At 35.0% G+C, this 55,683-nt stretch overlaps 1 protein-coding gene across 2 annotated transcripts; it reads right to left on the bottom strand.

Annotated features, from left to right (window-relative positions):
- Nucleotides 1-25,764: 25,764 nt before the first annotated feature.
- Nucleotides 25,765-51,213, bottom strand: LOC113076294 (DENN domain-containing protein 3-like). Of its 2 annotated transcripts, none has more exons than XM_026248953.1 (24): nucleotides 51,018-51,213; nucleotides 49,170-49,364; nucleotides 48,172-48,460; nucleotides 47,975-48,090; nucleotides 47,660-47,790; nucleotides 47,469-47,580; nucleotides 47,210-47,329; nucleotides 46,225-46,443; nucleotides 45,971-46,086; nucleotides 45,072-45,227; nucleotides 42,255-42,351; nucleotides 42,048-42,154; nucleotides 40,882-41,063; nucleotides 39,465-40,001; nucleotides 35,820-36,079; nucleotides 35,567-35,737; nucleotides 33,861-33,990; nucleotides 33,132-33,239; nucleotides 30,811-30,950; nucleotides 29,369-29,529; nucleotides 28,823-28,962; nucleotides 28,258-28,376; nucleotides 26,811-26,948; nucleotides 25,765-26,726 (listed from the first exon to the last, which is right to left on the bottom strand). In XM_026248953.1, exons 2-24 carry the CDS (start codon nucleotides 49,251-49,253, stop codon nucleotides 26,523-26,525), a joined length of 3,837 nt encoding a protein of 1,278 aa, XP_026104738.1. In that variant the 5' UTR covers nucleotides 49,254-49,364; nucleotides 51,018-51,213; the 3' UTR covers nucleotides 25,765-26,522. The 2 variants fall into 2 exon arrangements, with proteins under 2 accessions (XP_026104738.1, XP_026104739.1); XM_026248954.1 differs by having other exon boundaries at nucleotides 39,465-39,998; nucleotides 51,018-51,212.
- Nucleotides 51,214-55,683: the final 4,470 nt, after the last annotated feature.

Raw genomic sequence — 55,683 nt, 5'->3', positions numbered from 1 at the left:
AGTACAATAAATGCAGAAGGCTTTATTTATATTTATCCATGAAACAACATTTTCGTTTAAAAACAATTTTTGACTGGTATTTTATTCAATGCTATAAAAAGGTAGAATGCACAGTTTGATTAACTTGGTGCACAGTGCTTTTTTCTACATTTATATACCCCCAAATAACAAAATGAGTGTACATGAAGAGCACAAATGTAAAAGAATCGTAATCATTTAATCATTTAGCAGACGCTTTTATCCAAATCAAAGATTTTTATCCAATCAAAGATGAATAGTGGGTTCATCAAAACTGGGTCATTTTTTTTCCAGAGTGCTACACAAGACAAGCTGTTTGTTTGTCTACACTGGTTTATAACTGTTTACATCTGTTGGAGATGCATGCAAACACACACACACACACACACACACACACACTAAACTAACACATGTGCCCTGACTCGTGTGACTGGACAGACCCAGAGACGGAGATCACAGCGGGGAAATGAAAGAAAATAAACCACAGCATCAAACACAGAGTAAATAAACACACACACACACACATTTACATCAGTTTAAACTCAACTCATCAGCGATTATGTTCATGTAACATCATTTATCTGATTAGGGATGAACAATATTTGATATTTAGGATATATTTAATAGCATTTTTTTTGTCAAAATAAATTATAAAACAGTTTCAGATGTGTCAGAATATAATGCTGTTTACTGTATTGCAATACACTGAAAAGGGATCAAATATTATTATATATATATATATATATCTATATATAATCTATATATATATATATATATATATATATATATATATATATATATATATATATATATATATATATATATATATATATATATATACAAACTCTAAGATACATGTAATAATTTTAATATTTAAAAATAATTTATATGCATTTTACATAATTTGTGTATAGAATAATAATAATGTAGAATTATTTAAAAAGTTATTTTGTACATAAATATATTTCTTTAATTCTATGATAATTTTATACTATAATGTAATATATTAAATTATGTTTATTTGCATTTTACATATTAAATATTAAATATATATATCAAATGTTATATAAATTATACATATGTGAAAATATTCAATATAATATTTAATTTTTCTATAATGCATAAATTATTCTATAATAATAGTTGTTATTCTGGAAGATATGACTTTTTTATTTCTATGGATTTTACATGTTTATATTTGAATACATATTTGCATGTACAAATAATTTTAGAATATAAAATATATTACTGACTATAAAAATACATTGTGATGCTATTTTTAGATCATTAGAGGAGATTCTAGAGGAGACACATGTAGGATGAATGGGATCTTTTTCTCAGGAGAAACATCTGAGACGCAGGAGCCTTAAAAACAAGGTCAAACCCAGAAGACAGAATATATTAACTAGATATTAAAGTGCTCATCTGGTTTTCAGTCCTGTTTCATTTAAGTATCACCTTCCTGTCAGATGTTTCTACAAAAAAAAAAAAAAAAAAAAATCGCCAAACATTATAATACTATTTTATATTATATTACAATTTTTAGATAATTACCCATCCATAGGCCACATGTATGTACTATAAGATGAACCCTTTAACCTTTAGTTGTAAGGAACGTTTTTCACACCATATAAGCCAGAAAATCCTGTACACTAGTATCTACCCTCACTCGCCCTTATTTATCGCCTGTTAAATAAATAACTGTAACATGCTCTGAGATGTCACACGTTCTCAGTGTAAAATTGTTGGCTCGATGCTGTTGATACAGAGTGTGAATGAGGTGAACAGATGGGGAAATGAGAGACCAAGAGACGGGCATTAGCTGTAGGTTAACCAGAATTAGATCCGGGTCACGGCACCAGATTCACAGATGGGCTCCTTTAGCATCTCCCATAAACCCTGCCAGCAATAACTCCGCCGTTATGGGGTTTCTTTGATGTGGACAAACTATAACAACCACGAACAGACTGCCACGCTCCTTTATGAGATCTGATATTGGATACTAATGGATGACAGACTCATCTACGGACACGCCAGACCTTGTGACCCTCACATGTGGATTCCCTCGTGGCTTTTCTCTGCAGACACCAATTATACACACACTCCAAATAATCAATATTGTTAGCGACTAATCAAATCTACATGTGAATGGCATGGCATGGCCGCTCTATTGACGGTGTGTCCAGAGATTATAGGATCAGTGTGATTTTAACACACTTCTGGTCACACTTCATATACGCTGGCGGACGTTTTTAATAGATCGTTCACACTTCTTCATGTCAAACCTTTCATATGCACCAGTCTTGATTCTCTTAGCTCCATATGTCACACCCTGAGGATCGGGACGAGATGCAAAGGTCACCAATAGAGGAGACGTGCAAGACTGTACAGACACAAACACCTGCTTATCAAGCTGTTGGCCTTTGGTTATGTGAGGATGGAGAGAAACCTGAACACAAATGGATCTGTGTTTCAGCTCTCAGTGGGGATGATAACACACAACTAAAGCTTTATCACAGTCATTCAGAGCAGACACGGATCAGATCTTCACAACACAATGCTAGTTTATTAATACTACACACTGGTTAAAGGGATAGCTCACAATAAATTCACAATGCTGCCATCATTTACTCCCATTTACATCATTTGCAAACATGTAAAAGCTTATATACTCTGTTGAGCACAAAATGTTGGTTTCCAAACTGTTTCTGGTCCCATTGATTCCATTGATTTTTTTTTCTCCATACTATGGAAGTCAATGGCATCTAGCAACTGTTTGGTTACCTGCATTATTCATAATATCTACTTTCAAAATAACATTTTTCATTTTTGGGCAACCTGTCCCTTTAAATGCCCAAAATCCTGGCCAAAATGGAACCAACAAGTCTTTTCTGGAACAAACCTTCTCAAAGATGACTGGCATGGTCCTTCATTTATGACAAATAGTGCTGAAAGTGTTGTGAAATCTAAAATTTGAGAAAATATTTCTGTTTTCAAATACTGTACAAAAGTTTTGGTCATTCAGCAAGTATGCCATTACATTTATATATACATAAAGAGAGTTATTTTTCAACTTTCTAAGAAAAGTATCATGATTTCCACAAAAATGTGTTTTCAAACATTGTTGAAATAATAAGTGTTTTCTTGTTTTCTAGGTCAATATTAGTGTATGTATTAGTAGTAGGTCAATATAAGTATAAAAACATCCTGTTCAAAAGTACAGTTCACTTCTTCAGGCAGAAAACTTCGAAAAACTACAAAAAAGCACCTGACTAATAAACCTGCATTCAGATCTCAGTGGTACCTTATTAAACTGCACTTACCCTTGAGGATCTATAAATAATACTCAACCATCTGTGTCCCTAATGGAGCAAAACCGGCCCAGCTGTGATTTATTTACATGCAAACCTGACCGCGGCGAGAGGTTCTGCTGCAGAGGAAGGACATGGCTTTGTCTCTCAACTGTAATTACTGAACGACAGGATAAGGGACGGAGAGAATGTGATAGACACAGATGTGGTGTGAAAATAACCCGTCTCTCTGTACTGCATCAAAATGGTCAAAGAGCAGCAAGTATGCAGACCAAGGCAAAATGTTAGGTGACTTTTCAGTTTACATGCACAATAATACACTGATTCATATAAAATTTCAGCTCAATTAATGTTGTTACAAAAAGCTGGACAGTCGGTGAATGCTTTGAGAGCTTTAGCTCATAGCTTTAGCTTAGCTCTTTAGCTCATTTCGTTCACATTCACCTGATTACATTAGAAGGATAATACATTCAGCTTTGAAGGCAGTTCTTTAGATGATTTCTGGTTCCCTAGGAAGCACCAATCTATAAGATGATGTCCATGAGGATCAGACATCAAACAAGCTTTGCTCACACTACCCATAATGCACTGCAGCAGCAGTGGGGGTTGCTTCCCATACTCCTCAGCGTGACAGAGAACAGCCAGATGCTGATGCAGCAGGACTGATATAAGGTCAGACACCGAGAGAAGGAATAATGCCTTCTGAAACTTGCCTGATTATTTTGGGAGTTTAATGGTTTGAGATGGGAAAATATTAAGAGTACTGGGAAAGAATAATGACTATTATTGATATTATTAGTTTAATTGATAAAGCCACTGTTAATGATGTTCTAAATTAAATAACAATAGTCAACATTTAAAGCAAATTATCTGACTTTTGCTTCTAGTGTTTATTAAAAAAAAATTATATTTGGACAAAGGCTATGACATCATTCACATTTTCCTGGCAACCAGTTTCTCAGAATCAAGTCTGTGTTGCTGATTGCATCATCTCATTCGTCCTAAATGCACCAAACATTTGCACTAAATGTTGCAAAACGTCTGTTTAAAACAGGAAAAATATATATATTTTCACCACCCACTTTCCAAAACCATCTCATTCAGTGTGCAGAAAAAAATAAAAGGCATTTTTCATGGGGGCTCTTATCTAAGATGGCTATAATGCTGTCTAGTGAGGCAGCTCACTAGGTTTTGGAACATAGCTAGAAAAAATTTAAAATGATAGTAAAATTAATAAGCAAAAGGACAGATATAGCAGAGGCACACGAGCGAATTGAACTGAACTGAACTCAACTGAATCTGACAGATGATGGAGGCAGCGCTTTTAGACACACACACACACACGTCCTTCCTCCATTGTCATTGTGTGCCACTATGAGGGGTGAGAGGAACATGCCTCATTCAAGGTCCCGGGGCAAAACAAGCACACTTACACACACACACACACACTCCAGGCTCAAGCACCTGCCAAACTCTCTCAGGCCAGCATTCATGAGCACACACACACACACACACACACACGTGCGGCACGCTTCCAAGCGCAGGAAAGCAATCAGTCAAAAGTAATCCAAATATCAGGGTCACGGAGTTCAGCGCATGTACCAACAGCTCACATGAATCATGAATGAATACAATCCGAACAGAAGTAAATAACTGATCAATCTGCATTTGACCTATGCCACTACGCCAACAACAACAACAACAACTCTAAACGCTAACAATAGACTCTTTCCATTAGTTAACATACAGAAATATGCATACATATGGATGCAGAAGTGTCCGACCTACATTTTGTTTACAATTTCCAAACCTGTACATTCATGCAGTTTTCCTAAAAAAAAAAAAAACTGATCGATTTACAGAAGAATTACACAAGAATACATATAAAGGTTAAACCAGCCTTTCAACCATCATCTAGCTGTTTGTGTCATCTAATGTTATTCTTCTATGATATAGATATACATTAGTTAGATGAACAAGAAACTCTCTAGATCAGTGATTTGTATTGTACAGTTAAATTCAAACTTTCAAATGTCTCAGTCACTCTGAAGCTAAACACTTTGTGATTAAAGTTTACAGAAATATATCATAAGTGATGCATGATATATCAGTGATCGCATCAGTCTCATCAAATAATAGCATTTTTAAAGTTTAATTTAGCCTATATCAGACACAAATTATATATATATTAAATATTATCTATACCAGGTTATCCATCTTTCCAATATATTTGTTCAATTTCAATGTCAACTTTAAGTGGTTAAAATTTTTCAAGATTGATTTTAGTGGGAATTCATAAAAATGAATTAATTCATAAATAAAAGTGTGCAACAGTGTATAAATTTATAATATTGGTAATCTGTTTCAGTTATCAGGCATAAAAAGATGAGTTATCGGTATCGGTATCAGTATCGGTAAAAAAAATCAGCACCAGGAAACATTTCTATATGAAAACATCCCAAAATATACAAAAACAGTTAGGGATACACAATATATTAAAAGATTTGAAAGTTCTAAACAGTTAACTATATTATTTTTTTTACATTATTTTATCATTTATTGTATTTTTTATTTTAGAGTTAAGCAACTAAAATTTTTAATTAGCTCTTGAGTGTAAAAGCTTTCTATATACATTTCACAATAAAATTATAAAGATTTTTTATATTTGCAATAAAAAAGTATCACCGATATATTATAAAAGGCACATTCATGCATTATACAGTAAATCCAAAATAATTTTCAGACACCTTTAACATTTCACACATTATTCACTTTAGTTTAGAACATGGTTATGAAATATGACAAGAACAATGAAACATGAAATATGAAACATGAAACTGTTGAACTGTTTCAGAACAAGTCCATCTTGATAATGTCAGATAACACTTCAGCGAAACATTATCAGATCAGAGTGTCTGAATGTTTTTTGCTCCCAAATATTTATCAATTTTACTGATAGTCCACTGTATAAAGAATTGTTTGGTTTACTCTATTTTGCTCTCCTCACTTACATAAATGAACTCTAGTGTCCTCCACCCACTAAAAAAGGATATCCGGTGTCTGAATAATTTTAGGTTTGACTGTATATTATATCTGCTTTTTTCTTATTATTATACAGTATTTTTTTACACTTTGCATAAGCTATACTGACTGCGGGTATAATATCTGTGGGTCTGTATCTGTCTAATTTCCATCAATATCATTATAAACACAAGCTAAAAAATTAGCTCTGTAATTTTTTAGAAAGCTATTTGACCATTTCAGCAGCGTTTTCCTTCTGCTGCCAATCTTCAAATCAAAATAGCTTTAAATTAAATTTTCCCATTCAGACACGAGCAGAACTCATTACAGCGTGTAGAAACTGGAGCCTCTCTCTCTGTCACTGCAAACACACACACACACACACACACAGCAGAAAAAGCTCTTACCGTGGTACAATCCTTCCATTAAAGACAAGGAATCCTAGTCCACCACGAGTGCTTTGTAGTATCCGTAAAACACAATCCCACACACACGAGTTAAAACGCAGCGGTCCAGCACACAGTGCGAGAAATACTGGATCCGACATGCAGAGGAGCGTTGGCGGGCTGAGTGTGTGCAGAACGGACGGGGGTCTTTGTCTCTCACTCGCAGTTCTAGAGAAAAGATGAGAGGAGTCGCTCGAGGGGGAGGGAGAGAGAGAGAGAGAGAGAGAGAGAGAGAGAGAGAGAGAAAGAGAGGGAGGAACCGGCTCTGGTAACTGACGGTAACGGTGAGATCAGCACATCTCCACCCCCCTCATCCCCTCAGAGACAACGAAAAATGAGGAAAGCACAGCAGACTGCAGCTAGAGATGAGACACTGGGCTTCACACACACACACACACACAAATGAACTTTCTGTAGCGCTGCATTCACACTTTTCTCACCTCATGTCATTCTAACCACGTATTGTTTCTTTCTTGAATATCAAAAAGTAACGCAATGTAATGCAATGAAAGTGCTGGTTATTTATACAGTCAAGATTGAAAAATACAACACCACAAACATGGTCTCCTGAAACCCTGAGAGATATTTTACCCCTGTTTTACCCCCTGCCAGATAAAACAATAAAATACATGACTGCAAAAGAGATTTGAGAGTACAGCTTAAAGATTTGGGGAAAATACACACTGCAATTTTTCGTAATTGTGTATATTAGGGATGCACGATCATGATGTTTCATGGCCGATTCCGATACCAATTCTTTTACAAGCAAACTGGCCGATTCCGATACCGATAACCGATTTTTTTTTTCTTTAAGCAACAAACAAGAAAGAAGGAAAGTATGCATAAACAAGATGTTTATTTGGTATTTAATAGGCCAAACTGGCTTTTGGCTATTGAAAACAATAACCATAACCATCTGAAATTAACAGCAGTATCTGCACAGTAAGTAGCCTATAATAGTAGCCTAGCATAGTAAATCGGCCGAAAAAAGACCAAAAACCGGCCAATTGCAGATTGCGTATTTTAAGCAAAAACAGGCCGGTTCCGATTTATGGCCGGTCAACCAATTTTTATAAAGAAATCCTGGTTTGTTGTGTTTGTAGAGCTGCAGAGTTTAAACAAAAAAAGATAATATATCAATATAAATGTATTATTAAATAAAATAGACTCAAATGAATTAAAATAGGTAATAAGCAGAGTTACTACAGTTAAATAAAATATTTTAATTTATATTAACTTGATGAGTTAACTGAAATAGAAAAAGTATAAAAACTGTAGAAATATAAAATACTTTTTTTTTTACACAACTAAATTACTAACATTTAAAATAAAAATAAAACATATACAAATAAAAACCAATTCAAATGATTGAAATAACTAGAATTATATCTGAATGACACAAAAAACCCTCTTTTTAAGTGAAATTATTAACATATTAAAAAATATTAAACAAAAACATTGCTAAAAAGAACATGATTTTGTGTATTTTTTCTAATGCAATGTGTTTATGTGGTTTAAGGTACAAAAAAAAACATTATTTTCCACATACTGTGCATTATTGTTTCTCCTCTATGCTCCGCCTTCTGAAACGCGTCGGTTTTTACAAAGCTCACCGTTCTGAGAAGTGAGGTGTGCTCTGATTGGCCAGCTATTCAGTGGCCGAATACCTCAAGCATGTGATGGAAATGTTACGCCCCTTGCCATACTGTGATGCCGTGTGTCCCAGAGCACCGAGACAAAAACAATAAAACCCATTACAAACGAGGCATTTGTTGCATCCAGTGGGAACATAATTACAGAATATAATGACTTATACTGTCTTTTTATGCACTGCATTGTATATTGCGCAATTTTACAGATCTTCTTCATGCACCAAGAGCTTGTAACACTCCAAAGAGAAAGGAAAAATTTTAAATCGCACCATATGACCCCTTTAAAATTTGTGCAAGATTTGTGCAAAATTCGCGAAAAAACGAATCCAAACAAACACATGAGAAAGATTAAGTGTGTCAGATAAAAATAGGCCAAGCACCTTCAATAACAGCTGAACTGTATGCTTTGGACTCGCTACAAAAAGCCATTCATCATCTAAAAATATCTATTTTGTCATTTCCAAAACCAAAATTCAGCTTCCAGAAGTCCAATGTTCTCCTGAAGGAGGATCTTTCTCCTGTTTCCGTCTGACTCTACAATCACTAATTATAATTTTCTGCATGTTTGTCAAGAGCAAGAAGTCACAAGCACGATGTGTGAAATCGGATCCATGCGTTTGGTTTGCTCTCCTGCAGCTCACGCCTTCCAACTGATCAAAAACAAATGGAAAGCGTCAGTTTTCACTCTCTTTCTCTCCGACTGTGTGTCTTTAATATTCTGACATCTGTCATCAAGATGAGCCTCTTTATTCGTGTCAGATCCACTCATCAAAACCATGTTGTACAAAAGTCATCTGCAGCAGAAACTGTTTTTCACAGCTGCTACAGCTTTCTCCACGTCTCTGAATATCCTGCTTGGGTTTTACTGTGAAATAATCAAATCATCTGCTTCCCTCGCCATCACAATCTGATCAAAATCATTCAATCCACCGCAGAGCCACTCATCCACCATAACAGGATACAATATCAACCGAAAAGTTAATAACAGTCACCCCAGGGGCTTCATAAAGAGAGTTTATGAAATTTCATAAAGCAATATGTGTTTTATCACACTTAATTGAAGATGCTGTTTGGATAAATGCCAATAAAGATACACAAATCAAAACTGTCCTGTCTTGAGGATCATATCCTGGATGACATCATATCTCTTATGACAATAATCTTATATTATACACAATATAATTATTTTGCATCAGTGTGCTGCTGTATGTGTGTGTTTGTACATATATATATATATATATATATATATATATATATATATGTATATATATATATATATATATATATATAAAATGAACAAGCAATAATTTTTCACTGGAAATTCGCTGCACAAATGTCTTTTTATAAAAAATAAATAAATAAAATCTAAAATAAATCAGATAATGTATCAGTATCAATATATAATTTATCATTATTAAATAAAATTTTTTTAACAATAAACACATTGAAAAAAATTAATGTAAAACAAAAATACTGTTATAATCCAGTGAATTAAATATTTCTTATTACTTCTGATTAAATATAATGTTTTATAAATGACAGTTTCATAACATTTAAATTAAACTGCTGAAATATATTAAAACAAGCATTACAAATAAGTAAATAAACAAAAAAATGTATACTATAAATATATAGTATTATATTAAATAATGTGTTCACACGACATGCAGGCTTTCCTCCTTTAAAAAGACAGACAGACGTATTTCTCTCCTGTTTTACTATCAGACAGAGGTCTTGTTCATTATCATTAGTCTGCATGAGTATAATGAGCAGTGTTTGCCTCCTCATGTTCTCGTGAATGTGGATTCTCTCTCTTAGACATTCAGGCCGGAGTTTGGCCTTGCTATGGTGAGAAATACCAGACTGATTCTCACACTCAGGGTCGTACGAGCCTCTCTTCCTTCATGCATCGTCAAAACAGCTCAGAATTTCTTTCAGCAACCTACGGTGAGCTGAATTCTTGACCCAAAGTCTCCTAACCTGCAAACGCACACATACGATTAAAAACCTGTGCAGCGTCTGTCATTCTTAACTAGAGGTAGACCGATGTATCGGTTTTGCCGATTAATCGGCACCGATAGCTGATTGCTGGAACAATCGGTTATCGGCAAAAATCCATGTTGATAGTTTCCTGGGTTGAGTCAGTTGCTGGAGCGGCTGAGAAGACTCTGTTTTCATTATACAGTACAAGAGTGGCTCTAGTGGTTGAAATCACGGATAGCATGTGCTGTGTCATTAGTCACATGACGCTGCACGCTAAACATATAAAGAAACTTCAAACCCGGATTTAAATGCAGCCTCAGAGCGCAATTCACATAATTTTCCTTCAATTACATTATATTCGCCTCTAAACGTTGTTAATGTACATAATAAATTGTATATTGAGCATCTGAATCAAAATGTTTGTCTTTCTGTGGCTCTAATAAAGTCTGTATGCTTCATTTATAGAGCTATAATAAAGATCGCGCTTTCTGTTTGCTCCGTTTTTTAAACACTGAACTTTTCTGAAGCCTCATTGTTCATTCTTAAAGTAAACTTGTATCCATTTGGTGATTAAATAAACTGTTATATATATATATATATATATAAATCTTTAAGCATGGTCGTTGCAATGAAATGATAACACTTCATTTCTATGTAACATTAAGATTAATGAAAGCTGTGTAAGTATTGTTCCTTGTTAGAGTGTGGTAATTTCAACGTTTACTATTACTATTATTATCATTAATTAATATTATTATTACCTACAACTAGTATAGTTCAGTACTGTTTTTTAGTTATTGTTTATTTTAGTTTTTGTTCAGTATCCGTTCTAAAAACTATCGGTTAATTAATCGGTATCGGCCAGTATGGTCCAACCTTGCTATCGGTATCGGCAAAATCCACTATTGATCGCCCTCTATTCTTAACCTTCCTGACACACACTTTCAGCCTGTTATCAGCTTCTTCCCTATGGGACAGAAGACTGCAGATGCATGCAAACGAGAGAGAGACGGAGGACGCATATCTGAGCAGATACAGCAGCGTAACTGTCCTCGTGAACCACACATCTCTGATGGGACGGTTACTGTTTAAAACATAAATGAATAATAAAGATGCATTTAAAAAACAGATACAATATGGGTTATTGTAAATACTGCAATTATCAATGTTATTATTATTATTATTAAACAACTAAAGATTAACTTTATGAATAACAGATGACAGTAACCATAATCTGAATTAAAAGATGGTAAAAACGAGCATACACAATAATAATAATAAAAAAAAATACTCTAACCTGACTCAGCAAGGTTAAACGTTAAAGTTAGTAAAACTGTTGACATGTTTGCAGCAGCTACCTGAATATTAAAAGGTCGGTTTAATGACAAACACTAGAGAACGAAAAATACAGCACACTCTTGAGTGATGCAACAAGACATTAAGGGGCCGTTCACACAGAACATTGTTTTTCTATGTAAACTCACACTAGATGGACGGGTTTGACCATTGCGTTCAAAAGAGTGCATGAATGCAGTGCACTAGCACATTCATGCATACTTGTGTTTCTGATCTAGGGGTCAAAGACAGGATGAAAAAGGGTGAAAGAAATCACATCTTTGGCGCAAGAAAGCTTGACATACACACTGAGCGAACTACCAAAGTGACATTAAAGCATGGCCTTAAACGAACACAGAAGGCAGCATCTGACACTACACTCTCAGCACAACTAGACATGTTTCTGTACATATGTGGCGTAAAACACGCCTGCCAACTGGAACGAGACCCTGCGAGCTGCTAAAGAGACTGTAATTACTGTTTCTGTGCTGTATTTACAGACGGAGGCTTTCAGCCGTGACTCACGGCAGATAAATGTGTCATTCTGATAATAAATGACTGGACACAAAAGCTTTCTCCAGGTCATTACAGAGCACTAGAGCAGCGTCACATTTCTGCACACAATGGCTGACATTGTTCACAGTCCACCGTCTTGCAGCTCTCAGCTTCCCATTTTATCTGTTTCTCTTTCTTTCTGTCGGTGACTCACACTTGACACTGGTGTAACCTAATTACAGACCATTACGTGCCCTCGCCGTTCTGCCCCGGGACAGAAGATGAGCTAAGAGAGGTCAGGGTTCACAAGACTGACCCGGGGACTCATTTCAGCGCAGAGAGATGAAGGAAAGGGTTACTACTGACATACAGGAGCTGATAGATGCTAACCGCCCTCCGTTTGTTTCCCTAACATAGAATTAACAAAGGTTAAATAATAGTTTTCATGGTACAGCAGTATCTAATAAGCTAAACATTTCATATTGTGTAAATAAAACAATGTCATATGAAATACACGTAAAGCTCAAATCCTTTTTATGAAAATTTGACATTCTAAGGAAGAGGTTAGTTTGATTAATTATGGAAAAAAAAATTATGTGCTAAATAATGAATGCAAAAAATAATGAGCTAAAATAAGGAATGCATCTAATTAAATTGTCAAATACATGTATAATTAAAATAAAAATTATTTTCTACACAGTATATATATATATATATATATATATATATATATATATATATATATATATATATATATATATATATATATAGCCTGATTAATTATTGGGAAAAAATATTTTATGTATAAAGAACTTAATAAATGAAAAACAAAAATAGTCTGATTAATTAATTACATTTTAATTAATTGATTAATAGTATTTATGTTTTTGTTTAATAACGTAGAATTATTTCATGTATACATTCCACATTATGTATACATTTTTATAAATTAAAATAAAAACTGCATAATTAAAATAAACAATACTGCATACTTAAAATGTAAAAAATATATAATAAAATGTTAAAATTAAAAAAAGATATAATATAATGCACAGAATAAACACTCAAACATTCATATCTGTAGGCCACAGCTTTGATGAATAAAGCACAGCATCAATCATTTCAGACGCGTCCGTCTCTTTCTGTCGCTGTCGGAGGAGCATTTTGAGGACATGATCCTCCCGAGGACGTGGGTGGATGGGGAGTGATGTCACCGCTTTTAAAGCAGGAGCGTTTGAGTGTGTGTGTGTGTGTGTGTGTGTGTGTGTGTCCCAACAGCCCAGTCGAAGCCCCGAGGACACAGTGATAAACTATGATGTCATTTCTCTGCATTGTGAGGAGACAGGAGCATGGCTAACACTTCAGCTAGTGTACAGACACAGCGGGATGAACAAACAAACACACAAACACTCGGAGAAAGAGACCTGACTGAATAAGAGCTTCAGAAGCCAACAGCTCCGACGAGGAGAATCCAAACAAGATCCAAAGCAAAACAGTCCATATATCACTGACAGACCAGATTTCACCTGAATCTCAACCTGCTTTGGTGCTGAGATATACACATATTATAAATAAAATCGGATTTATTTTAGTTATATACGATTATAAAATTGTATATAACAAATACATTTGATATATTAAACAAATATAACATTTATAAGGGCTTTGGTGATGAAAATCTAAATATATACAAATAAATTAATAAACCATGAATTGTTTAATTATTAAAATATATTTGAAATGTTGTATCATATATTTGTGTGTGTGTAATTGTACTTATTTAATATTTATTTATAAAAAGAAATAGAATTATTTAATATACATTTCGTATATAAAAAATAAATATCTACATAACATTTAAATTAATTTCTATTTTACTATTTATAATTTATTTATCCATTATCCAATATTTATTATATATAGTTAACACTCATTATTATAGTTTTAAAGATCCCAAAAGATGTAAACACTTAATAAACGTGTGTTTATGTTGCAGTTAATTACAACACCACCCAAAATACTCCTGAAACAGATGAACAGAAAGCATCGGCTTCAGCTTGAAGAGCAGGGGACAAGATCCCCACTTTACACATGAAAGCACATAACACACACAGATAAAAAGAGCAATCATAAATGAAGGGGTCTTCTTTAATTTCGGAGATCCGGACAGAAGAGCGCTCTCTTATCTCCCAAAACAGCCGGTCAGACGAGACGCTGCACACAGCTTTCTCCATCAGCGGCTTGGAGAAGAGAAATAGACAATGACAGAGACCAGCGAAATACAACCCTGTCTGTCACACCATCATCTGACCAGGATGGAAATATTTCTCTGAATTAAATATTTTCAGATGAAAAAAGCCAATGAATCACTGTTAGGATGCTTCAGTGGTGTTTTGTATTTTACTCTCTTGGCATGTTTTGTACAGTAGAGTAAGTACTAGATCAAATCACATTTTAACATGTTAATTAGGTTAAACACGGATAAAATCACATATAAATATTAAAATATAGTTGCTTTCTTGCTAGAAAATAGACAAAAAATAAGAAATAATAAAAATAAATAAATAAATAAAAATATAAAAATAAATAATAGTAAACATATAAATAAATAAATATATATTAATAAATTAATAAATAAAAATAAATATATAAATAAATACATGCATACATAAATACATATTTAGATCAGTGTATTTAGCATAGAACAATAAGATCAGGTAACTAGATCAATAAAAAAAAAGGTTTATTTTTGAGGAGAAAAAAGACAAAATTGAAGAAAAAAAATCAATAGTAATAAATAAATAAATACCTTGTCCAAAACAAAAAGAGCATTTACCATTTAACATTTTTATACACATTCTAATGTTTATTAAGAAAGAAAACAGCTTCAATCATGATTTCATGCTGACATTACAGCAGACTACACTGACCCTCCATTACTTGCATTTACATCCAAAACACATCTGTTTGTCACTCAGTCGAGGAAACGTGCAGAGGAGGTTTTGCTCTGAAAGAACAGCAGTTTTCGGGTAAATCGAAGCGAGTGGTTTATTTAATGCCGTGAGGATGTGAGTGTCATCCGCAGCTCTCAAAGAAAGCGTCTCACCGCTGACAGAGTCAGTTTAAGCCTCTTAAACACTGCTGAGACACTCACAGACAGAGCTGGAGAGACATCAGGCTTTCAGACAGATACACAAACAGTGTTCAGAGGAAACAAGAGCCTCACTGGAACAACATGACAGCTTGATAAGAGCTACACCGAACCGGGCTGATAGCAGCAGCTTCACTGCAAACATGTTCCTTCATGAACACAGATATGAAATCATGTCATCATCTACAAACCAAAACTATGCAGTGATTTTTACTGTTTTCATTATATGATGGAAAAAAACTTTCATTTTTAGGTAAACAAACAAATTAGGAAAATAAATATCTCATTAAAATTACAGATCAGGGTCTGACATAATTGGGAAAAATGATTGGAATAACATTAATAACCAATATTACACTTACTTCAATATTTAAAATGTGCAAATTGTCTGATTCTATAGCAAAAAGTTACTAAATGTTTTATTATTTTTTAAAGAAGTCTTTTCTGCTCATCAAGGCTGCATTTATTTGAAATAAAATACAGTAAAATCAGTAAAACTGTAAAATGTTTTTTATAATTCAAAATCGGTGTTTCTGTGTGAATATGTCTAAAAATGTAATTTATTTTGTGACGTGCAGCTGTATTTTCAGCATCATTACTGCAGTCTTCAGTGTCACATGATCTTCAGAAATCATAACAATATGCTGATTTACTGCTCAAGAAACATTTGTGATTATTATCAGTGTTGAAAACAGTCGTGCTGCACAATGTTTTTGTGGAAATGGCGATACATTTTATTTTTCAAGATTCTCTGATGAACAAAAGTTCAAAAGAATTTGCATTTCTTTCAAATATAACTATTTTGCCACATTATAAATGTCTTCACTGCTCAACTTCATGCATTTAATGAAAGGTAATGCACAAATGCAAAACAACCAGTTTATCTTCAAGATCAGACATGCAGCGACATTCAGGAATGCACTATATAGTATACACTAAGCAGTATGCCATAACATTCCTGAGGCTTCCTGCCTGCACGACATCACTTCCTGTCTCAGCATCACAGGACTGCGAGGGCGAACAGTAGAATTGTGTTCACGCTGCTTTTTAAAACAAAAACACACTTCCTTCTGTTTCCACGGCCCTTCTTCCAGCAGCAGGGATCTGGCTAGGAGAACGGAAAGAACTGAAATAAATGGAGGAAAAAGAGAGGCTGGTTGTTTGTGTGTCAGTTCCTGTCATTCCCGCCCCCCCGAGCACTAATGACGGGTCTCTCAGGTAAACTGTCATATAAAGGAACTGGAAGCAGCTCGCGAGTCATCTTTAGTTTAAAACGCTTGCCTCCAACAGGAAACTCAAGCCTCTGCACAAAGAAGCCAGTCACACACGCTGAGGTACAGGTGCTTGATCTGGATCATGGACCCACACGGAGTCTGGATCAGGTTTATAAAGCAGCGTTTGTGTGAGATGTTACCTCAGTCTGAATGAGCCATTGAGACGGCTGGAGACTGGAAGTACAGTGGAGCCATCACTCGCTCTCAATGAAGGCTCTGTTCACACACTCTCACACACAAACACACCAGACACACACGCACAGGTTCACATTTAAAACAACCAGCTAGTTTAGAGGTTCACTGATATGGCTTCTTCTATAACCATATTCTTTAGGTTTTATTTTGATTGTTTTTATTTAGATTTATTTTTAATACTTTTATTTATATCTTTAAGTTATATATGTATACACATTTTGCATTTTTCATTTTTAAATATTTTATAAGTGTTTTATTTTGATTGTTTATTTGACAATTTTGTATTTTTTATAATTTTTTTGTGTTTTGATTTATTTTTAATATTCTTATATTTAAATTATATATTTTAGTTTAGCATTTTTAATTATTAAATAATTGTATAAGTGTTTTATTTTGATTGTTTTATTTTAAAAAAATTAAAAAAATGTATTTCTTATTTTTTATTCATTTTTAGTATTTTGATTTATTTTTTATATTCTTATCTTTATCTTTAAATAATATATTTTCAATCTGCATTTTTACTATTTAAATAAGTTTATAAGTGTTTTATTTTTATTATTTAATTTGTTTTTTATTTTTTATCTTTAAATGATATATTTTATTATTTTTTATTATTTAAATAATTTGTGTTAGTTTTTTTTATTTTGATTGTTTTATTTTAAAATTGTGTATTTTTATTTTTCATTTTTAATTCATTTTTAGTATTTTTATTTATTTTTAATAATTTAATTTTTATTTTATCTTTAAATTATACATTTTAGTTTTTAATTTGTATTTTTTTAAATAATTTTATAAGTGTTTTTATTTAGATTGTTTTATTTTAAAATTGTGTATGTTTAATTTTTTATTTTTTATTCATTTTAAGTATTTTTATTTGTAATTTTTTTTAATTAGATTGAAGACTTTTTGCCGAAACATGCAGGCAATTCTTCTAAACCTGATGTAAACTCTAGTGTTTCTTGTGACTTGCTGAGCTGAATCAAACTTGCAATAACCAATGCGGATACCAATATCTAGAGAAAAACAGAGAATGATATAATACTGTGCACATAATACAATTTCAATAAAGAAAGTGAAATGCACAAAAATGCATCATGCTTATTTTACACACTATTTCCTCAAAATGAATTTAAAAACACAATGGGAGCTTCAGTGCATTGTGATGCTGATAATCTTTAAATGGTCATATTATCAGTCTGGCTGATACCCATCATTAAGAAGAAAATCTTGCCCTAAACACGCAGACAGCTGTTTCTGCTTTTCCTCTTAAACCCTGAAAGAACATGCAAGGTAGCAACATCCTGCTAAACCAATCTCAGTTAAAGGCTATGCCATCACACACACACACACACACAGCTTCCTGTCACAGCTGCTGAAATCACACACTGTCTTCCTGCGCAGCTAAAACAACAGGATTCCACACAGTCACAAAGATGCATTCGGCCTTTATGAGGAGAAATCTTGCGGTTACACATTACAGAATGATTAATGATGTAATCTAAGTTAAGATAGTGTGTGTGAGCCACAAGTTCACATGAGGAGATCTCTGCTGATGACAATGCAGAGGTCGCAAAGGAAACTCTCTCACAGCCGTAATTCACACACGCTCTGATCTCAGAGTCTGACAGCTTGACTGGAGGCTCTAAAAATACCCCTCATCTCCACCTTTAAATACAGTATCGCTCGTACACAGAGCAAATGAGTGCGATTCCCAGCTCTATGACGCTCTGTCTGTCTGATCACATTCAGGGAAGAGCCTCTACTGACCTACAGGACATTAAATCATTAGTATGTTACAGTATCTATCAGAGAGTATTACAGAATACATTTCTTAATCGCATCCAAAATAAAAGTTTTTGTTCACATAATATATGCATGTGTATATATGTATATATATGTACACAGTATACACACATATATTGAGTAAACAAAAACTTGTATTTTGGATGCAATTAATCGTGATTTATCATTTGACACCACTAATATTACTTCCTACCATTCAATTAGGCCTAATTAATGTTAAAATGAATATATGTTATTGTTAATATCTTAGATATATTGCACCCTTTTGAATCATGACATTTCCATATATCAAAACGTTTTGTTTCATTATATTAAAAAATATACTATAAATAGCAAAATTGTTATGTCCAATTTAAATCCATATTATGTGAAACTCTGTCCAGAAAGTACTAATGCACTAATAATACAATAATCATACAATACAATAAGATTAAGAAAAGTCGATTGACTGAAAGGTTTTGATTAAAATGTTTTGAGTGTGTGGGATTTGTACTTAAAAAAAATTAATATATATATATATATATATATATATATATATATTCACACATACAAAATCGTTTTCTCACAATATTGCATCAGTAATTTGTCAGCAAAAAAGTTAATAAAATAATAAAATAAAACAATTAAATGAAAGATGGTACGTTGTCCAAAAGGTATAGAAATACCATGATATATACTAAAAATTATGCCCAAACACTATTATTATGATGGTACATCTCCAAAAGTATCACTCTGGTACACTCCCATTAAACATAGTAAATATTTTGTAAAATTAATTAAAAACAAAGTAATATCACGGCAAATGCACATACAGCATATAACATATTTAATTTAAATTCAATAAAAGCACGCTGAATTAATATTTCTACTGTATTCATTCTTAGTATATCTAATCAATTGTTTTGTTTTTCCTTCATCAGGCTATTTTTCAACTGAATGCCTATACACTCCACCCCTTAAAACTATTCGTATTTTTTGATCTTGTATACTCAATCCATATTCTTTAATACTACTTTGTAATAACTTCTGTTGATTATCAAATCCAGCTGTTGTCTTCATGTTGATAAACAGAAACTCTATACAATGGGCTTTCGTTGAAGTAGTGTAGCATAGACTTCTGAAGCTGACGTCATCATAAGCCCCCAAGCTCAATATTAATACTCGATTCGATCCAGTGAATCCGAAGCGCGAGCGCGCGTCACAATCAACGCGCAATATCGGATCCAGATCCTGATTGTTCCTCATGAACGCATGGCACGCTCGATCCAGCACAGGAATCCTCACATTCACTGTACACACTGACAGTTTGTTTCTTTCTAACAGATGTGTGAAAGCATGAATGCGCGCTACTCACTCGTTTATTGCGCGATGTGACCGCGCGTAATGATCGTCTGCGGTGATATTCCAGAAGCCGCTTTTCCCGTCTTCTCCAGTCGATTCTCTCTCATTCCAGCTTTTCATTCCCTCTCATTCCAACATGGCTGACGGGCAGATCCCAGCCCACTCCAGCTCCATCCAGCTCCACACACACACACATACACACACTCCTCCCAGTCCCGAGTGAATGAACGCCGCTGGAGTCGCGTTCCAGACTTTGGCCACTTGCGCCGGAGTGTTCCGATTCGTTTTAGCGAATCGATTCGCTCGGATGATCAAATGAACTCTCTCGTTGATTCTGCTGGATTCAAATGTGTACGATCTTCCGAATCCTAGATTACATTAGGTCTGATTTCAGTATATTGTTCTCACATCGGGACTCTATGACAAATAGTATGACTGATTAATTGTTTGTGTTGAATGTTATCTTTAAAAAGGAAACATTTATTTGTAAACATCATACTATTTTCTCTATTTTTTTTAATTCATCCATTCCTTTTCTAATTTCGACATCGCTTATGATTTTAAAGCACATATTTATGGGTGAAACTGGGCTTTTCGAAACTCCGATTCAGATTCACAGTTTCGAAGCGAATCGGATCGCGAATCATTTGATTCAGTTCAGAAACACAACCAAGCGAGTTCGCGAATCATTTGATTCAGATCGAGACTTCGGAGCGCGTATCGAGAATCATGGTTTTTTTTTCTGAATTTTATTTGCTGTTTTTTTTTTTAAGTACATAACATCAAACTATTAAGACAGTGCATTTGTAAAAAAAAAAAAAAAAAAAAAGTAAATACAAATAGTACAAATTCGTAAAAAAAATGAACCATGGTTTTATTATGTAGCCAAACCATTAACTATATTAACCTTTTGTATTATTTAGGTTAATAAGCATGGTTAATTTCCATAAGGTATGTGAAGGTTAACCAACAAAAATGAATAAATGTATAAATAAAAAAATGTAGCCTACACATCAAGAGGACCATGATGGATATACAGTAGATACAATTTTCACTGCTTCAGGATTAAAAAGGCTTTAGATAGTTTCCATATTCTTGTCTAGATCAACTTTGAATAAAAAAGAGAGATTTAGAGTCTATTTTTCTTTTATTTAGCCTATGTGAAATGTAGCTAGCAGAAACACAATTTAATTAAGTTATATTTTTATCTGAAATGGGATTCCATACGTTTGAGTAGTCAAAAAATCAAAAGAAAACTTCTTTCAAATGTACAGTAAAGAAAAGTCACGGTTTCCGATGCGGTTCTATTGAATCGTTTAGAGGAATCGGTTCAAAAGTTCGATTCGTTCGCTCACTGGACATTTGTGTTTATGCAGGGGCGGATTTAGAAAAATATTGATGGGGTGGTGAGAAGGGGGCAGGTATTTTTGAGGGGTGGCAACTGTTTACTACTGTTTCTACTGTTTAGTGTTAATCATCATCTAACTCAACCAGTCAAGAGCTACATTTAGACTTAGATGTTATATGAATATGGTCCTGAAGCATCGGTTTTATTAGCTGACAATAATAATAAATAAATAAACATTATAGGCACAAATACAAATGTACTTTTAGAAATTGTTTTTGAAAAATTTGGTGTTATTGTTTTGGCAAGTTTAAATTAAAACATCTATGAAAACTTGTGTGATATTCCTTTAAAATATTTTTTTAGTATATCATTTTTTAAGTATATTTTACTGTGCAATTTCTTACATAATTTTAGACCAAACTTTTATTTTGGTTGGTTGTAGACAGAGTTTCTGTGTTTTTTTATTTACTATTTTTATTAGCTATTAGGCCTACTTGAAGTATAGTATACTCTACTGTGCAATAGTACTATATTTTCAGTTTGAAATGAAATGGTGAAATCCTCTCATAGCGCGCTGACGTGCACATGTGTAGCCTACAACATGTGACAATGTAGCGAAGAGCTGAAAACAACACGCGTGCTTCAGTGTGTGTGTGTGTAGTAGAGCACACATTCCCAGAGACAACAGCTTTAATATCGCGATTTGATTAAATGCTCTACTTTTGATTTATTCATTTAAAAATGGCCGAATTCCGTGACGTTCTGCTTTAGCCTATACAGCAAGTTCCATTTCCGCGATTAAATCCCTGTCGTTTTTCAAACACAATTGGGGTGAATTTATGAATGAAAGTGTGAAAGTAAGTTCTGACACAAAACGAAGTTGTTATGTATCCTCACGCTTTTTAAAAGTGGGTAACGTATCACATAGTAGACTACACAACGTTAGTTATTTATCATCTCAAAGTCTGTGCTTTCATTAAAGCTTCATTTATTGATAGATATTCAATTTTTACCTAACTTTTCTTCCTGAGTCTCAGGCCGGTGACACACTGGCTGCGTGTGGTGAGCGCGGCGGTTCTGCTGCGTGGAGGCTGCTTCGCGTTTTCTGTGTCTTTACACCAGAATCGTGCGCGCTGCTGTAGGTGACACAGAGGGAAACCGCAGACAGACCAGGATCTTGTCTTCACGACAACAATATCTATACTTCATGTTGAGCATAAATATAACTGATAAAGGACACCGTCAACAGTATTGACGGCAAAATAGACTATGTTTGACAGGTGCAATATTTGAAAATCGAAAATTATTAATTTATTTTTACAGTTCGGGAGATCGTAGAGGGATCGCGAATCATTTGAGTCAGTTTGGGGATCGTGAATAATTTTAATCAGTTCTGGAGTTCGTAGCGGGATCGCGAATCAGTTCGGGAGTTCGTAGCGGGTTCGCGAATCAGTTCGGGAGTTCGTAGCGGGTTCGCGAATCATTTGAGTCAGTTATGGGGATCGTGAATCATTTGAGTCAGTTCGGGAGTTCGTAGCGGGTTCGCGAATCATTTGAGTCAGTTCGGGACATATTATGGTTCGGGAATTCAAAGCGGGATCGCGAATCATTTGAGTCAGTTTGGGAGTTCGGAGCGGGATCACGAATCATTTGAGTCAGTTCGGGAGTTCGTAGCGGGTTCGCGAATCATTAGAATCAGTTCGGGAGTTCAAAGCGGCTTCGCGAATCATTTGAGTCAGTTTGGGAGTTCGGAGCGGGATCACGAATCATTTGAGTCAGTTTGGGAGATCGTAGCGGGTTCGCAAATCATTTGAATCAGTTCGGGAGTTCGTAGCGGGTTCGCGAATCATTTGAGTCAGTTCGGGAGTTTGGAGCGGGATCACGAATCACGAAAGATTCGCCCTCATAAATTATCAGATTGGCCATAACCTTTAATTCGTTGCTGCCAACTGGGGTGGCAGCAGGGCGGGCAAAGCTTTCTTTTAGTAGATCCACCCCTGTGTTTATGGTCTCTGTAAGGTCTCAGTGTCCATCTGAGAGAGTACATTGCTCAAGAAGAGACTGTTTTCTGTGTTTCAACAGAGCTGCTGTTGCATTCCGTTCATTTTGAGAATATTAAAATTCAGTAATAGCAAATCATTGAATCACTTTGGAAAGTCAGTCATACCAAATGACTATTGGGTTGTGCTTTGGCTTTAAAAATACTCTATTCAGCTATTTATTTCATTGTTACTATACTGATATCATCAGCTTTTCATAATCATGTGAGTGTTGCTCCTTTATATGCTGATCTGGGATCAGATCTTCATGCTTAAACATGAACATGATCATCAAACCACATCTGTTTGATCTCAGATCAGCAGAACTGTGGCATTGCTGACTTTCATAATCATGTTCATAAAATAAAAGCATTGTGGACCCGCCTAAATGAGTCAAGTCTAGACAGGAGCAGAAATGAGCTCTGAACAATGTCCAAACATAAAGACCATTCAGACTAGACAAATATTAGCTCAAAGATCACTTCGGTCACAAAGCTTTAGGTTGTAAATCATGAAAGAATATTAAAGTAAAAGATCTTCTTCTGAACTTCTGTGGGTTTCAGGAGGTTTAGGATTGCCATTGACATTTCATAAGAATTTCACAATTAAACAATTGTTCTTAAAACTATAAATAAAGTCAAATATTAATATACATGAATAATTACAACATATATTTCCACATTCATATTTTCCTGTTTGTACATTCAGTTGATTTATAAACAGAATGATTTTAAAGAATAAATATAGAAATTAGTTCTCACATCAGACATTACAAAAAAATACAGTATTTTATTTGTTAATTGTGGCACTTAGAAAATGTGTTTACTATGAGCTTAGTTTTATTACTATTATATTTTTTGTTAATATTTTGAACACAATTTCTTTTTATATTTTGTCAATTCTATTTGTTTTTAAATGTCTATAGTTTTTAGTAATTTTTATTTATTCATTTCAATTTATTCGAGTTATTTTTGTATTTTAAGTTGTTATAAGTTTAGGTTTTTATATATTTTATGTTATTTTAGTTCAGTTAACATTTTAATTTTATTTAAAGTGCCTTTTTTGGTATGGTTTTAGTTTAAAATAGCTATAATAACATCTATAAAAGACCTGCATGAAAAAAAAGAAAGAAAAGAAGGTTGTTTACTATGAACTTAGTGTTATTACTAATATATTTTTTTGTTAATATTTTTCTTTTTTTTTCACTTTTTAGTTAAACTATAATTCTTGTTAAAGTTTTAGTAATGTGTTTTTGTCATTTTAGTTTTTAAATATATATAGCTTTTGGTAATTTGTATTTATTAGTTTCAATTTATTATTATTATTTTTTATTTCAGTACTTTTAAGTTATTATAGTACTTAACAAAATGAAAATAAGAAATGTTGTCTTAGCATAGTTGAAATAAAATAAGTTTAGGTTTTTATATTTTATTTTAGTAAACATTAGAATTTTATTTCAAGTGTGTTTTTCTTTTCTTTTCTTTTTTTGTAAGGTTTTAGTTTTAGATAACTATAATAACATCTATTAAAGACCTGCATGAACCATTATAGACCTAATACAGCATGCAGGTTTGAAATAATATGAGGGTGATTAAATAGAATTGCATTTTTTGTGCAATCCATATTTTTAAATATCTGTTATGCATCTCTCCCTCTCACTTTGGCTCAGTGTTGGGTCTGTTAATGCATCAGATGAATGATCACAGCTGCCCATAATTCCTCGACACACTTTAATGAGAGATTCAGACCAGATTAAACCACATGACTCCTGATCTCTGGAGATGAAGATTACAAACCATAATCTGTGCTCCACAGATGGACTTCACAACCTTCAGCGAAGCGAAACGTGTCAATGCTCTCCTGAGACGTCAGTATGAGAAAATAAAATAAAAACATTGCAACTGCAACAGTCGAGATGACAAACTGAATCAAAGACTCTTATTTGCACATATATTTGTGCAACTGAAAACAGTTACGGCTATAACATAAATGCTCTGTTAAAAGGTCTAAATTAATGTAAGCATTGTTAATATGGCATGATACACAGAAGTCATGAACAGCAAACTATCATTCTACTCTTACTAGTATGCATACTGTGCACAATATGCTATTTTTCTGGAAGACCAGCTTCATTTGACAAAATATGCAATGTGCAACCAGAGCAAATTTAATATTATACTGAATATTATACCTCATTATTTAATCACACTGCCAAAAGTGTAGACATTTTTTATATACTATTCAATAACTAGTGTACTAGTATTTCAAGTACACTAGACAAGACGCTGTAAAGATGAGAACGAGAAAGACTCTGCTGCCCTCTAGTGGCGGATCAAAGGAAAACCCCAAAACACAAGTCCAGAGAGTTTTATTAGTTTAATACACAAGTCTTTTTGTTCATTTCATCTAAAATGATTATCCAAACCCCAGTCTTCAAAATGACATTTATAAACAAATACAAAAGTAAAACGCTTTGGCTATTAAAAATGGATAAATACAGATATAACAAACGATAAACTGCATTTACAAAAGTTATGGTGTGAAACAGATGCACGCAGACAGTGAGACCGTCATTACGTTTAAAGGCAATGAAAATTCAGACTCATCAATGAGGCTTATTGTTCTTCTTTTACTTAAAAAATACACATCTGAACTACGTTTATCATCGAGAAGATAAGTAGTGTTGTGTTGGAGACTAAAGTGCATTTTCACATCTTTTAAAATGCCATCAGCTGTTCATTATTCAAAGACGAACAAGTAATCAAGCACTTTACACTGGCACATGTTTCTCCCTTAGTGTGCTGTTTTTGGCCTTGAGCTCATCTAATAACAGTCCAGAGGAAACCCTTAAATCATAAATCATATTCAGACATAAATACTGATATAACACTGAAGCATTGATATAAAATGTAGTGTTTAAATGTCCTTCCCTTCTATATTGAGATTCATGTACCAAGCAAATGAACACTTGAATGATGACATGCATGTGATAAAGTGCATGTAAATCTGGCCGTGTGTGCATGCACTGCGTTTCTTCATTTACACGGCTTCTTCTGAAGACACGCTCTGGTTTGCAAAGTCTGAAACGGATCACATGTTCCGGCTGGGTTCTACTCAACTTTCCAGATGCCGATTTTGCCGTCGGCCCGCGCGGCTCCGCTGAGCACGTATCGATCTTCAGCTGAGCACAGAGTCTGGACGCTGTCTTCATGTGCCATCAGCTCCTTCTCCACCGTGTATCGATCCTTGTTCAACACGTAGATCTTCCCGCGGGTTTTCCCCTCGGGGCTGCGTCCGTGGCAGCCCACCCAGATCTGAGAGCGGGAGAGATTGTAATGTCACTCTTTATCTTGTACTCACTCACACATCTGGACAGATGAACGCGAGCGGCGTCTCACCTGGTTCTTGACTCTGATCATGCAGACGACGGCGGTGCAGTCTTTGAGCTGGATCCTGATGAAGGGTTTGTTCAGGTCTCTGCAGTGCCACACACACAGCTCCCCTGCGTCTGCGAAACCGGCCCACAGCTGCTCCGACTGCAATCACATTCCCAGCACAGGTCAGTTAACAGTCAGACTCATCACACTTTATTTGACTGATGCTTTAGAAGGGCACTGTCTGAAGTAGGACAGGTGAAAAAAATCAAAAATAAATCACAAACTATCATTTACTCAGTTACTGCAAAAAAAAAAAAAAAAAAAAAAAATTGTTATAATTATAATAACAAGATCGTAAATACTTGTTGAATTTGGAAAAATCATGCATGTTTTGAGAGAAAAAAATTAGGTTTTTTTCATTATATATACTGTATATTAAAAATGTAAATAAAAAAATTATAATAATAATAATAGACAATTTCAGATTTTTAAAAAAAATTTTTTTATGCATGCTTTATTTCAGCAAGGATGCATTAACTTGGTCAAAAGTGCCAGTAAAGACTTTATTTCAAATAAAAAATTTTTTTTTTTATATATGTATTTTTTTTTTATAAATCAAAAAATTGTATATTGCATATAGTTATGATTTCTGAAGATCACGTGACACTGAAGACTGGAGTAATGATGCTGAAAATACAACTGCGCATCACAGAAATAAATTACTTTTGAACAGATGTTTACATAGAAAACTGTTATTTTAAATGTTAATAATTTTTCATAATATTACTGTTTTTACAGTATTTTTGATGACATAAAAAAGTAGAAAAAAATTGACTGACCCCAAACTTTTGACTGGTAGTTCAAATAAATAAATAAACAAACATTATATATATATATATATATATATATATATATATATATATATATATATATATATACACATACACACACATACATATACACACACACACACACACACACATTTTAAATAAATAATAAAGTAGTTAAAGAAATGTAACACCAGCACCCCCGTATTATTTTATTTACTTATTTATTGTATTTACTTTTTCCATATATCATTATGTTAAAATGGTTAAATTAGGATTTGTATAAAAGTGTAAAAAATTGTATTGGAATATTTTTTGTTTTTGTGTCAATGTAAAAATCTTAATAAAGAGAATGTAAAAAAAAAAAAAGTTTTTAAGAAAAAAAAAATGTATCAACATATAGCATTATCTATGTAGCAGTGCACTTCCACAAACTAGCTAAAATAATAATTAAAAATAAAAATCTGAATAATTTCCCAGTCCTATTAGAAGCATCCAGGAGCCACCCAGAAGGGCCTGGCATCCACACAGCACCGTCACAATCTCTTTCTGGGACCTGATCAAAGCTGGTCCCCTCACAGTTCATTAAGTGCTGTCTCAGAGCCCAGCTGGATCAGGGTCAGGGTGAAGCTGATGTTTACCTCGTTAAAGAGCAGGAAACTGCTGAAGCCCCTCGGTGAGCTCAGCAGGTGATTTGGAAGAGACACCTTACGATGAACCGTGCCGTTCCTGCGCACTTCCAGCAGACAATCACCTCCACCTTAATACAAGACATCAGTTATGACCTGAAAATATTCTACCACCCCAAGCAGAAACCCAAAGCTTATTTATTAATCATATAATGCGTTATAACCAACGCTCAAATAGAAACTGAACTGCATAGAAACTGCACATGCAGTTTTTAAATAAACCTTTTTACTGATATTATTATAGTTCTACTCCAATGCGTTATTTAAAACTAAATCTAGAAAATATGTCTGTAATAAAACTTGGTTTCATGACCGATTTATTCAAACATACATTAGATAACAGGTTAAGTAAAATCATAATCAATATTTAATATAGTGGATTTTGTAAAATACTCCCGAGACATTGTTTCCTATCAAAATTTGAAAGCCTTTAAAAATCAAAATATCAAAGCACAATGTTTAATGCAATTATCAATGATTTCAGCCCTTCGTAATATAATAGTAGAGGCAGACTTACAGCACCACAGCATGCCGTTATGGATCTGGAGGGACTGCGGTCTGACACAGGGGACTCTGAACTGTCCTTTGACCTGCAGCGTGGACACGTCCCACACGATCACACTGCTATCCTCACTGCACGAGTACGCCAGCGTCTGACTGTCACCGACACCAGGTCAAAAGATCAATTCAATCAGCACTGAGGTCTAGATTCTGATCACTTGTTCAGCAGTGGGTGCTCTGCAGTGAATGGGTGCCGTCAGAGTGAGAGTCCAAACAGCTGTTGAATTTGCTGATTTCTTACAAACATGCAGCTTTTCACTTCTCAAGACATTAACTGATGCACTGGAGTGCTGTGGATTATTGTGATGTTTTTATCAGCTGTCATTCTGACGGCACCCATTCACTGCAGAGGATCCATTGGTGAGCAAGTGATGCAATGCTACATTTCTCTAAATCTGATTAAAAAACAAACTCATCTACGTCTTGATGGCCTGAAGGGGAAGTATATTTTATTCTTGGCTGAACTATTCCTTCATTTCCAGTTCTTTTTAGTCTCCGTTACCTGAATCTGTCTGTTCTCTCCTCCAGGGCGAGTCCCGTGACCGCACCACGATGCTCCATCAGTTGTTTGTTGCAGGAAACGCTCCGTGAATTTATGATGTAAATGAAAGAATCCTTTGAGCCGATCCACAGCTGCTGCTGGTTCACTGCCAGCATGCAATTCTGACAGGAGTGCAAACAAGTCAAATGAACAAGTGTGTTAATACAGTTACCAGCAGAGGGCAGCACTACTATGAGAACTCTAACGTGCACTAATAGTTTCCATGACTATATTGCATCCCACTAATGTGGTGCAGTCAAAAAAAATCCAAAATCCAAAGCGACTTACAAATGAGAACAATAGAAGCAGACCAACGAGAGAACAACAACAGTATACAAGTGCCATGACAAGTCTCAGTTGGCACATACAACATATTGCTTACCTGCAGGAGTATTTTTTATGGTTTTATTATTGCATTTTAATGCTTACGTGCAGGAGTATTTTTTATGGTTTTATTATTGCATTTTAATGCTTACGTGCAGGAGTATTTTTTATGGATTTATTATTGCATTTTAATGCTTACGTGCAGGAGTATTTTTTATGGTTTTATTATTGCATTTTAATGCTTATGTGCAGGAGTATTTTTTATGGTTTTATTATTGCATTTTAAAGCTTACCTGCAGGAGTATTTTTTGTAATATTATTGCATTTTAATGCTTACGTGCAGGAGTATTTTTATGGTTTTATTATTGCATTTTAATGCTTATGTGCAGGAGTATTTTTTATGGTTTTATTATTGCATTTTAAAGCTTACCTGCAGGAGTATTTTTTGTAATATTATTGCATTTTAATGCTAACATGCAGGAGTATTTTTTGTATTATTATTGCATTTTAATGCTTACGTGCAGGAGTATTTTTATGGTTTTATTATTGCATTTTAATGCTTACGTGCAGGAGTATTTTTTTGGTTTTATTATTGCATTTTAATGCTTATGTGCAGGAGTATTTTTTATGGTTTTATTATTGCATTTTAAAGCTTACCTGCAGGAGTATTTTTTGTATTATTATTGCATTTTAATGCTTACGTGCAGGATTATTTTTGGTATTATTATTGCATTTTAATGCTTATGTGCAGGAGTATTTTTTATGGTTTTATTATGGCATTTTAATGCTTATGTGCAGGAGTATTTTTTATGGTTTTATTATTGCATTTTAATGCTTATGTGCAGGAGTATTTCTTGTAGTTTTATTTATTGCATTTTAATGCTTACGTGCAGGAGTATTTTTGGTATTATTATTGCATTTTTTTCCTTACGTGCAGGAGTATTTTTTGTTGTTTTATTATAGTTTTTTGGTGCTTACGTGCAGGAGTATTTTTTGTTGTTTTATTATAGTTTTTTGGTGCTTACGTGCAAGAGTATTTTTTGTGTTATTATTTTTGAATTATAATAAGGTTTCCTCACCAGACGGGACTTTCCCACTTGAACCGAGTTGTGCTGCATCGTCCAGCTGGCCGCGTCAAACACCAGCACCTTCCCATCGCTCAAAGCGCACCACAGCTTTGGGTTTCCACCGCCGTCCAGCTCCGAAACACCCAGCTGCCCTAAAAAACACACAAGTGATGCTTACCCGACGAGCCTCTGGCATTCGTAACAGTTCAGTTTCCTTCTGAATGCTGGTAAAATCCTCCCTGCTGTGTCACGAGCCCTTACTAGAAAACTTACACAATCTGAGGGAGGATGTGTGTCTACATGCACTGAGTGAGACATACATCTGTGCTAAATTATAACATCCGGTGACAAGAAGGTCAGTCTCACAAAAAACGAGATCTTCTGTTCTCTCTCTATCTTCTACAGTTTGTCAGTCCTCAGACGTGGAAAGAAAGCATGTGTCATTACGTTCAGCTGAATCAACAGGAGTGTTTTTATGTTCCACAACAGAAAGACTGAAAACTGATTCGTGATTCTTATCAGAGTCATTTGACAAGTCTTTGATCAACGGCTGACAGCAGTGAAACCTACCAAATCAAAAACACATGAGACGATCGTATCGTGCTCCTGGTCTAAATACACACTGAGTGACATTTTTCCACAGACTAAATGCATTCAGTGACCTTTTATTGAGCCAGAATATCATAAAGAATTGAGGCTGCATTTACTCATTAACTAATATATTAAATCTGATTTATTATATTCTAATGAAATTATTAAAAAGCTATCAATATGGAAACAAAACATTAATTTAGAACACACAGTTCTGAAATCAAAGAACATAGCTATGCATTAATGCAATATGTCAATTAATATATATATATATATATATATATATATATATATATATATATATATATATATATATATATATATATATATATATATATATATATATATATATATATGCTCATTTCAATGCTCAATTCTTGGCGCTCATCAGATTTGGATCAGGTAAAATGTTCCAGACACAATGAATCCATGGTTCATTAATTTAATATATAAATGAAGTAACTGTGGTAATTAATTCAATACATCAATAAAAAGGTTTAAAAATGTTGAGTTTCGTTATAATTACGACTGAAACAATGGAATAGGCAGATATTGTATTGGATGAAATTTGCTTGGTTTTTATGCATTCTTCAGAAAATATAAATGAATTATTTATATTCATATAATAATAAAATATGTAAAAAGATAATACAGTTTATATAAATAATGTAGAAATCCACCCCAAAAAACTAATAATAAAAACATTTTAAATGCAAAAAAACAACAACAACAATAACAACAACAAAATGCTTGGAGCATGCAAAAAATAAAAAATAAAGCTTGGAGCATGCAAAAAATAAAAAATAAAGCTTGGAGCATGCAAAAAAATAAAAAATAAAAAATAAAGCTTGGAACATGCAAAAAATAAAAAATAAAAAATAAAGCTTGGAGCATACAAAAAATAAAAAATAAAAAATAAAGCTTGGAGCATGCAAAAAATAAAAAAGAAAAAATAAAGCTTGGAACATGCAAAAAATAAAAAATAAAAAATAAAGCTTGGAGCATACAAAAAATAAAAAATAAAAAATAAAGCTTGGAGCATACAAAAAATAAAAAAGAAAAAATAAAGCTTGGAGCATGCAAAAAATAAAAAATAAAAAATAAAGCTTGGAGCATGCAAAAAAAAAAAAAAAAATTAATAAAAGAAAAACGAAAAAACCTTGGAGCATGCAAAAAAAAACAAACAAAAAAAAAATAAATCAAAATCAAATAACCCCAAAACCTGACCTGGAGTTGTGCTTGTTTAGCTTCGTTACGCCTTTAACAAACACAGTAAAGAATGAAGTGCTTCAGATCCTTGAACAAAGGTTTGTGTTTCACCCAATTCACTTACAGCACGTCACTCAGAGGAAATCTTAATGACATCTGTCCAGACTCCTGAATGAGTCCAGTAAGGGTGAATATGGCGTAATCGTACACTGGAAGGAAATAAGAGAGCACGGAAACTCAGCCCTGGGTGCTTTCTGTGAAACTGACTGGAAAACCTGTTCTTCTCCATGCTCGCAGGATCACACACAAACATGTGAACAGGTCACTGGAGTAACACACTACCCTTCTACCAGTGACACGTCTGTGGAAACACCAGGGGAAACTGGCTGATCTGGGCGAGAGACACTTGAAAGCGAAAGCTGATTTGATATGAGACAAACGTGTTAGGCTTGCTCTGTTCTAAACAGATAAATACTGCACTCCGCGTTCCTTTCTTTATTTTGATAAACACAAAAGACGTTCAGCAGACCAACCAGGTGTGTAGAGCAGGATGTCCACCGCCTGAGGAGCCGTCTGGTCCAGAGACGGGTTGATCTTGTGTTTCAGGGTCTCAGATGTAGTTTCAGGGACCGTCGTGGGCACTACAATACACCCGGAGACAGAGACAGTCACTAAATATAAATCAGTCATTTATCACACGGTTGGTGACACGTACTCTGCTGTTTTTAGCTCCAACTAATGCCTTCAGACTGCTCATTTATTGAAAATATTGAGATCACGATGATTACATAACATTACATTTCCTCATTACATAAGTCATTTTCTCTGAAAGCATCATGCATTTATTGAACTTACTTTTTTTTTTTTACCGTGCATCTCATTTAAATATAATTGAAAAACAAATAAAACAAACATTTTGATAAATAAAATAAGTCACATATAAAAATATGTAATTTATTCAAATGTGTGTCTACATACATATACACACATTTAAAAATTATGAAAATAATTAATTTAATAATAAGATAATTGTATAACAATCTTGATTAATTACTAAATAACGAGCAATTAATTATCTTTTTTTTTTTTTATTGAGTGTCACACACACACACACACACACACATATATATATTTGTTTGTGTGTATATATATAATTGCATGACTTAGTAATTATGCACGTTCAGCCATAAATGAAAAAGGCAGAGTAAGAGATCTGGAGTAAACGTGGTTCTTCAGAACAGCACTTATTGAGTGATACACACCCTCATGCTTCTTCTTGTCAAAGTAGGCCAGTTTGGTAGCAGCGAAGATGGCTTTCTGGGACTGCAGGCTGCCGACCACAGCGTCCATCAGCAGAACGTTAGTCAAGGCCTGCTCCATGAACTGAGGGTCCTGCAGGACACACATCACAGCACACATTCACACGGCTGAGACTCTCCTGACCCTCGGGACAACAGCTATTAATGTCTCCATGCAATTTGAGAAAGTGAGAGCAACTCCACCCGAAACTAAAATATACACTTCTGCGCTAAACTCTGACACCTCACATTAAAACCTGCAGCATTCAGTAAAAACAATGACACTGTGTTCTGGTGTCTTCAGGTTCACAGTAAATGCTGCTCCACACAAACTTCAGAACAGCTTTTTCACATCATTTTGGTGGACATGAGTTTTCAAGACCTTCTTTTCATGACAAAAAGCATTTATAATAAACCTGCTGTCAAGTAAACGCAGATTTACTTAATGCCGTTTTTCTGCCAAAGGTTTAACGTTTGAAAGTGATGAATTTAAACATATTAGTACTGTAAATGGCAGTTTAAATTAAATGTATTATTAATATACTTAATGAATACAATTATATTATTTCGGGCTGTCAAACGATTAAATCACATCCAAAATAAAAGTGGATATTTATTATGTACATATAAATACATACAATTTTTTTTAAGTTTATATATTTAATATATTTATATATAATAGAAATTATATGAATAGAAATATATACATCTATAAACTATATACTGTATATGTGTGTTTTTATATATACACATAAGGAATATACACAGTGCATAAACATGTTATGTAAACAAAAACTTTTATTTTGGACGTTATTAATCACGGTTAATCATTTGATAGCACTAATTTTATTAAAATAATATTTCTATAATTTTTATGTTATAGCAATATATTTTAAATCTTTAGTAGTCAGTAGTCTATAAATATACATAACTTTAAATAACATAAAAATAATAAATAAAAATAAATTAGATCAAGACAACAACTAAGAAAAAGAACATTTACTTACTAAGAAAATAAAAAAAACCTACCATATGTTTTTATCTTGATTATTTTTGTTTTCATAATTACTTGAAGCCAAAATCGTAATTTTAAATAAAATTTTATTAACACTTATCCTGTCTTATTTTTTTTTTTTTTATAATTTGATTAGAAAAATATATAAAGTAATAACAATAAAATCTCAGCTGCACCAATATGAGATGTTTTCTTATGACATGAAATGTTCACTATCAAAGTTAAAGCTGCAATACGACAAAATTATCATTATTGGCCTGTAACTCATCAATTTTACTACAATTTTATATATAACTATACATTTTTGATGGTTTTAACATTTGAAAGTGAAGATTTAAAAACATACTAGTACTGAAACTTACATTGTGTAAAACAAAATTACTAATAAGATATATTTTTTATAAGATATAAATATATGTGCTTTGAAACGGCAGAGGCTAGATTTATAAATCTAATAGCCTGGATTTATACTTTCAGTGGAATAGAAATCTTATACAGTATTACAGTTTATCGGTCGAAAAATGGTAATTTGGCTTTAACAGCGGTCAATCATGTTGGTATGCAAATTAGCGGCCTGAACTTATTTACAAATATTTCATATCCGAGGGGTTTGGCTGATCCAGGAGATGAATTTTAGCTAAAGCAAAGACCGAACCTTATGGTTGTCCGCCATCTTCCTCCCGGCCCACATCTCTCTGATCATCAGGTGCCAAACGTCACACTCCGACTTCAGATTGGCCTCGAACGTCTCCTTCCTGTGGGACGTTTTGATCTTCAGCGTCGGGATCCTCAGCAGAAGGAAAGGTGCAGAAGAGATCTTCACGTCCTGGATGAGAAGAATAAAGCCTTTCAAAGCAGCAGTTAATGCAGTAACTATTAAAGCCGGGTCGATGTGAGCGAAACCTCACCTCGATATCTCTGAACTTGGTGATCTCGAAGTATCCCGGCCGGCCCTCCGTCAGCAGGAAGAGCCTGCGCTGGGTCATGGCGATCTTCCCCACGCCGTGGCTGGTCTTCACCGAGGACGAGAGCTTGTAGACACATTCGTCGGTCTCCAGGTGCTCCAGCACGACGACCGGCAGATCCACGTCCTGAGACGCCCCCTCGGACTCCTTCCAGAAGTTGTAGAAGAAGCAGAAGGTCTCTGGATCCACCTGCTTCTGCTGACCTGGAGAAGATGTTACAAACATGAGCACTTTACTGAAGATTGGGATTTTAGATGCCACGGAAAACCAAATACCATCATCTTTGTGCAAGGCACCCGTAAATAAATGAATATAGGGTATAAAGCAGCTACCCAATTTATATTGTGATATTTAACATATTTATAAACTAAGAAAAATATATGTTTTTTATTTATTTATTATTTGTAAAATATTTAGTTTATATAACATTACGTTATGTTGCGGGGTGTTTCCACATATACTATACTACTGTACTGTTTAATTGATAATTACATAATAGATTTTTTTATTATACACGTATTTAATTTAATCTAAATATAAATCAAATATTTAATTATCTATTGTTTTTTTTTAATTAGTGTAATTTTAATTACTATTTATAATTTTACTTTTTTTACAGTTTTCTCTTAATTTTTATATGCTGATGGATCATCTTATTTAAATATTATATAGTTCAGTAAATCTTATCTATTTATTTAGTTTGATCTCATATTTATCATTTATTTTTACATTTTTATCCTGTTTCCTTTAAACTTTGATTGTTTGAAATATTATCCAATTTAATTATATATGCATATATTTTATTTTAGTTTTATGCATTTAATCTTTTTAATTTTATCTCATTTATTTATATATTTCAATCTAGTTTTATGTATTTAATAATCATATTTCTAATGATCTCTTCTAATGTATGTATGTATGTATATATATATATATATATATATATATATATATATATATATATATATATATATATATATATATATATATATATATATATATATATATAAAATAAAATACATTTTTATTTATTAATTCAGTTTCATAATCTGACTTTTTAGCATTTATTTCTACATTTTTACACTACTTTTTAAACTTTGATTTTAATTGGTAGGACAAGGAAGTTTCAAAGAGTCATCATTTACTCATTATTTACTTTCCATCGTGTTAAAAACCGGTATGACTTTCCTTTTCCAAGGGACGCAAATGAACAAATACAAGAACAGCGAGAGGGGGAAAAAGTGGCAACAAAAAAGCATTAAATAAAATCAGTCACAGGACTCATGCACTATACATACTGCAGGTCTTCTGATGTCATACGATGCTTTTGGTGAGGAACAGACTCAAATATAATCATTGTATCTTATTGATATATTCAAATATGAGGTGGACTTTAAATGACCAAAACGTCTCTTCCACATGACACAAACGAAGGAAAGTCATGTAGTTTGAGAACATGATCACGGGGAAATGCTGAATGAATTATTGGAGATCTCGTGACATCGTGATTAAAGGTGCTTTCTTTACTTTATGGCTCCAATCAATAAAACAATAAGGTAAATTCCAGAGAGATGTATACAAACAGCACACAATACAGCTAAAAATATCTCCTTAAACCTGAATTTGAACTAAAGCATTCTTCAAATGTTTTTAAATAAAAGAAGGAGTATGAGTGTGAGTAAGAACTGCGTTTGACACACATGACAAACACAAACCTGTTCTACTAATACCGTCCAGGAACTGATGTGTGATGTGTCACATGACTTTAAATAGGCAGGAAATGATTAACCAGCACTGTGCTACTCCAGCAAGTGAACACAGGACTAAAGCTAGGATTTACACACATACTGGGTTAGAGATGGCAGCTCTGAATGTCGACACACACACACACACGCATTCATGCTCTTGCAGGTACAGTACGGAGTCACACGTGTGCCATCATGCCATGATGCTGTTAGTGTTGATGGCACATGCAAACTAATCTTACCCTCCAGCTCAAGGCAAAACACAGACTGGGAGGTGAAAACCACACCTGACAAACCAAAGCCAGTTTTACCAAAAACACTAGAAATGCACGATACATCGGTGACCACATCACTATTTGCCATTATTAATATCAACATACTCCAATGATTTTTATCTGCTGGAATGGGCCGATATTGGAAGCAGATATTTTAAGATATCCCAACAATATATTCTATACAACATAGTAAAACATCATATATCATATATCATCAACCTAGCTAACCATCCATCCATCTTCTCATCTATCATCTGCCTGTCTATCTACCCATCCATCTATCCATCATCTACCTGTCTATCTACCATCCATCCATCCATCCACTATATACCTGTCTATCTACCCATCCATCTATCCATCATCTACCTGTCTATCTACCCATCCATCCATCTACATATACATATTTATCTACCCATTCATCCATACATCAATAATCTACCTGTCTATCTACCCATCCATCCATCTACATATACATATTTATCTACCCATTCATCCATCCATCAATAATCTACCTGTCTATCTACCCATTCATCCATCCACTATATACCTGTCTATCTACCCATTCATCCATCCATCCATCATCTACCTGTCTATCTACCATCCATCCACTATATACCTGTCTATCTACCCATTCATCCATCCATCATCTACCTGTCTATCTACCATCCATCCACTATATACCTGTCTATCTACCCATTCATCCATCCATCATCTACCTGTCTATCTACCATCCATCAACTATATACCTGTCTATCTACCATCCATCCATCCATCCATCCACTATATACCTGTCTATCTACCCATTCATCCATCCATCCATCATCTACCTGACTATCTACCATCCATCCATCCATCCACTATATACCTGTCTATCTACCCATTCATCCATCCATCCATCATCTACCTGACTATTTACCATCCATCCATCAACTATATACCTGCCTATCTACCCATTCATCCATCAATCATCATCTACCTGTCTATCTACCATCCATCATCCATCCATCCACTATATACCTCTCTATCTACCCATTCATCCATCCATCTATCATCTACCTATCTACCCATCCATCTATCCATCCATTCACATATACCTATCTAATTACCCATCCATTCATCCATCCATCATCTATCTGTCTATCTATCTAGTTTGAATTTGTGGGGAAAAAAGCCTCTGAAATTTGAGGTTGATGGTTAGTTTGTGTGTTGTTTTTGACTAACTTCTTCCACTTCAGATGTCATTTCTAGCGATAAATTAGTACTGACTGCAGTAATAAAATATTCGCTTAGTTATCACCAAAGCTCCCTCTATTTTGTTCAAGATCATTAAACTATTAAACCGTCTCAGAAGTCTGTCTGAAATCAGTTTCATAAAGTAACTTCATAAACAAGCACTGCCTGTGAAGTAGATTTCTGTTAGGGCAGGAGCTTAATCTTTCAGATGCAGCCTTGGATTGCAAGAACAGGAAAGGTTTGATCTCTGTCAGTTTCCTTAGCCAATCAGTTTGCTTGTCAGTTTGGCCCAATCACACGACAGCTCTATGCTGATGTACGAACTTTGAACTCACCCACAGTCAGCGCCTCAAACAGCCGCTGGATGGTGCCCTGATCTCTCACGATACCCGACTCCTGAACACGCCGAACAAAGTCTTCCATGTGCAAGTGTTTCTTGGGCAGTTTGAATCTCTTCACCGACCCGCCATCCACTGGTCGAGCCCTCTCTCGATCACTCTCTCTTTTCACCCGGCTGATCAGACGCTTCAAATCAGGGCGTCGCTCGGCCGTCTTCCTCTCCTCCACCGGTAGAGACTCAACCAGCACGTTCAGCATCTCGGCTGGAAAGATCTCCATGTCTGTCTTATACAAGCTCTGGAAGTCTGTGAGGGCATCCAGACGCTTCCCAGCGACAGAGTTCACCAGCCCGCGCAGGTAATAGTACCGTGCCAGGAGGGCGGAGTCATCTGGGGATGCACCGGAGATGGCTTTGCTCAAGTCTCTGATGAGGTCATTGTAGTAATTCTGAACGTACTGGTAGGAGAGCGGTGGAGGGAAATCTGGGAGTTTAAAGGTTTTGATCGGCCTTGAGGGACTCCAGGAACCTGCTGCTAACATAAAATACAAGCTAAGTGGCATGGACTAGGACAAAAAATCTAAATGGACAGTCTAATTTCTTTATTAAATATAAAATAAATGTTTTATAGCTTTTAGTGCATGTCTATGTGCTAGTGTACACCTGAAGGTTGACAAAAAAAATTTAATATGAATAAACATGTTATTGTTCTGGTAGCTCAATTGGTAGAGCATTGCATTAGCAGCGCAAGGTTGTGGGTTCAATTCCCAGGGAGCACGTTAGGTAAAAAAATTTCGCTTTGGATAAAAATTTCTGCTAAATGCATAAATGTAAATGTAAATGTAATTCTAAAAAATAAAAAAAACAGTTCAACATCCCATCTTAAATAATTTTTTCTCTCAATAAATATTAGTTTTTATTGAAGAATAAACTGTCGTAACGAATTGTGTTTTTATATATTTATATACTGTTAAAGTTATAATAAAGTTACAGTCTATATGATATAACAACGTTTTATATCATATAATATTGTGATGGACCATGGGTGGGGGGGGCTTCAAATTACTGTTATTATTCAAATTATATTAATACTTTTATTTAATATTAAATAATTTAGTTAATTATAAAAAAAATTATAAGTCTTACTAATTTAAAATGCTAGAAAAAAAAACATAAAATCAAAATGTACTTAAATATTTTTTTCCCTCTCAATAACTTGTTTTTATACATTATATATAACAATAGCACATTAAAACCCTTGATAATATATCTTAAAAAAAGAGACATGTCCTTCAATATCTATGGTTCAAATTCCTCTTTCAATTAAAACAAATTGCATTCATTAAACCACACGAATCCCTGGAGTTTCCCTGGCTAAGGCTTGTTTCAAAATACGACGCTCCAAGTTTCCTCACCGCTCTGGAACGTCATGGTCCCCATGGACGTCTGTCGTATCGGGACCGTGAGCAGCCGGTGATCCGCCAGGTTTGGCATACTCATCCCCAGCCTTCTGTTCAGGCCGTTCTCTGGTTGGACGAACTTGCGGTTGATCGCCTCCATCGTGGGTCTGCGTGGAGACACTGTCAAGGTCTTTATCCTGAGCAAAAGAGACAGAGACGTGTTTTAATTCAGCTCATTGATGTCAGATGATGAACTTGATCACCCAAACTGAATCTTAAAGAAACATTCTGCTGCTTTTAACCTAATATCTTACACTGCACGGGTGACCTGCTCTGTTCATCGATGAGTAGAAATGCATGGAAATGTTAACAGTAAGTACACTTACGGAGACAGCGGTTAAACATGCAGAATCGGGAAAACTATGTCTGACCTTTTTATTTTTAGAAGTAAAACACTGGCTGCTGTGGCGGAATAACCTACAAAACCTGTTAAGTTACAAAAATCATGCCAAAATAAATAACAACCCTGGTTACTTTTCCTTGGTATCTGTTAGCAGGAAGAGAAGAGTCCAAATGATCTGTGGTAACTGCCAAACATGCAGTATAAACGGAAAAAATCATTACAAAAGGTCATGCTAACTTCATGTAGAGTACATGTAAAGTATCACACTGAAAGAAATCCATAATGAGGAGACACCTCTTTCTCTATTCACCAATGAGTTAAACATCTTAGGTTTTCATCAAGTAGATCCCTAATGCACGATCAGCTGACGAGTAAACAGTTACTTTCTTGAGGTGATATCCTGAGGAAGACGTGATCTAACCGTCCGTAACTGTTTACACTGCACACAGACGTTACATCAGTTCTGCATCCGCTTAGAGAAGAAGTGCTACTCTACCTCAAAAAGAGGAATTAGAAATGCACGACTCCGATATCAATCATTTTTATGTTTGCGGCTTTGTGCAATTCATGCAAGCTTTGCAGTTAGCTTTTTGTCCTCCTTCCTCGAATTTTATTTACTGTAAATGCATTTCATATAAATGCAGTGAACTGGTGATGCAAAACAAGCAAAATACCTGAAAAATAACACAATATTCATTTAACTGAATGAACAGAAACTGGAAACAGACAGAGAGAGATGAGATGAGATTCCATTGCGTTAATGTTGACTTTTATTTACCTGCGAGACTCGGATGAGCGGATGTTAAGCTGCATGCGAGTGAAAGCGTCATTCCTTTGGTTCAAACGATCCCGTAGAAATGAGTGGAATATATGAGTGTCTAAAACCTACACACACACACACACACACACACACACATGCATGAGTGAGAGGGTTTGGTAGAGAAACACATGCTGGGTGTAAAACCAGGCACAAGTATTTATTTACCTTCTTGTAGAACGTGTGGTCGGTCATCTCTCTGGACCTGAGGAACTCCTCGCTGTTGAAAACACGATGCTCATAGTTCAGGAAATCACAAACCTCACTACAGAGAGAAGAAAAAGAAAACATATGGATTTCAGATCCATCACATAGCATGAGACAATATTTTGAATAAGAATTGGGTTTCAAATAAATCTGACCACCGCAGAAATGACAGAATGTTTCAGTTCTGAATCTAAATGACATCATTCTGAGTTTAACCAATCATAACTGACCTCATTTACATATGACATACATAGCTTGTTTAATTTTAACAATGTGTCCTAGAGTCAGTGTTGTAGTCGAGACCAGCTCATTCGAGTCCGAGTCCAGATCGAGTCCAGAGAGGGTCGAGTCCGAGACAAGACCGAGTTCAGAAAGGGTCGAGTCCGAGACAAGACCGAGTTCAGAAAGGGTCGAGTCCGAGTCAAGACCGAGTTCAGAAAGGGTCGAGTCCGAGACAAGACCGAGTTCAGAAAGGGTCGAGTCCGAGACAAGACCGAGTTCAGAAAGGGTCGAGTCCGAGACAAGACCGAGTTCAGAAAGGGTCGAGTCCGAGTCAAGACCGAGTTCAGAAAGGGTCGAGTCCGAGACAAGACCGAGTTCAGAAAGGGTCGAGTCCGAGACAAGACCGAGTTCAGAAAGGGTCGAGTCCGAGACAAGACCGAGACCAGAGAGATTGGGTCTGAGACAAGACCTAAAGAAATCTTCAAGAGTATGTAAAATGTTTGGTGGATACAATAAAGGGTAAAAGGGCCACATAGTATGTGGTGTAAAGGTAATTTTATTAGTATTATGAATTGTAACTTGTCAATATTAAGTGCTCATTTTCACATAACATCGTTGTACCACTATACACATCCATATAACCTTTCTAGTACAAGTAACATTACTGTACCACTATACCTGTAAATGTTCAACTGTAACAGCTTTTACATAACTTTTAACCTTGAAGCTTAACTAATGACTGCTAATATCTTTACAATGTCTTGTATTATGTGCACTTTAGATGTTGTGAAGATTACAGATGGGCATAATTACTTTTCAAAAAAATAAGTGAGGAGACCATCCTGCTACCCAACCAAGCACGATGTGGTCTCATGATCAATCCACCCCGACTAAAAACTCTCTTTACTGGTGCAGAGGAAGCGGGGACTGACAAAAGTTACCATTTCATCACTTTCTGTAACAGCAACGGATAATCTAATGCTAATTTCCCTGGATGGTGCGTTTTAATGCAGGGTAAAATACACACTAGTCCAAGTTTTTTTTTTAGTTACGGAGGCAGGAGGGTAACTTAAGGCCGGTGACATACTGGCTGCGTGGCGTCTCTACTGCGTGCCAGAAGCGTGGAGGCTGCTTCGCGTTTTCTGTGTCTTTACACACCAGAAGCGTGCCTGCACGCGGCGCTTGGCGCACTGCTGCTGCTGTAGGAAACATAGAGGGAGGGCGCCAAAAAACCAGGCTCTTGTTTTCATGACAACAATATCAACTTTTTTTTTTACACACCTACTGATAGGACACCGTCAACAGTATTGACGGCACAATAGAGTATGTTTGACAGGTGCAATATTTGAAAAACGTTCATTATTAATTTATTTTTTAAATTACATTTATACCTGAATTTATGCCAACCTATAGACTTTCAAATATCAAAATGTCATGAATTAATATGTATTTGTGTACAAAATGACATATAAACATATTTTACTTTTTTGCCTAGAAACGCTTCCAACATGCACGCGTGTCGCGTGAAAAATAGGCGTCGGTTCTATTTCTAGCATGCACGGGTTTTAAGCGCGTCTCACGCAGGCAGTCTGCAAGATCTAACCTGTTAACATGGGAGCTGAATTAAAAACAGACACGCCACGCAGCTGAGACGCTTGCGCCACACATCCAGTGTGTCGCTGGCCTTACGTCTCACGTCAAAAGAAAATCACCAGTCATTGGATGTCTCAAACATACATCAATTTAAATAAACATTAACATACAGTAATAATCATGAAATATTTTGATTGGGACTCGAGTGGACTCGGGCATAAGTCCGATTCCTAATATGTTCGAGTCCGAGTCAATACCGAGTCAAAATGCACACGAGTCCATGACAAGACCGAGACCATTAAAATACGGTCTCAAGACCGAGTCCAAGACCGAGTCCGAGTCTCGAGTACTCAACACTGCCTAGAGTTATTTAACTTACACATATAAACACGTATAAACACACACACAAACACACATATACACACACACACACACACACACACACACACACACACACATATATATATATAACCATAGCTTTTTTGGTTGTGGCTTTTAAGAAGAAAAAACATTAAATGGAGGGGATTTTGTTGTTTGTTGCCATCAGTGTTATTTTAGTATTATTTATATAATATTATCATTATTATTATATTATAGATTATTTATATAGAATTATAAATATTATATATTATTTATATAGTATTTATTAATATTTACCTAGCTTTAATTTATTTTTAATTTATGTTTCAGTATTAGTAAATTTAGTATTTTAAGTAAAAAATATTTATTATATATATATATATTTATATTTCATGTTAAATAATTTTGTTTAGTTATAGCTAACAATAACAATTTTTTTTTACAAAATGTTAAATAACTAAACCTTAAATATAGCGTAGGACGGAGTTTAAGGGGTCATAGAGAGGGTGAAAACATGGTCAACACAATATAAAGACACAATGAAAATAATATAATGACAGAAGCATCATATGACATGAGCTCTAGACGTGCTGAGCTTCAGACCTGAAGATGTTGACGATGAGCTCCATGCTGACGTTTAGGATGACGGAGTTGACTTTGCGCTGCCACTGTCTCCTGTGAGCGCGCTGATCGTTGATGTCAGATCGGCTGGCGGCGTCACACACATCCAGATCATAGTGAAGCTGCAGTCCTTTAGCTCTACACAAACACACACAGAACACACTCAACACTGCAGCGCCGCATTCACACCACAACCTGAAGCTGAACTAACAACACGCTCTGAGCCCTGCAGCGCTGTTTATGTGATGGATGACTCCGTTTATTAGGAGAGATTATGTTCATTATTTGCAATTTACTTAATCATGTCTCTGGGCTCCCTTGAGTTTGACGCTCTGTACACAACAGGATCATGTTCAACAGCGAGCGTAAAATCAAGTCAATCACCTCAAACTATAAATAATGCCATGTTGTGCTGAATTACAAAAACACCCTGGTGGTATCCATATTAAAGGTGCAGTGTGTCATGTTTACAGTGTTAAAATGTTAAAATACTGTCTTTTTTCCCAGATTATCTTCAAAAATAAAATGGCTTCACAAATATGAAATGTTTTCAACATTGATAATCAGAAATGTTTCTTGAGCAGCAAATCAGCATATTATTATGATTTCTGAAGATCATGTGACACTGAAGACTGGAGGAATGATGCTGAAAATACAGCAGTGCATCACAGAAATAAATTACTTTTGAACAGATATTCACATAGAAAACAGTTATTTTAAATGATAATAATATTTCATAATATTACAGTTTTTTTTTGTATTTTTGATCAAATAAATGCAGCCTTGGAGACTTCATTCATTCACATTAAAAAGTCTTACTGACCACCAAACTTTCATACAATATGGTGTGCAAAGTAAAACAGGAATTTTGAGTCTCTTACCGGAATATAAAACAGTCTTTGGCTGTCAGTGGCACATCTGGAAGATCAAATCTGTTTGAAGTTGAAGACGACACTGTTCCTTTGTCAATGTCTATAAGCACCAGATCGTCCAACTCCTTTCAGAAGAAACAGGAAGCTGTCATCAACTGAGCAATGAGAAGTCTGGCTTACGATTATTAGTGTAGTCTAATTGATTTGCATGTCACATAATCATCATTTTCAAGCTAAATGGAAAAGGTTTGGAGCATGCGTACCTCTGCGACCTCCTCGAAGTGGGACGTGTGGCAGCCCATCACGAAGGCGGTGGGCGCCATGATGAAGTCCAGCATTTGGCGAGACAGGACAGGTACGAACGGATGCTGCCAGCGCAGCGGGTGAATGAAGACCATGAAGCATTCGGAGACTAGCGTGAGTTTGGCCCAGTTGGTGGACAGAAACACCACCCTCTGCTCCATCAGGATACTGCTGATGATCTGAGAGCAACAAAACCAGCAACACCTTTGAGTGGCTTTGAAATTAGATTGGATATAGCAAGCTGTAAATACATCAGCATGTCCTGTATAAAGATCTTGTTGAGTTTGATCAAAAATCTTAATGGTTTATACTGGTTTGGTGCCAGTCTAGGCACAAAATGCTTATCTGTATGTCCCAGTGTTATTTTAGCATTAATATACAGTACTATTATGGTTTTTATTCATATTTTGAATGACCTTTTTATTAGGTATTTTGTTATGTGCTATGTTATGTATCATTTTACATTTTTTAATAATACTACATCTTAAACTTAATTTATTTCTATAAATTGCTAGTGCAACATTTTTAATTTTCATTTAAAGTTTTTCATTTATTTTTTTCAAGTTTGTTATGTGACTTATCAAGACAACGCCGCTGCACAAATAGCATATAAAATAACCGTAGCAGATCTTTACAGGTGGAGCTGGGGAAGGAGGAGGATTTTAAAAAGTTGGCAGCAAAACACTCTAGCAGTGGATGCTAACCAGTCATTTAAATGTAAAGCAGAAAGCTTATTGGCTGTGAATGCAACATGAACCAATCAGCTTGTGCCAAGTATTTTAACGCTGTTTATATCATCAGTTTGTGTTTAGGATCATCATCCTGCGCCCTCTAGAGGTGACTTATATTAATATTTTGATTTTACATTTTAGTAATTTTTTATGCACTTTCGTTATTTTTATTTGTCATATATATGAGTCACAGAGGTGGCGTGAAGCTCCTGACCTGCAGGATCTGTTTGGGTTTGAAACACAGAAAGGGCAGGTGAAGATCGAGGTCCATGACGGGCCGATCCACATCCAGTCGGGAGGGAAGTTCAATCAGAAAGGGCCTGAGATTGAACACCTAGAGGAACATCCACAAAAACAACAATAAAGTAGGTGAGCTCAATCAGCCCGCACAGGTAACATAACAGAATGTATAACCAAACAGTGCAGGTTCTTGTGAACCTTTCCAGCATGACGGTGGTGATAAAGATGCTCACCACATTCAGCGGCCCGGGGGGTGGGATGGGGACCAGAGCCATTTTGGCAGAAAACTCCTTCACCTGCTCTTCAAAGTCACACATGCGGGACGTCTTCAGCTGGAGCAAGAAACTATGACAGAGGGGAAATAAACCAATTACAACTAATACTTCATGTTACAGCTAAATAAGAGTATTGGAGTGGCTCTTACCTGGACAGACAGTCTCTGAGGGCGTTATAATAAGGATATTTGGAGATGACACAAATGCTGAACGTGGTGTAGAGACGCTGCAGTTTTTTCAACTGCTGACTATTTTGATGAATCCCGTTATCTTGTTGGTACTAAAAAAAAACCACACATTTAGTGATTGTATTATTGATCAAGAAAATGCAGCCTTGGGGAGCAGAAGGGAGTAAAACAATAAAGAATCATCTTTCCTGATCCCTTTTAAATAATAGTGCATGCAGTTCTTGCATTATATCATAATTATTGTAGTAGTATATATGATGCAGCTAATGGTCTCACATGAACCGGTTTGCAGTACTGAGCCACCACACCATGAGTCTGGTTCCCAAACACATCGGTGAACACCAGGAAATGATAGCTGTCTTCTCTGCTCTCATTGGTTATTCTCAACCCATCTGTCCAAAGACAAACCAGACAGTGTCAGCCTTCCTGATTAATCACACAGAGCCACAGACGGAGGTGTTTGCGAGGGTCACCTGGGAAGCAGAGCTGCAGCAGGGCTATCAGGTCAATGTTCTGAGGAACGCTGAGGTCGTCTGAGCCGGACACCACTGGTTCGTTGGTTTGGCCGGAGTCGCTGATGGTGGAAAGCGGTCGGTCTCTCTTCTTCTTAAAGGAGCGTCTCCGCTGGCCTCTGCAGAAGGCTGAATCGAGATCCTGTTGAGTGCCATTACTGGAGCTCTCCTTCGTCACAAACGGAGGAGCGTGAACCTGCAGCACCTCCGCCTCCACCAGAGGCTCTTTACCTTTACCCTGCAGCTGCGTCTAAACAAGATGAACAGTATTAGATTGAAATGTATGTGTGTGCATTTTTCTCTAAATAAAAATGCTGACTGTGTTCATCTTGTTTGTGTGTATGCTTATTGTATGCTTATATGCATACACACAAACATGCACACATAATTACATTTTGGAAACGTTTTAAATATATATATGTATATACATATTATGTAGGATATTATCCTGAGGGAAATACAATAACACAACAAGCACAACAAACAAATGAGTGACATTTTGGAAAATATTATTATTATAAAAATTATAACTAATAATTATTATTAAAACTAAATATAGTCATATTTTATGTTATATATTAATATTACTTGTATTAAATGTGTTGTTATTAAAAAAAACTAATAAATGTATTATGTATTATTCAAAAACTATTACATTGAATTATTGATAATAAATATGTTTAGAATATGACAACATGTGTTAATTATATCATTATTATCATTATTAATTTTAAATTTAATTACAATTTCAATGTTATATACAATGCAAACACACACACATATACACACACACACACAAACACACACACATATATATATATATATATGAAGTATTTTTAATATGCATTCCATAATTATTATTGATATTTATTAATAACGTTTCAAACAGCATTTACATTTTTTTTTTCACCATTTTGTGCAGAATAACTGTAATACTGAAATGTAACGGTGTGTTTTACCAGATGTATGTCTTTCAGACGCTCATTAGAGACTCCGAGCACCAAACAGGCCTCCAACAGACCCGATGGGATGTTTCCCGCCATCAGAAGCGGTTCTGCTGAGCTCTGGCCGTCGATGATCTTCCACAGCACACTCAGAAAAGTCTTCAGTCTTCAGTCTTCAGCCCCATTGTGGTTCTTCTACTTCCTGTAGGTCTATTGAAATGAATAAGACTTCAGTTTGTGCTACAGACTGTGAAAGCAACCACTACTGCTATTACTATTACTTTTACTTATTGGTTATGGTTGGTAATGCGACATGTAGAAACCAGAACATCACAGAGACGATAAACCACCTATTAATATTGTGTAAGAAGCAGCTATTGCAGCTATGAGGATTGTATTTGAAGACGCATGCAAACAAAAAAAGGAAGTTTGCTCAGTATGAGGTACAAAAACTGTCCCCCATAAAACCATCTCATCTAAAATGTGAGAACACGGCTTTTGTTTCACAATCAAAACTCCTGAGTCAACAATCCAGCGTCTCCCGTCTGAGTCAAATGATGAAGTGACCGATTCATAGATGAATGTGTCAGCAGCATTCACAAAACTTATAAAAGTTGTCAGATCTTGTCAAACCAAACCAGCCCTGCCAAGAAATGGCAGGACTGTACGTGTGTTTACGCCATAGTTGCAACACATGATTCCTGAGTAAACCGGCGGGTGAAGTCGAGTAGAGACAGAGAGAGCATTCATCTGCTGGGGCCAAGTTTGACAAAGACGTCAGACCAGTTGGGAAAAACCAAGAAAAGACAGGTTTGTCACTGCTGAGCACATACCTCCTTCTGTTTAGCTATACTTCAGTGAAAACTACTGTGAACAACATGCTCTAGCCCTAATCATTATACATGACCCCCTTTTTATGATTTAAAAATTCATGTCACACAGCACAAACATTTAAGTTGATAAGTCGATAAGCAATATTATTTAGGTGTATTAAATTACATAAAGAAACACAAGTACATTATCAAATTTTTCAACAATGTATAATATATAAATGGTATATATGTAATATACATATACGTGAATATTTAACATTGTAAAATGTGAAATAAAATTTTTTAACATTATATACTATTACAATTTAAATCATACACACAGTCACACACACAAACACGTGTATATATATATAAAATTTTGTCATTTAGCAGACACTTTTATCCAAAGGGACTTAGAAATGAGAAAAATATAAGCAATTTAATGGCAATAACAAAGAGGCAATAATATCTAAGTGCTGTGTTTTTAATAATAAATAAAAAGAGCATGGTTTAAATGATGAATACAGATAAAAGCAAGAATATAGAATACAGAAAGAATAGAAAAGGGAAGGTGTTTGAGGGTCATTTTTATAATAAATAAAAGAAAACAATAATATAGGATAGGAAAGGAAAGGGAATGCTAGTTAGAGGCTCTTTACAAAAAGAGATCTCAAATCTCAAAATCGACAAAAGTTTAAAGTTCTTTTTGTGAAAAACCCAACTGACAACACAGAAAACAAAGCTCAATCACTCAACGAAACAAACGATTTTTGTTATCATCGGCTGGTTTTGCGTAAATTATTACGTTATGTCTCATTGCACTATTTCACATCTGCTGTCAAGCATAACCGAAACTAGAGAAAAACTCCGAGCGGATCGAGTTTAAAAACAGAAAATATAATGTTACAGTGAATGAACATAAAGAAATGTCCTGTCGTTGAAACAAGCGCAATATAATCCGAGTTAAATGACTGATTGTTTGCAAGAAGATACAACACAAAGCAGCAGCAGCAACACAATATTCATTTATAAATCAGTAAAGTAAACAAACCTGTGTCCCGCGGCGTGTCAATCACTCAGCGTGACTTAAACCGCGACTGAAAGTGAGATAATAAAGCGCTGCTTCTGATGTAGGTCAGAATCAGTTCAAAACACGCCTCGCTGTGACCATAAAGACCCGTCAAACTCAGTTTGTGTGTGGGCAATGGAAACCGCGCAACTGGAACTCCTGCCGAAAACACCAACCCTACTAGACTCATGAATATGTATTAGGTAACGCTGACGTTGCCTAGTAACCTTTCTGAAAGCGTTCAGTCAGAAGACCTAATTAATATTCTTGCGTCACGCCGTCACCGTCATATCGCTCGCTTTTTGACCAGTCAGGTAGGACTACAAGCCAAACGTCACCTTACGTCATTAATATTCATAAGCAAAGCCGTCAACATAGTAGAACTCGTAAAATAATCTTCCAGAGCTGTAAAACATCTGGATTAGAGTACTAATTCTATCCGCAATTACTCAAGGATATTATAAGAGCACCTAGAGTGATTTTTACCTGAACTAATTAAGGTTAATCGATTCGACAGTAATTAACATGCATTTTATTTTGCATGTGCTCTTGACTCTACACGTGGGTTCATGCATGCAAAAGCTTATAAATAATGTTTAAAACGCCACCTAGTGTCTATTTCTGACTGATCACTGACCTAAATGCCACCTTTACTACTCTAAAAGTAATAATAATGATAATAATAATAATAATGAAAACAGTTTTACTCTTACAAAGGCTTATTAACACTCGTGGTTCTAGGGTAAGTTAGATTTGCAGTAACAAATCACCTGAATTTGAGAAATGTCTAAATCGGTATAGTAGTTTTCACTGCTTTAGGATTATCAGAGATTTAGATAGTTTCTATTTATTTGTCTAGATCAACTTTGAATATTTTTTTTTCTTTGTTACTTGGATTTCAATTATATTTACAATATAACTGCAGTTTAAATAAGCTCTGAAATATATTGTTTACTATCAAAAGTATACGTATAAAAATTACCATGAAAGAAATCATGCAGTTATATTCTTTGGGATTTCAGTAAATGAATAAAACATCACCATTATATATTTCAAAACACTGTACTACAATCAGATATCATCAATGAACCATGATACTGCCATAGCACATTTTAGTAAGTAAAAACTTTTATTACAAGGTCTTCAAAAATAAGATTTTAATTGGAAATAAAATCAAAATGAATCAAAGGCTTTTAAAACTGAAATATCATTGAAAAAGTAATTCAAACACATCACTGAATTAAACTGGTTCATTCACTTTGAGAAACTTTCTGGCCTGTTTTTATCTGAGATAAAACAGTTTTAACAGTTCGTGCAACATCAAAATTATATTATGGTCATTATTTCAAAAATGAAAATTTACAGATGATTTCTAACATACAATATACACATCAAAAACACAAATTTTCAAAACATGAAACCAAACATAAAATGCATTTTAGTCCCCAAAAACTGCTAAATGCAGATGTATGAATTTTATGTAAACAATGAGCGGTGGATATCTGATCGGAGATCCGGGTAATATCAGTTTTTCTGGAAGCCGTACGGTTGTGTTTTCACCCATAAGACATCTGTTAAAACTCTTAATATAAGTATTAAAAACAAGGTTTTATATTTATATTAAAATATGTGCATTAATCGGGAGATAAATTTACTGGATGTCCACCCAAGTAAAGGTACTAATAAGTAAAGACTCACAAATGGAATGTTCTTTTTATATTCATCCCTTGGCAATTTTTATTTTTATTTTTAATGGACAAGAGGAAAATTTCCTGAACAAGGACTAAGCAAAACATTCTCTAATAAAAAAATAATTATTTACGTATGTTTGGAGTATTTTCTCTCTCTCTCTCTCTCTCTCTCTCCTCCTTCATTGATGTGTTCAGTTATTTGAGTTGGTTTGGGGTGAAAGTGTCATGGCCAGTCAAGGCCAATTACACAAAATCCCATATTTTTTGGGTTTAACGTCCACAGAGGAGGTTGATACAGCGTTTGCATCTACCTTTTGACGCGACATGGATGGTTTTACATAAGAGAAGACATGCCAGGCTCTTGTGTGTGTTTAATGAGGCAGAGCAGCCTGTCCTCTCTGAGGTGGGCTTATTAGGCCAACCAAACGCTCCGGCCTTGCTGCATTTCTCAAAGCTTTAGTTTGAACAACCTGCTGTCAGAAGTCTGAGAAGCCATTAGATCTGTCTCTTCATGCACCTGTACGATGGAGGACGGCTGAACATGCTGGACTCTGTTCTCACTCTCTGGGTCATCGGAGAGCTGACAAAGCTTGAATTAATCAGGTTTTTGTTCTGAAAAAAGAAAGCATCATTCAAACAGTACTCGACTGTGTTCAATTAAACCCTAAGTGTGTCAAAATGTCTTTGTTTGGACAGACAGATACATTTGATTGTACAGTTTCAACCTTTTTAATCAAATGCACTTTGATTCAAGTTTATCATCAAGTTAATCATTACAGATCTGACACTGAAGTCACACTTAAAATGTATGAATGCCATTGCACTGAACAAAGTATAAATATATACAAAAAATCAAAACATTATTTCTTCACTACGTCAAGGTTTCATAATTTTTGTCTAATTTTCATCATGTCTTTTTTTATCAACTCAAAAAGTTTTGATGATTTTACTGGCTCTTCTCAGTTCCACATTGTAAACAGAAATGTAAAATAAAACAAATAAACAAACAAAATTGCAAAAACAAGTAAAAAATAAAATGTAATTATAAATATTTATATTTTACTGAGATCATCACATTAAATATGTAAATGTATTCATGATTATCTTAAAATATAACTTTTTTTTATTTTTTTTTTAAATACACTGTATTTAATTGAGATAATGTTTCAATCATGTGACTTTCAACAGGCATTTATATCAGATTGGACTTAAAAGGATAGACTCAGGGGCGGATCTACCGGGGTGGCAAATGCCACCCTAAAAGAAAGCCTTGACACCCCAGTTGGCAACAGCGAATTAAAGTTTATGGCCAATTTGAAAATTTACAAGCGCGAATCTTTCGTGATTCGTGATCCCGCTCCGAACTCCCGACCTGACTCAAATGATTCGCGAACCCGCTCCGAACTCTCGAATTGATTCAAATGATCCGCGAAGCCTCTCCGAACTCTGGAATTGATTCAAATGATTCGCGATCCCGCTACTAACTCCCGAACTGATTCAAATGATTCGCGATCCCCAAACTGACTCAAATGATTCGCGAACCCGCTCCGAACTCCCGAACTGACTCAAATGATTCGCGATCCCGCTACGAACTCCCGAACTGATTCAAATGATTCGCGATCCCCAAACGGTCTCAAATGATTCGCGATCCCGCTACGAACTCCCGACCTGAATCAAATGATTCGCGATCCCCAAACTGACTCAAATGATTCGCGAACCCGCTCCTAACTCCCGAACTGACTCAAATGATTCGCGATCCCCAAACTGTCTCAAATGATTCGCGATCCCGCTACGAACTCCCGAACTGAATCAAATGATTCGCGATCCCCAAACTGACTCAAATGATTCGCGAAATCGCTTTGAACTCGCGATTTGACTCAAATGATTCGCGAACCCGCTCCGAACTTTGACATATATTCAGATATAAATGAAATTTAAAAAATAAATTAATATAAATTTCAAATATTCCACCTGTCAAACATAGTTACCCACTTTTAAAAAGAGTGAGGATACGTAACAACTTCGTTTTGTGTCAGAACTTTCATTCATAAATTCCCCGTTTGTGTTTGAAAAGCGACAGGGATTGAATCGCGGAACTGGAACTTGTTGTATAAAGCAGAACGTCACGGAATTTCGGCCATTTTTTAATGAATAAATCAAATGTAGAGCATTTAATCAAATCTCGATATGGACTAGTGTTTGCAATATTAAAGGTGTTCAGTACCGTCGCTTCACGCAGAGTAGGGGCAGCTGCTCAAAAAAAAACTTCCTCCATTCTCCCATCCGCGCTCGCGACCGCTCGCACTTCGTGTTTGCGGTTGAATGTTCATGATTGATGGATGAGCATCTATGCCCGGGTAGATTACATCAGCAATCCAGCGAATAGAAAAGATAACTAAAAGTTCTAAAAAAACATTGGACGTTGGACGAGTCTCAATTTAGGGACCGTCTCTAAAGTTACATGCGATATTGTTATACACTTTTCTAACGTCAGTAGCATTTGAAGAGAATGACTTATAGTCATAAAAACAAGTGTAATTGTTCATCTAGGTGACAGCTATAATGCACAATTGTATTAAATGTTTGATATTTATTAAAATAATCTGTAAATCATATGTAAATTATGCTACTCTTTCACATGGGCTCAAACTCAAATTTGAAGCTCAAAGAGCATTTGAGGAGAAAGACTTGCAGTCATAAAACAATTGTAATGTGTTCATTTAGGTGTCAGCTACAATGCACACCTTATACATTTTATATATGTATATATTAAAATAAATATAAATAATTTAGGTAAAAACGAGGCCCATTTATCACTTTCAGGCAAATTCCTGTGAAATATAATAATAATAATAATAATACCTTACATTTATATAGCACTTTTCTAGACACTCAAAGCGCTTACATGGTCAGGGGGTATCTCCTCATCCACCACCAGTGTGCAGCATCCACCTGGA

Source organism: Carassius auratus, unplaced genomic scaffold (genome assembly GCF_003368295.1).
Source record: "Carassius auratus strain Wakin unplaced genomic scaffold, ASM336829v1 scaf_tig00019695, whole genome shotgun sequence".
NCBI lineage: Eukaryota > Metazoa > Chordata > Actinopteri > Cypriniformes > Cyprinidae > Carassius > Carassius auratus.
Note: the sequence above shows the minus strand (reverse complement) of the source record. Positions and strands in the feature narration are given on the sequence as shown.

Coding starts and splice junctions, on each gene's coding strand:
- LOC113076294 (XM_026248953.1), bottom strand. CDS start 49,253: ATGGCGGGAAACATCCCATCGGGTCTGTTGGAGGCCTGTTTGGTGCTC. Junction 45,228..45,970: donor AAAGACTGTTTTATATTCCG/GTAAGAGACTCA, acceptor GTGTTTGTGTAG/AGCTAAAGGACTGCAGCTTC. Junction 30,951..33,131: donor CATCCTGCTCTACACACCTG/GTTGGTCTGCTG, acceptor TGTGTTTTTTAG/GGCAGCTGGGTGTTTCGGAG.